This window comes from Stigmatopora argus, chromosome 11, assembly GCF_051989625.1.
Source record: "Stigmatopora argus isolate UIUO_Sarg chromosome 11, RoL_Sarg_1.0, whole genome shotgun sequence".
NCBI classification, from domain to species: domain Eukaryota; kingdom Metazoa; phylum Chordata; class Actinopteri; order Syngnathiformes; family Syngnathidae; genus Stigmatopora; species Stigmatopora argus.
Window position 1 is genome coordinate 15,424,068 of NC_135397.1, and position 67,382 is coordinate 15,491,449.

Here is a 67,382-nt window from a genome sequence, read left to right on the forward strand (position 1 = left end):
AGTGCCACTTTAAATAATTTATCCACAAATACATTTTGATATTACTGTTAGATAGCCAAAATGTTTATTTCTTAGTTATAATTGTAATGATCATTTAAAAAAAAAAGAATAATTTTCGCCAAAATGAAGATGACAGAAAGGCCAGTTTGACAAATCGACGTAAGAAATTCTGCAGAGCGATTGAGACGACAGCATGTTCATATTAAAGCCGATACAAATATCCAAATGCTGCAAAATGCAAGTACCGTATTTATTCGATTATTTTTGTACCAAAAACTGAAGCAAAGTTCTATTGCGTGTTATACACGAATCCCGGTGAAACACAGCCCTCAGTACCCGTTATAATGGGAGATGTACAACCTGTGTTTGTCCGCCAGATGGGGCAAGAGTCCATTCTGTTGACCACAAAAAAAAAATTAAGAATGGAATCAATTGTTTGGTGAGTCTGATGATGATGAATCAGACTTTGAAAATTTTAAAAGATTATGATGATGAATTAGACTCTAAGGATTTAAAATTGTAAATTCCATTTGAGAATTGTGTTCAAACTGGTAGTTTATTTTACCAGGTTTCCGTACCATATGTTGTGAATACATGTTTTGTCATGGTGACGTGTTCAGCATTTGCCAGTTACCAGTACCCGTGCAATCCTTGGTGTAAGCTGAGAAAAAGTGAAAAAAAAATGTATGCCAATTTTTAGTCACAAATTATGGGTGCGCGATATACATGTGTGCGTTATACTCGAATAAATACGGTAATTTTATTTGGTAGGTTGTTTTCTTTGATCCAGTGCTCCACGTTGAGTTGATTCCAACCTTTACCATCTTCAATAGTAATTATTTGTATTGATATTTTTCTAAATAAGAACAATCCAATAGTTAAAAGCCAACAAAGCAAATAAATACGACAGTATTTCCACAACACCGTATGATCAGTGGTGCACAGACAATCAACGGATCACAACCGTTACATATCACCAATACATATCAGACTGAACTATGATTGTGATAATCGATTAATCTTTTGGATGTGAATCATTGTCTCAAAATAATTTGACCTCAATGACGATGTGCGACTTTGAAGATTAATGAGTGAAAAATTATGTATAGTCGATTTATTTATTTTCTAATTTTGCTAAAACCCTGCATCTTAGAAATTCTCATCAGTTGGTGATCAAAATGAATGAAGTGGAATGGAGCACATTTAAACACACTGAGCAAATGATCCTATTGATGTTGAAAAATTGGTAGCTCCCAGGGATATTTGGCTACTAAAACTTAATGTTGAATAGTGACTTTTAAAGTTTAAGGTTGATATTTTTTGAACAATTGTATGAGCATAGTATCACAATATTGCAAAATGTTCATTTTCTCTTGGGTTAGTTTTATGGCTCATATTTTGTTGAAAATCCACATCTAAATTGTCTATTTTAAACTACGGTGTAACTAAATCGTCATCAGCCCTCGTAATTTAGATATACTTAAATAACCATAGCATATAACTATATTTTAGTTGTATTTTCCCCTTTTTTGGTGCTTTCCCCTAAAAAACCTATATGGGACTGATTTCAGAAGCATAAACACTGCTTCAAATGCTACCTATGCCGCAGAATAAATCGAACACTTTATAAGTCATCTCACTTTGGCAGGTAGTTGTGTATATTAGCAGAATGACCTTTATACAGTTTGTCACTGTATATTCAGATTTTGTGCAATATTCTTAGATTGAACTTGAAGCAGATGAAGAATGAATGTCTATTTTATTTCTCTTTCATATTTCAATGTGTATCCTTTGTACCACTCCATTCAATGATATTCGCACTGTAAAACTCTCTTTTAAACCCGCCAAACTATGCTTTTGCCTCTGCTGCTGTTGTTACAATGTGATCGACCACAGTACTGTTTCTCGCTTGCTCGTGTGCTCATCACAGCAACATGTAAAGAGGAGGATGGTCTTCATTTGGTAGGGACGTTGTCCAACGTTTTTGGAAGGCTCATATTATCAAGCTTTATTGTACTTACCCTAAATAAACAAGCTTAAAGTAATACACTGGTTTGTGGTTGATCGCTGTTATAACACTCACACCAATTACACAACACCCTATTTTTTCACTGACCAATGCCTGAAACACGGAGGGACAATGCCAACATTTACATCGTGTACGCAAATCAATCAGGAAAAACGTTAATTTATCTGAAAGTACGCTTGTTTACATGAACTGATTGGACATATAGGTATTTATTTGATCTGATAGAGCGCGGGGTCAGCAACCATACGTTATGGAGTCCCATGCGTCTCTTTAACGCTGCCCTATTGGCTGCCTGGACCTTTTTCAAAAATGTTTAAAAATCGAACAAAATGTATATATATTTTTTAATATGTTTTCTGTAGGAAGACAACCATGACAGAAACACTCATAACGTTTTCCAATGCTATGAGGATGTGTAGATTAAATATTAAATTTCAACATTTATGTCAACGAAAATTTGTCTCATAAGCCTGCGACACTGGTGTCGGAGGAAAACAGAATTCAACGTTTCTTAGACCGAATCATTTGCATTCATGGATTGCCTATACGTTCGTTTTGTAGCAGAAGTTTTTAAATAACAAAAACAGTAATGTGGTAAAAACATCCCCAGACAAGGCATACAAAATTTGCAGCCGAGTACCCAGTTGGGAAAGAGAGAAAAACTGATTACTTCTGCAGAAATTAGAAGAGTGCAAAAACTGATTTTAGAAGTGCATTGCATCTTCAAACTCCACAACTACTGTTCACTGATGGTAAAACGCATGTTATGCAAGTTCCATATTGTTGTTTTGTTGAATCATCAAAAAATGACATCAAAAATCAGATTTTAAAAAAAATTGCATTTCTTCAATTTCATCAAAGCAAAGAAACATAATTCGTTAATACTGTTATGAAGTTAAAGATGAGGTGCCATCGTATCACAGAGCTGTCACATGGTGCGTCGTTATCACAGTCTGATGCCACACTTTGGAGGGAACAGTTTCAGTGTATGCCCATTCTTACAATATGATATGATAATGTATAACAAGAAATATAAATGATAACATCAGAGAAGATCCTCATTTTGGCATGCTGATTACAAGAAGGTCCACTAGAGGTGTTGCATGAGAATTAATGCTCATTTGTCTACCATAAGACATTGCAAAAGGCCTTTTGGACAATCTGGCAGTACACACAACCGCAGAACATGTGTAACCACTCCATTCTCGGACCTCCATAGCTTGCACGTTCATTGACGAGATCATCTGAGACCAGCCACCCAGATAGTTGTGGCAACAATCAGTTATCATAACCAAAGAACTTCTGCACAAACTGCCAGAATCAGTTCCAGGGAAGCTCATATGGATGTTTATCGTCCTCACCGCAAACTTGGCCTGACTGCAGTTCGTTATCATAACCGACTCAAACAGACAAGAATCGAAAATGGATCAAGTGGGCTCCGGTGGGTTTATGTCATGGGCAGCAGACTTGGGTATAGTTTATTGAAGGAATTTTGAATGCAGAGTTACCGTGACAAGATCCTAAGGCCCATTGTTGTGGCATTCCTGTATGCTGTATGAACGTGCACCCCCATGTTGCACAGATCCATGTGCAGTTCTTGAAAGCTGAAATAGTCCAGTTCTTGCAAGGTGAGCATTCTTACAGGACATTTCAATCATTTAGTATGTTTGGGATGCTCAGGAATGACGTCGTACACAACCTATGTACAACCAATGTACAATCAACAACCTGATTCCCTCCATCTGAATATGATGTACTGTACAAGGAAAATAGTTGTCACACACTACCCCCCACTAAAGCAAAATGGCATTTCTGAGTGGCCTTTTATTGTGGCCATCACCTTAAAGCCAGAATTCCCAAATCTCCCCCAAGTTCCGGCCTCTTCCTGATATTGATAATGGCTCCCTGATGCCTGCGAGTCAGAATATGCAGAATGTTTTGCCTTTGCGACAATGTTTTCCATTGGTTGTGTTAGGATTTGGTTTTGTTATGCTTTTTCCCTGTGTGACCTGTCCATGTGATTGCCCATTGTGTTCACCTTTCGTTTCTACGCACCTGGTGTATCACCTGCTTGCTCCCTTTGTGATACCTGGTGTTTCTAATTGTCTCGTAAACCCATGAATGTCTATTTAAACCCTGTGTGTTTATCAGTCCTTGTCGGATCGTCTGTGTTGCTTTGCGTTTTAATGCCGTGTTCCATGATCCTCCTTCCTGTCTTCCCTTCGAGCTTTGTTTTGTTATTTGATTTTAAGACCTTGTTATTTTCTTGATACCCTTGCCACGTTTTATTAAAGGTTTTGTTACCGCACTCCCTGTCTTTAATTGCTTCCCTGCATTTGGGTCCAGCTACGTTCGAGCTAAGTCGTGACAGAACGATCTGCCCAACTATGGACTCAGTGGGAAGCTCCCGGCTCACCTTTAGGAAATTTGTAAGGAGTGGTCTTGGCACCTCTTGGACAATTTTCCCGCAGAACGGGACACTATTTGCATGGACCCCTACTTGAGTTCCTGTCTGGCCATTTACAATGGACCACCGTGTGGTGACCGGTGGGGGAGCTCTTGTAGGGGTTTTGGAGCACCGCGGCGAGGAAAGAAGAGTGGGGCGGTTTTCGACGCCCGAGCTCCCAAGTCGGCACCTCATGCGCCAGCTCCGCTTTCTATCTCTTGCGCACCAGTGCCTGTTCAAGCCACCCGCTCACCAAAGCCAGCTCCTGCGTCCCGTGCTCAAGCGCCCGCGCCGGCGCCGTGTTCTCAGTGCCCATCTTGCCACTAGACGGCGGCGTGTTGTACGACATGGGCCCTGACATTTCCAGGGTGAGGCGGCCTGCGACCCATCATGTTTCCAGGGTGTGGCGGCCTGCCACCCATCATGTTTCCAGGTTGAGGCGGCCTGCGACCCATCATGTTTCCAGGGTGAGGCGGCCTGCGACCCATCGTGCTTTCAGGGCGAGGCGACCAGCGACCCATCGTGCTTTCAGGGCGAGGCGGCCTCTGTCCCAACGTGCTCCCAGGGCGAGGCGGCCTGTGTCACACCATGCTCCCTGGGCGAGGCAGCCTGCGTCCCTTCATGCTCCCTGGGCGAGGCGGCCTGCGTCCCACCATGCTCCCTGGCCGAGACGGCCTGCGTCCCATCATGCTCCCTGGGCGAGGCGGCCTGCGACCCATCCTGTTTCCAGGGTGAGGCGGCCTGCGACCCATCATGTTTCCAGGGTGAGGCGGCCTGCGACCTATCATGTTACCAAGGCGAGGTGACCAGCGACCCATCGTGCTTTCAGGGCGAGGCGGCCTGTGTCTCAACGTGCTCCCAGGGCGAGGCGGCCTGTGTCACACCATGCTCCCTGGGCGAGGCGGCCTGCGTCCCTTCATGCTCCCTGGGCGAGGCGGCCTGCGTCCCACCATGCTCCCTGGGCGAGACGGCCTGCGTCCCATCATGCTCCCTGGGCGAGGCGGCCTGCGACCCATCCTGTTTCCAGGGTGAGGCGGCCTGCGACCCATCGTGTTTCCAGGGTCAGGCGGCCTGCGACCCATCGTGTTTCCAGGGTGAGGCGGCCTGCGACCCATCGTGTTTCCAGGGTGAGGCGGCCTGCGACCCAACATGTTTCCAAGGTGAGGCGGCCTGCGTCCCATCATGCTCCCTGGGCGAGGCGGCCTGCGTCCCATCATGCTCCCTGGGCGAGGCGGCCTGCGTGCCATCATGCTCTCAGGGCGAGGCGGCCTACGACATCACCGTTGTCCGTCCAGAGTCAGTTCAGGGCAAGGTGCCCAACCAGTTCCAGACCGGATGACTGGCAGACCCGCCGCTTCCTTATGGGCCAGACTGGACGACCGCCAGACCGGCCAACACGCTACTTCTTCATGGGCCGGACCCGTGGACCGTCAAACTGACCAACCTACCGCTTCCTCCTAGGCCGGACCAGTCGACCGCCGAAATGGTCAACCCGCCGCTTCCTCCTGGGCCGGACCAGACGACAGCCTGAGCGGCCAATCCACCGTTTCCTCGTGGGCCGGACCGTACGACTGCCTGACTGGCCAGCCCACTGCTTCCTCGTGGGCCGGACCAGATTACCGCCAGACCAGCCAATCCGCCATTTCCTCGTGGGCCGGACGGGACAACTGCCGGACCGACCAACGTCCCGCTTCCTTGTGGTACGGACTGGACGACCGACAGACTGGCCGAACTACTCTTTGAAGACTGACCCCGCCCTCCCAGCCTGGTTTTGGGATGTCTTGTATTGTTTTCAGTGGGATGTCTCAAATCTGTCACTTAAGTGGGGCGTCATATTAGGTACCCGGACGTTTTGTCGACGGACACTTGGTCAACGCACACTTTGTCCCAGGACGTTTCGTCGAACGGACGTTTGGTCGACGGACAATTTGTCGCCCGATTCGCTCGCTCTCAAAATTTTGTGGTCTAAGAATGTACTTTAAAAAGAGGTTTAAGATTAAAGCAGGGGTGGGCAATTAATTAGCGTCGTAACTAAGAAAACACCCTGGCCTAGTCCCTTATTTTGTTTGCGGAAAAATGTCTACATAAATGTTTTGTGTGCAGTGTGCCTGTCCCTTTTAAGTCACATCAACATTGCAAACGTGTCAGGGCGACATTGGCACACAGGGCTCTGTAAATCTAAATATAGCCATCTAATGTTGATACCTAAGCCGCTCGCAAATGCTGCGTTCACTTGCTCCTACAGAGTCAATCACACTAGCTACTTTGATCAGAATTAAGTAAACTTCAAAGCATACCATTGAAGAATCTGCCCGTATTGAATAGACAAAATTCCACAGAAAAGCTTAGACAAGTCAGTGTGTGAGGTTAACTCATATTCTGCCATTGACGGCAATAGGCGTCCAATAAATTTTCATTGGGCGATTGGCAGTTAAAGAGCCCATTCATTCAATTCAATTCAATTCAATTTACAGGCAGGAATTCGCCTGTCAACAGTACATTTCAACCAGAGGTCCCACTTTAAATGGATTGGTCGTCTGGCAACTGCATTTGAACTGCACTTGAGTTTGAGTTAGATTTATTGGATGAAGGGACTATACAAATTAATGAACATATACATGTAAATATGTAAGATTATAGCCACAGGTTAATTCTCTTTGTTAAATTAATTGTCCACCCCTGCTTTAATATTAAACCTCTTTTTAAAGTACATTTTTAGACCACAAAATTTTGAGAGCGAGCGAATCCGGCGACGAATTGTCCGTTCGACGAAATGTCCGGTGGCGAATCCGGCGACGAATTGTCCGTCGACCAAAAGTCCGTTCGCCCAAACGTCCGTTTGCCGAAACGTCCGTTCCCCGAAACGTCCGTTCGACGAACTGTCCGTCGACCAAACGTCCGTTCGACAAAACGTCCGTTCGACGAAACGTCCTGTCCATGTGATTTACAATTGTGTATACCGTCGTTTCTCCGCTCCTGGGGTATCCTCTGCTTGCTCCCTCTTGTGATACCCAGGTGTTTCTAAATGTCTCGTAAACCCATGTCTGTCTATTTAAAACCAGTGTGTTTGTCAGTCCTTGTCGGATCGTCTGCTTCACACTGTGTTGCTCTGCGGTTCTATATGTTCCACGTTCTTCGTTTCCCCTTGTCTTCCCGTCAGGTTTGGTTTTGTTATTTGATTCTAAGTCCTTGTTACTTTCTTGATACCCTTGCAACGTTTTATTAAAAGTTTTGTTAGCACACTCCCTGTCCTTAATTGCTTCCCTGCATTTGCGTCCAACTACGTTCCACGACCGAGCTAAGTCGTGACAGGTTGTTTGCTTTTGACCAAACTAGCCAATACGCGATCAGTGTGGATGAGCTTAGATTTATTTTCTGCAACCATCTCAGAAGTTATCACTAGTTTCACTGTCAGACAGACTGGTCAGCTTGCGTGATGGCAAAGAACGCATCCACCAGTAATAAAAGGAAACAATCAACTCACTTCATAGCAGAATATATACTAAGTATATCACTGTTTAGTTAAAATAAAGAATACTGACACAGTGGTGAGGTGTTTTTTGTGCAACAATGACTTCAGCATTACCCATGGTGAATTTAATTATTATTAAAGGTAGGCCAAATTTTCACACGCCACCATCTGCATTTTAAATTCTTTAGCTTAAAGACTCTCATAAAATTAAGAAAAATGAAATAATAATTTTATTTCTATGTGACGTTCAGGACACTCAAGGACACTTTACATAACAATATACAAAGATATAGAAGAAAATTAAGCAAAAACTCAAAATCAAAATCACGGCGACAGGAGAGAGTTACAACAAAAAAACGAAGAGGATCAAGCTTGGTATGATAATTGAAACTGATATCTTTTAAGTTTAGATATATTTAAAGGTAGGCTAAATTTATAAAAAGTGACAATTTATTAACTAATATATGAATTATTTATAAAATTATTCTCAATGTAGTACGTAATAAAAACCTGTGTGTTTGTGTGTGTGTATGTGAGTATGGTACAGTAATACCTTGACAAACGAGTGTCGAAACAGAAATTTGAGTTACGAGGCAAGTTTTTGCCTTGACACACGAGACAAATTTGAGATACGAGCATAAGAGATGGTTCCTGGTGCAGGCCGTCCGGGTGGCCGAGTATGCGAGAGGCTGCTTATGAGAACAGCATCGCTCTGTCTTTCTCAGTGACCCCCGGGCCGTACAGATTGCATTTTTTTACTGGAGATAGCGTTACCGCGTTGACAATCTGCGACAAAGCCAGGACTTTAAATCTACATGGACTTTAAAGTAAGCAGCTGAAAAAGACACCAGCGAACCCCTTCAAAGCGGCAACTTAAAAAGACACCAGCGAAACCTTTCAAAGCGAGTCGTGGATGGTTAATTAATTTTAAAAAACGAGGTGGGATATATTCGGTTCTGAGGCATGGAGAATCAGAAAGTTGCGACTCGAAAGCCGCGGTGGAATGACTACATTAACATATTTGCCTTGGTTATTGCACAAGAAAGTTTAAATTTAGTGTAACGTAAGAATAAAACTTTTTGTGCATGTATAGTTTTCGAAGTTCATTTAAGTTAAATAGTTTATCTTATGTTATGAGCGCGTTGCCTTCTCTCTCTCTCTCTCTCTCTCCACACATCCCGCAGTACATGCTACCGTGTGTGTACTGAATAATGACAAATTTTAGTATTGAAGATCATAACCACTAGATAGGTATTTGTTATTTTGTGAATAGGTGGTGGATTACAACAAATAAAAGATGTTTTTCAATTGTAATATCTTGTTTGTGGTTTTTTTTCAGGAGGGTGTGTAATTTTGTTCTAAAAGATTTTGTGAGATAAGTGACAAAACATTGTTGGAGGACATTATTGAAGATTGAATGGTCAATTCTCTTTATTCGCAAGGGAAAAGACAACTTTCTCGTGATCTGACTCCATCTTAAAACCTCTCTCTCCCTCAGCCCCGTGGGCGTTACTTTGACTATTAGTTGGTGGGTTTCAGTTACAAAGGGACATCCAATACCCTCTCATCTCATTTTCTGAACCGCTTCATCCTCAGGGTTGCAGGGGGTGCTGGAGCCTATCCCAGCTGACTCTGGGCCAGAGGCGGGGGACACCCTAAATCGGTGGCCAGCCAATCACAGGCCACAATGAGACGGTCAATTATGCACACACACCCATATGTAGGGGCAATTTAGAGTGTCCAATCAGTCTAACATGCATGTTTTTTGGAATGTGGGAGGAAACCCACGCAGGCCCGGGGAGATCATGCAAACTCCACACTGGTGGACGTGACCTGGATTTGAACCCAGGACCCAGAGCTGTGAGGCCGACACACTAACCACTCGCTCCACCGGGCCGCCCCAATGCCTTTAGCTAGTTTGAAAACAAATACTAGTGGGTTTTAACTTAAACATTTGTTGGGGCAGAAATCCCACGATATGACACTTCTCTTTGAACTATAAGAACAGGATATTTGGACACAGGTCAGGAAAAGTTTTACCATGTTTGTTTCTCTTTGAACAGCTTTTACAACTGCCAGAACACAGTTCAATTATTTATAATGCAAACACCAGTGCCACATGCTGTGGTCACACATTACTGTGACTAGGCTACACAACCCAATGGTCAAACAAAGGTTTGATCAGCAAGCATAAAGCCATAGGTTCCATTAACATCTCCCTGAAAAGGGATTTTTGGAACTTGGAATGTCGGCCGAAACTTGCCGATGCAATAAATACGTTGTCTAATTAGTGTTTTTATTTGTCACACCTCTGAGGAAGGATGGATTATCTCAATAAACTAAGGAAAATTACTTACTAGATGCTTGCTTAGACAGAGTTCTAAACAACATTTATATTGAAGATTTTCATCTTTAAACCTAGCTCCTGAAAAATGGGAGTAAGTTGTGTTCAATATTTCCTTCATAGCGTTTCCATTCCATATTTCAATGGATTCATAGTCATATAGCATAATGGAGTTCATTGTGGAGGCATCAATGAATTGATTTGGTGGGCCAGAGTTAAGATGGATATGTAGATTACTAGCTCTGGTCTCATATTTTCCTGTCATGCAAACTCATTTTGCTGCCTTTCATTCTTTGCAAAGCCTGTTAATATTAAAGACACCAAAATGAAAAGGACTGATCGTCGTTCGTTGATAATATTTATGTATAGCCTACCATACACCTTACTTTACATAAAGGGAAATTTTCAATCAATGCTTCCTTTAATTTCATTATTGCATACTGAGGAGTCGAATAGCGAGAATATTACAATTAATGTATACTAGCAGAGGGGCCCGGTTTCGCCGGGCCCTCCTGCTTGTTTAGAACCAAATAACAGATTGAATCACAGGCAATGTGTCTTTAACCATAAAAATTCAGTTGTGATTGATTCAGTGCCCTCGGTCTGATAAAATAGCATCAAATGGATAATATCTGAAAAGAACAACGTCACTCTAAAAAAGACTCAACGCTGACCAATAGTATTCTTGCCTGCATCCTTGGAATGAGAAAATCAACTTTGAGTCACATTGATTCCTAAGAACTTCACTCAATGGTATATAAATCTCCCTCACATGCTGATTAGGTCGAAAGGAGATTAATTTTTTAATGGCTGACTGTAATATTATAGTGCAGGTCACTGACATTCTTGTACTACACTTGTTTTTATGAGAACAAAAATTAGGAATATGAGTAGATAAGTTTTGGTGAAATTTATGATTATCAACTGATGTACATTACGAGTTGGCCAATACATTATAAGGCATGTTACATTAACATAATGCAAATGGTCCACTTATGAATGCTCTTATTTACCATGCAAATAGCAGGTGATAATGAAAGTGTTTGAACAATTAATGTGTAAGGCAGAACTTGCTTTGTAAACATCAATCCTGCTGCCACATCCTGTAATATGACAATGGCAGAATGTATATCGACTGAATTTTTAGTGTAAAATGTTAAGGACCCTCAATTAATGCAAAATAAGAATTGCATTTGCGGCCAGCATTTTAAGTCTCAATGGGTTTTCACGATTTATTGTCTCGTTTGTAATTTTTTTCTATCTGACCTTCTGTCAGTCAATCAAATTGCATGCAATTGAATTCAAAACATGTACTTGATTAACAGACAGTATCTTTGAGAGCTAACACTCACTCGCGATTGATAGGTTGAGCATTTCCGGTCCAAGTTAAATCTGGAAGAAAAATAATAATTTAGGGCACATATACTGTAGTAACCTTTGGGACAAAATGCATCGCCCACTAATGCTTTGATTTACTACTTTTTAACGTTAAGATGTGTCGTTTTTTTTTTTTTGGGTGTTTTGGCCGAAGTTGGGACAAAATGTGGATGGAGTATGTGTCGAGGTATTATATATACTACTTAAAAGGAATACCAAAATATGTATTTAAAAAAAATTGCATAAAAACACCAGTTTCACCTCGCAAATCCTTTATTCTGTTATTACCAACTGTACGGTTGAATCTTTGTTTTTATATTTATAAGCAATAAAAAGTAACCAAACAGCCTGACAATGCAATTCTGCCCCCAACCAACACACACACACACACACACACACACACACACACACACACACACACACACACACACACACACACACACACACACACACACACACACTCACACACCATTACCTTATCTTCAGCCTGTATTTTTCTTTTTTAACATAAATAAGTGGGTGGCGTACATTAGGACACTACAAATGCTTTTTTTTTCTTTTATTTTGAAAATTCTAACCTGCTCACATAATTTTAATCAAAATCCTTAACAAATGCTGAACTTCAGTTTGACGTTCCAGTTAACACTTTTACTGTTCTCCCACTCAATCAGTATGTTATATATTGTAGTACTGTCACTGACACCATCATCCACAATTTTTAGCAATTTAGGCCAAAAGGGAAAGAAATTACATACATGTTGGATATATTGGAAACATGGAACAAAACAGCGATGTATGACACCAAACAGGCATGAATTGAGTGAACATTTGAAATGACTAAACATTTTCTCCTGCAGTTTTCTACTCTGTACAAGTGCTTTTTAAAAAGCTGTCTATAACAAATAAGGCTGTTGGTGCTTACACGCTGCACTTGCAAACATAGATCAAGATCAACTCTGGATTTTCTTGGTACAAGCGCTAATAAGAGAAACATAAAATACTGGTTGCAAGAGATTCACATGGAAACATTTTGACTGTTTTGTTGGTGTTTTTTCCATGTTCCTTGGTTTTAATACAACAAAATAGATCCTCTGAACCCTTGTTCACATTACTCTGCATGCTTGATTTCCTTTTAGTCATAACCATCATAATCTGGATCCATGTTTTCACCTTGGTAGTAATTTCCCTGCGTGGAGTAGGATCTCGTCTTCATCGAACAGTTGGTTTCCATCAGAATTGCCTGTAAGACAGATCACAAATGTGATTCAACTATTATAATATATGTATCATTTTGTTTTGTGGAGTTTGCATGTTCTCCCCGGGCCTGCTCCCCGGGCCTGCGTGGGTTTCCTCCTGATACTCCAGTTTCCTCCCACATTCCATAAACATGCATGGTAGGCTGATTGGTATGGGTGTGTGTGAGCATGGTTGTCCGTCTCCTTGTGCCCTGTGATCGGCTGGCCACCGATTCAGGGTGTCCCCCACCTCTGGCCCGGAGACAGCTGGGATTGGCTCCAGCACCCCCCGCGACCCTAATGAGGATAAAGCGGTTCAGAAAATGAGATGACATCATACTTTTTGTTCATACGTATATCATGTTGGCATCAATATCAAAATTACAATAAGAATTTCTTACAAAAGAAATGTCAAATTCAGTGAAAATATCTATCAGCACACCTGGGGTAATATATATGATCTAATAACATTGGTTTAGTTCTGAATCTGCACATTGATTTTTATATCTGATTTCAAGCACTTTTCAATAAATGACCAAAAGACAAACTCATGGCCAACACCACTCGGAAGTTGAACTACCAGCGTCCTCAACAATTTATGTCATAAAATGTACGACAAATCCTGCTAAAACAAATAAGCTGGTAGCTATCTATCTAAGTATAATTTTCAAATTTCGATTTTAACAAAATATTCCTGGTAAGAGGTATCAAGTCAAGATTCCCGTTAGATCTGGACACCTCAATCTCCATCAATGAACTACCATAAAATGTACCTTAAATGCATATGATAGAGACAATGCTTGCAACAAAATAAAGAGGATTCAGATATATAGATGATGAGTGAAAGCAGTCATTATAGCTGGGTGTTAATAATTGAAGCTATAAAACAAAAACCCAGAGTGGAAATACAGGGGAAATCATAGTTGTGCTTAAGACCACACTACTTGAGTTTTCAGCTTATCCTCTCAAGGGTTTCCACACTGAAATAGTTGGTCCGCATGATAGATTTAGCACAGATCTTACAACTGATGCCCTTCATGACACAACCACCACACAACCCTCGAAAGGGTTGCGGGGGTTGCTGGAGCCTAACCCAGCTGTCTTCGGGCGAACGGCAGACTACACCCTAGACTGGTCGCCAGTCAGTCATAGGGCACACAGAGAAGCAAATGACCATCCGCACTCCCAATCATACCGCCATCAGCAGGAATTGAGCCCGTGACTGCCCACACCAAAGTTCGGTGGGTGAACCTTTATGCCACTTCAGACACGAACCTACACAAGCTGTTAAACATGACCTCCGAGGACCTCCTCGAATGTGCCCAGATATTCTGCATCTAAAAGTTTCCACACAGTTTATGTACAAAACCCTGGCCTTGGAAAAATGCAACTTTCTCTGGAAGCAAATACGACATGCAAAACGCAGCACGGACCAAACTCTGACACCTGTCGTACAGGGATTGGACGGCGCGTATTAAACTGTCTTTGAACTACAACTATCTTTGAACTTGGCTTTTAGAGCTATTTTAATATGTTTGCAGGCTTACAATTTTTTCTTCTTGTCCAGGTGGGTTCCTCAGGAAAATGCAAAGGGGAGCAAATAAAATGTCCACTATTCCAATCATGGTCATCAACCAGGGAAACCCTATATTTTCAGCTATGGATCCTCCGATTGATGGACCTAAAAAAAGTAGAAAATGAATGAGATACCTTTCACATAGTTTAAAGGGAAAGTTATTACCTTTATCATGTGCATCTTAGCAAAAAGAATCTTGCTCAATACATTCAAGAAAAAAGAACACTAATTTTTCTCATGTGTAACAGTGGAGCAAAACTGAAATAAATTCCATTATTTCCAGTAAGTCCTTTTAATGAGAGATGGTTCACTTTCATACACATACTGACTGACATTTACTGATAATTGTGATTGCGAGAGAGAGAGAGAGAGAGAGAGAGAGAGAGAGATAGAGAGAGAGAGAGAGAGAGAGAGTGAGTGAGTGAGTGAGTGAGTGAGTGAGTGAGTGAGTGAGTGAGTGAGTGAGTGAGTGAGTGAGTGAGTGAGTGAGTGAGTGAGTGAGTGAGTGAGTGAGTGAGTGAGTGAGTGAGTGAGTGAGTGAGTGAGTGAGTGAGTGAGTGAGTGAGAGTGAGAGCGAGAGTGCGAGAGCGAGAGAGCGATGGCATATTTTTGTTTGGTTTAGTTTTCTTAACTTTTTGCCATACACTTGCATATTTATTTCATACAAAATGTATATACTTTAATCATTTTTAAAGGGTTTATAGTGGCTAGTATTAAATATTGTGGAACGAATTATGCGAATTCAATGTAAGACGGCGGCCTACTTGTGAAAAATCCAAGTTATGAAACAAGTTCTGGAAACAATTCATTTATTAAGTAGAGAAATCAGTGAATTAGGCCGCGATGGAACAAATCTCTTATATTGATCTTTTTCACAATCTTTCATTTTAATATTATGGGGTTTTCATTATCAGTCAGTAATATTTATCCAGATTACAAGAAAAAAAGGTTTGAAATATTGAGTCTATGTCACAATGATGGTACACAATTTTAATAAAACTTTACCTGTATTGGCTTAAATTGAAAATATTAAAATATTGTACCAATCATCCCAAATATAAATTCTGGTAGAAAGAAGCAGTGGGGGTAAAATCTAAGCATTTCAAACGTGAACATAGACTATCAGAAGCCTTAAATCCCATGTGATTTAGGCATGCAAATATAGGAACAGCTATCATGACTGTTAACGCTATGTTTCCTTCCAGCCAGTTGCTGCTGACTGCAAAATATCAGCAAAAGCCTGTGGTTTGGTGTCATATCATTAGAAATTCCAAGGTTTTGTGTGACATTCTGCTTACCTAGAGCAAATCCCATGCAAAAAGCCACATCAGCAATGGCATACACACTTCCATAAACCGACACGTGCCGCAAGTCCACCAAGTATCCCATTATAGGCATCATAGAAGAGTCCACCATGCCTGTAACAAATGGTGAACAGGTGGTAGGTTCAGTGTGGCACGTGAAGGTAGCAGTTTTATAGTGATTATTTTTATTTTATGTTGCGCACGTACCAATGGCAAAGCCAACACCAAAGTTTGGGAGAATCAGACCATATATATTTCTTGCAAATGGAACCTGTAATAGGCAGACAAGTCACAAAAATACTGCTAAATATAGTAGCACCTGGGAAAGAACCCAATGAAAATTAGGATGATGATGATTATGATATTTGACAGCTAAGCAAACTAGTTTGCCCTGTCACTACTATACTTACCCCTAATATACAGATTCCAACAACCACCATCCCAATGAGGGCACAAAGCCATCTGTTGGAGGTAAATACACAATTGATCAGGAAATTGTTTGATTAGGTTCAATTTATGTCCTCAAGGGATGGAAGGAGACATGAATTTACACTGAGGTGATTGCATTTGAATGAGGGTGGGTTACACTGCGTTTGGCATGAATTAAGATATTATTTTTCATCATTCATAATAGATGGTCTTATTTCTTTTAATTATGATAGATGGAGACCCCTCTATGTAGAAAAGTACTTTGTATTAGCGATTTGTGCATGACTGGAGTATGGATGAGCTGGTGATCATTGAGCTATTGAGGATTTATATGGCTTGGGACCTCATGCAAAGTAACTACCCTCCTTTTCAGGCCATGGAATGATTTAAAAACTACATCAACAAAAAATGACAGCAATGCTTTCCAAAAATGTTTTTTTAGTATAACTCAGCGCATCTGATGCCTGCTGCCGTCATATTTATGAATGAAATGCTTCTGACATCAGAAGCAACACAGCTCAAACTCCGTCTACCCATGATCATCATATGGTTTCATGGTTATTTCATCATTATAATAAAATTCACAAAAATCACATTAGACTAACACACCAAGGGTTGTGGCTGTGAAATGCTTTGGCATTTCCCCAAATAAACGGATGATATGAAAATGAGCATTACAGAGACACCTCGCTACTTCGCACTTATCGCTGCTTCACTACATCACAGATTTTTTTCTGGGGAATTAATTTTTTTTGTTTTTTATTCATTCATTCATTTATCTTCCGTACCGCCCATCCTTGAAAGGGTTGCGGTGGTTGCTGGAGCCTAACCCACCTGTCTTCGGGCGAAAGCCAGACTACACCCTAGACTGGTCGCCAGTCAGTCGTAGGGCGCACAGAGAAACAAACGACCATCCCCACTCGGGAATCGAGCCCACGTTTGCCCGCAACAAAGTCAGGTCGAGTGAAACTCTACACCACAAGGCGGCTTATTTTATGTTTTATTTTTTTATTTTTTTATGTTTTAAGTTCATAAATGTGAATGTGAAAATCCATGCTGAAACTCGCAAGCGGAAGCACTCCCCTGTCTTCTGCTTGCTACTAGGGCTCAGTACTGAATAATTTAATTTTTAAAAAAAATTCAAGTTCATAAAAATGTGAAAATCCACGCTAAAAGTCGTAACCAGGAACCACTGTTGCCACTAGAACTCAGCACTGAATAAAAACGTGACGGGACGATTCGCCGAAAGACGTTTGGCCGACGGACAGTTCGCCAAACGGACGTTTCGCCGAAACGCGCTTGCCCCGCCCCGATCGTGTGTGTACACCTTTTTCAACCTCGGCCCGCGGGCCATATACGGCCCGTTACAGATAACATTCATTTAGGAATAACAAGGGCATTCATTCACGGCCAAACACACGCAGAACAGTATGTGACAGAAGAAATAGAGAAAAGAAAGTAATGAAATTGTAAATCCAGAAATCCTACTCCAGAAAATTTACACCAGCATAGAAAACTTTGAGATTAATCTTTGAATTAAGGTTCTCAGCAAATCGTTTTGAATATATATTTCCTAAAATAATGGGCACACATCACTACTACTTTAAACGCAAGGATAAAATAAAAAATATAAAACATTGGCAGCACATTGTAGTACGTACTTGTATTTAGATTAGGTTTGTTTTTTTCTTTTGTGCCTCAAATTGACAATCCTGTTACTTTACAGTGGAAGCCATCTCAAAATGTACTGCCCCCCGCTGGACATATTTCTAAATACAAGTACGTACTACAATGTGCTGCCAATGTTTTATATTTTTTATTTTATCCTTGCGTTTAAAGTAGTTGTGATGTGTGCCAATAAGAACAATATTTTAATTTTAAATAATTTCCCATTATTTTAGGAAATATATATTCAAAATGATTTCCTGAAAACCTTAATTCAAAGATTAATCTCAAAGTTTTCTATTTCTGGATTTACAATTTCATTACTTTCTTTTCTCTATTTCTTCTGTCACGTACTGTTCTGCGTGTGTTTGGCCGTGAATAAATGCCCTTGTTATTCCTAAATGAAAGTTATCTGGAACGGGCCGTATATGGCCCGCGGGCCGAGGTTGAAAAACATGTACACACACGATCCGGGGGCGGGGCGAGCGCACGAATCCCGTTTCGGCGAAACGTCCGTTAGGCGAACTGTCCGTCGGCGAAACGTCTTTCTGCGAATCGTCCGAGTACCAAGAAAAAAGAAAATTAAGGGTGACACTACTTCACAGATTTTCACATTTCGCGAGGGGGTCTGACCACCCACTAACCGTGATAATCGCAGTATTACTGTATTTATTTATTGATCCAGTCATTCATCTTCCATACCGTGCATCATCATAACGGTTGTGGGGTTGTCAGAGCCTATCCCAGCTGATTATCCCAACCGGGGGGTACACAGAGAGACAAACGGCCATCTGCTTAAACAATTATACCGCCACAAGCGGGAATCGAGCCCGAGCCTGCCCGCACTGAAGTTAGGTGAGTGAACCTCCACACCATCAGGCAGCCTGGCATTATTTTTATCATTTTAGAAATGGGTATTTGGTAGGCTTTGTACATAAACATAAAACATCATAGGCGCCGTTCAAAGCGGCTGCTAGTTGCAGTGGCTCCCTAAACCCTCACTCGTATTCTGTGTTTTTAGGGCTTTTTTAGAGCTTTTTTATCCTTTATTTTTACATTTTATTGTCTCTTAAGATTTTACTTGTTACTTTGCTTTATATACTATATTCCAAACTTTAATGTTTTAAAACTTTACTTTCAAGACTCTACTCCGAGACTCAAGTTGTGCGAGAGGCAGTCTTTGAGCTATTAGTTTAGTTTATCTTTTGGGAATTCTGGACATTATATTTTGACCCACTCAGCCATGCCTCCGCTGTCTTACACAAAGGATCAGCTGTTAGCGCTACGCAACACCTGGATTCCCCTGGACCTGGACCTGGACCTCCCCGCGGAGTTAAAGAGGAAGAGAAGAGGATGCAGAGCTGGACGAAAATGTCAGGAGAGAAAGCGACGCTTCAGACCCAGCATTCCATCTATTATTATGGGGAACGTAAGATCTCTCCCCAATAAGATGGAAGAGCTAACGGCGCCGACCAAACAACAACGACAATATCGGAATATCTGCATTATGTGCTTCACGGAGACCTGGCTGAATGAACTAATTCCGGACTCTCTCGTCTCCTTGGACGGTTTTCAGCTGGTGAGGGCGGACAGAGATGCTGAGGAGAGCGGTAGGAAGAAAGGGGGGGGACTAGCTGTTTTTATTAATAGTAGATGGTGCAGCCCCGGGCACATTACTGTGAAGGAGCGACTCTGAACTCGAGATATCGAGCTAGTAGCTGTTAGCATCAGGCCGTTTTACATCCCCCGGGAGTTCTCGCACGTTATCATAATAACTGCGTATATACGTCCCTCGGCCGATGCGACAGTCGCCCGCGAGCTGCTTCACGCCACTGTGTCCCGGCTGCAAACGTCACACCCCAGTCTCTCCTTCTTATCTCTGGTGACTTTAACCATGCTCCCTTGGCTTCTACTCTCCCCACCTTCACTCAGTTTGTGAAGTGCCACACCAGGGAACAAAAAACTCTGGACCTGCTGTATGCCAACACAAAGGAGGCATACAGCTCAGTCCCCCTCCCCCCACTGGGCCGCTCAGACCACAACCTGGTCCATCTGATCCCCACCTACATCCCTATGGTGAGGAAAATAAAACCTACCACGAGGATCATACAAAGATGGACCGAGGAGACCAGCATGGTACTGAGGGACTGTTTTGAGACCACTGACTGGGAGGTGCTGTGCAATTCACATTGTAATGACATTGACAGCTTGACCCACTGCATCACAGATTATATTAACTTCTGTGTTGAGAACATTGTACCCTCCAAGAAGGTCCGTTGTTTCTCCAACAATAAGCCGTGGGTCACCAGGGATCTAAGGGCCCTCCTGAACAAGAAGAAGAGGGCTTTTAGGTCTGGGGAGAAAGAGAGCCTGAAAATGGTCCAGAAGGAGCTGAAGAGAGAGATAAGGAAGGGTAAGACCATCTACAGGAGGAAGCTGGAGAACCAACTCCAGAGAGGCAACACCAAAGAGGTCTGGAGGAGCTTGAGGACTATTTCGGGCCATGGAGGCAACAGCGAGAGAGACCCGGAGTCTGGCGGCAGGGAGTGGGCCAATGAACTGAATCAGTTCTTTAACAGATTCGGTCCTGCCCCCACTCCCCTGACCCCCCAGACCAGAAGCAACGCTCCCCCCTCGTTCTCCTCCTCCTCCTCTTCCTCCCCCTCTTCCACCGGTCTCTGCATTACTGTCGATCAGGTGATAAAACAGCTCAAGAAGATCGAGGCAAGGAACGCTACCGGTCCAGACGGCCTCAGCTCCAGACTACTGAGAGAGTGTGCGGATCAGCTTGGTATAGTGATTCTGCATATTTTCAACCTCAGCCTCAGTCTGCAGAAGGTCCCCACCTTGTGGAAAACTTCCTGCGTGGTCCCAGTTCCTAAGACTGCGTACCCCAGGGAGCCAAACCACTTCAGGCCGGTAGCATTAACCTCTCACCTGATCAAGACATTGGAGAGAATCATCCTCAATCACCTCAGCCCCCTGATGAATGCAGAGCTGGACCCTCTGCAGTTCGCCTATCGTCCAGGCATTGGTGTGGAAGATGCTACCACCTACCTGATGCACAGGTCTCTTTCACACCTGGAGAACGCGGGAAGCACGCTGAGAATGATGTTTTTTGACCTCTCCAGTGCCTTCAACACCATTCAGCCGGTTCTACTGAGAGGGAAACTGGAAGAGGCTGGAGTAAGGAACCACCTAGCCGCATGGATCATCGACTTCCTCACTGACAGACCACAATATGTGAGACTCGAGGACTGTACGTCTGATGTGGTAGCTTGCAGCATGGGGGCCCCACAAGGCACAGTGCTCTCTCCACTCCTCTTCTCCCTCTACACATCGGACTTTAAACATAATACAGACACCTGCCACCTCCAGAAGTTCTCTGACGACACCGCTATTGTTGGACGAGTGACGGACGGGAACGACCTGGAGTACAGGGGAGTCATCACAGCCTTTGTTGACTGGTGTAGGCAAAACCACCTCTACATCAACACCAGTAAGACAAAGGAAATGGTCATCGATTTTCGGAGGAATCCTCAACAGCCCACTCAGGTGAACATCCAGGGTACAGACATTGAAATCGTGGAGAATTTTAAGTACCTGGGTGTTCACCTCACAACAAACTAGACTGGTCCACAAACACAGATGCCCTGTACAAAAGGGGCCAGAGCCGCCTCTACCTACTGAGGAGTCTACGGTCCTTTGGAGTGTGCAGGACACTGCTGAGGACTTTCTACGACACTGTGGTGGCCTCTGCAGTGTTTTATGCAGTGCTTTGTTGGGGATGCGGGAGCACGGAGAGGGACAGGAACAGGCTGAATAAGCTGGTCAGGAGGGCCAGCTCTGTTCTGGGCTGTCCTTTGGACTCTGTGGAGGAAGTGGGAGAGCGGAGGATGCTGACCAGGATGATGTCCATCATGGACAGCACCTCCCACCCCCTGCATGAGTCTGTGGAGTCCCTCCGAAGCTCCTTTAGCAATAGACTGCGGCACCCTCATTGCAGGAAGGAGCGCTTCCGCAGATCCTTCCTCCCATCAGCTGTCAGGCTCTTTTACAAAAAAATGGCTGTGTGTTAAGACCTACCGTATGCATGCATGTACATTTATGTGTATGTATGTATGTATATATGTCCTAAGCAACACGCTTATTTAATTATATATTTATTCATGTATTTATTTCTTGACCTACTTATTACCTATCTATTTATGTCTAAAATGCCTTTCCTATTCCTGCATCCTCACCCTCTTGCCACTGGAACAACGAAATTTCCCGAATACGGGATGAATAAAGTTATCCAATCCAATCCAATCCAAAATGTAGCGGTGAGTTGTATTGTGTATTAGTAACAAGGGGATTGTAGTCTATTGAGAAACCTAAATTACGACAACCTTCAATCAGGTCACACATTCATTTTTAGGGCTATGTTGTAGTGCCTGTGTGGGGAAAAATGATTTTCCCAAAATTCCCCTTTATTTTGTGTTTATTCATATGTTCGCAAAGACATATTTTATTGTTAAAAAAAATTGAAATACTGTTTTTACTTAACCTTTAATAGTGTTTTTTATGTACAGATAACAAATCCAAAACAGTCATTAACATGAAACATAAATTTAATTTGAATCCAGCGTATTAACTGTTTGTCACTTAGTGCCATAACTATATTGAAGAGATCGTCTATACTAAAAATTTGGCAACATGAAATCATATGTTCATGTTGAAAAACAAAATATTTATCCTGGAACCTTGACTGGTGACTAACAATTCCAATTCGTGTATAACATAGACTGTTTGGATGACCTGTGACTGACATAGCAAAGATACAAAATTAAAGTTGTAGCTTGATAACAAGTAGAACGTCATGTTTAAACAAAGAAATGTAGTGAAGACAAAACCAGAGGTTAACTACCAGCCATTATGACGCACCAGGCTTCAATGAGACCAGGCTCACAAACATTAAAACCACTGAAATCTAATTTTGAAAAGCGGAAACAGATAGCGCACCCACCCGAGGGAGTGAAGCAAAGACTGAGAACAGATAAGGGTTATTTCCCTCCTACCTCCCCATCTTGTGAGCCAGCGTTCCAAAGATGTAGGTTCCAATAAGGTAGGAGATGGATGCTGGTAAGAAAGCAACTCCTAGACAAGACACACAGACACATACACATTCAGAAAAACAAAGCGGTACAAAAGACTGTAGGTGTGGTAAGGCTTTGAAAGATAAGCAGATTCTATCAGTGCTTCATCATCAAGCTGCTGTACATCTTTCATTGTCTGTAATGAAGACCTGTACTTTCCACCTGCCAGCACATGACACCCTAATATCCTGTTTGTCGTTTTATTTTTATCATGCCAAGACTTTATATACAACAAAATGAAGGAACAAACCAAGTAACCAGAGGGATAAAACGTGTTTATAGCGTTGCCAATTGCTCAACAGGTGTGGAGGTCTTTAGAGAGGCTTCCAGTTAGTAACATAATTCACAAGCGTGGAAATTACTAATTGATTCTCTTGTTGTTTAAAGACCAGACACTCATTTTAAATAGCTTTTGTTGCCAATATTTAGCATTTAGGTGAAAGTATTTAAGCAGCACAGCTGCCACAATAGTGCTGTCCATGATCAGTATTTATAGTCCCACCCGTAATATTATTTGTTTAATTTTTGGGTGATTTTTCAAAGATAAATACAGTAACACCTTGAAATACAAGTTTAATGCATTCTGGGACTGAGCTCGTATGTCAATTTACTCGTATCGCAAATAAAATTTTCCCATAGAAAATAACCAAATACAAATTAATCCGATTCCACCCCCTGAAAAAAACACCTAATACAGTGGTACCTCGTCACAAAACCGCTCGTCATACAATATTCTCGTCTTACGACGGAAATTTCGATCGAATAATTCGCCCGTCATGCGATCAAAATTTCGTGATGCAACCAAGCCAGGTGGCCATGGCACTGTCTTTTTTGCATATCTTTCGTGTATAACAATATTTACGAGCACCGAATGAGTTATTCAGACCAGGAAACGCACAACGCGCATGCGCGGGGAAAAGAGGGCTTTCTGGGTAATGAAGTATACTCGTGCACACAACGCCGACAGGCAATGGCACTCTTTCTCAGAATAAAACTTTACCCACAATCAATACGTGGGTAAGCTCAGCTGCTGCATTTACTGTTATTTTTATCTAATACGAGGAGTATTATATTACTTCTCGTTCGCTGCTCATAAGAACATCAGGGGCACTGGCTCGCAACTCCCCGCAATAGCATCCCCGGTAGCAACTCTATCATAGGCGCCGTTTAAAGCGGATGTGACCACAGATGCTACAAGCTAAAAGGGAGCCGCTAGCCAGCGCCCCCGAAGCTCCTATAAGCAGTGGAGCGATCGCTGATAAAAGACTGCTGCTCGTTGGCAAGTGGTCGTGCGTTATCCGATTGTGAGGACATTTGTGTGCATCATTTTCGGAATATTTTGAAGGGAATAGTACAACAGCAAACAGCCCATCGATAGCGAACGTGAGGGTGGAATGTTCGTTCCGTTTACGAGTGCGTTGTGTGGAAAAAAAACGAAGCCCCCGGCCCCTTTTGTGCCCCTCTCCCCTCGGCGAAATCCGCCCAATTTTAGTTAGATTAAACACATTTTATTTCTATTAAACCACTAGTTATGTGTTACTTTGTTAATAGATGGGGAATTAGAAGAAATAAAACATTTTTTCAAATCCAATATCCTGTTTTTGGTGTTTTTTTTGTTTTTTTCCCATTCATTTCAATGGGAAACGTCCGCTCGAGTTACGAGAACCTCGTCATATGATCTCAGTCTCGGAACGGATTACGATCGTATGTCGAGGTACCACTGTAATAGGATATTACAATGGAAAAACATGTTTTTAATTGTTCTAATTAACCACTCAGGCACAAAACGTAACAAATACCTATCTAGTGGTTATAATCTGCAATAAAATATGACATTATTGTGTACCGTATTGTGTGGAGTTCTTCCCTTTAGGACAGACGGTAGCGGCTAACGGTGGAGGAGACTTGACACGTCGGTTCGCTACACTTTTGTGACACTACTTAACATAACATAAACTTTAACTTAAAGGAATTTCGCCTACTATACACACACTTAAAACTGGATGTAACCTTGTTGTGCTATAACTGGGGCGAAGGTGTTATTGTATCCCGCCGCGGCTTTTGAGGCAAAGGTGTTAATGTATTCTGCTGCGGCTTTCGAGTCGGAATTAGCAGCTTTCCCGTTCCTCACTTGCTTTTTACTTTCAAGTCCTCGCAGATTCTTCTAACTGTTTCTCTTTTATCCATATTAAAAGAAGCCCATCCCTCTCGTCATCAATATCACTGCGCAGCTTGAAAAGGACTGCCTATTGGCCGGATCGCATTCTCGTATGTCAAATTTGTCTTGTGTCAGGGCAAAAATTTGCTCAGAATTTTCCTCGTATCTCAAATTTCTCATATGTTGGGACACTCGTATCTCAACGTATTATTGTACTAGAGTGAGGCTGGAAAAACGGCGTGAACTAAGAACCACTTGCCCGTGAAGCATAAATGCTAACTACAACCTCACGATGCTGACCCAAATATTATAAAATGCTACTTTCTGATTATGAATGATCAACTGACTAAGATAGAAGTTCAAGGTGTTTGTTAATTTTGTGTTAAAATGTGAAATAACAGGGCCTGGTGATGAATGGTTAGCGTGTCAGCCTCAGAGTTCTGGGTTGAGAATTAGATCCTTGGTCAGTCATCACTGTGTGGAGTTTGCATGTTCTTGCATGGGTTTTATCCAGGTACTCAGGTTTCCTTCCAGATCACAAAAGCATGCAGGGCAGGCTGGTTGAACACTCTAAATTGCACCTAGGTATGTGTGTGAGCGTGAATGGTCTCCTTGTGCCTTGCGATTGGCTGATCACCGATCGAGGGTTCAAAACTCTGGGTAGGCCTGTTTCATCCCAAAAACCTTGTTGGTAGGCTAGGTGAACATTCTAAAGTGCCTCTAATTATGTATGTGAATGGTTGTCTGTTTCCTTTTCCCCTGCGATTGGCTGGCCACCATTTCAGGGTGTCCCACACCTTGTACCTTCTCTGGGTACTCCTGTTTCATCCCAAAAACCTTCTTGGTAGGCTGGTTGAACACTGTCCCCCACCTCGTACCCATAGTTGGCTGGGATACGAAAAAGCAACACTACCCCCCTCATTCAGAAAATGATTAAATTAATGTGAAACAAAAATGGGTAAATACCTAGCTGCCATTTCCTAGCACACATGGTCTCCATCATCCAGATTGGCAGTGTTGGCTCCAGCATGGCGATGGCCATGTTTCCAAAACAAATGGCACCTGTGAAGAAACTTCAATGATAAATAGATACTTTCTCTGTGATGAGAAATAAACAGAAGACAAAGCGAATTATTCTGATGGAGTTACTGCAACCCTTTGTCTTCAGCAGTGCTCTAAATATATTATTTAATTTGCAGAACATTCAAGATATAAGATACAAATACTAGGTTGTTTGGCTCTTTTGTCTTCTTACCAGCTGCAATTACAATGTAAGGATCTCTCATGAGGGTCAACAGTGGTGTCCCCTTCTGACTCTGAAAGATAAAAGTACAATAGCTTGTAACAAAAATTGAATGTTTGAACCATAACACAATTTTGTTGGGGAGTAGTTCGGAAACCTTTAGATCTGCTTTACAAAACCAAAATGAGAATTTACAAGTAAATCACTGGACACGTATGAATTTAGCAATTTAATTAAGCAACGTGATGAAATTCCTCACCTCTGGCTCGACTTTGGTGGGCTGAAGTATAAAAAGCTGTAACGCTGTTAGGAAACACATGATTAAATTAGAATACTAATTGAATTAAAATTAATATTGAGTATTATATAATGCCTCAGAAGAAACAATTATTGGCCTTGTGATGCACCTCCATCAAAAAGAGCTAGGAAAGCCAGAATGAGGAATGGAGCAGTCTTTCCAACGAACTCATACATAACACTGCCAAATGGGGGTCCAACTGTGGAGAACAAGCACCACTGTTAGTGAAATAGATAGTGAACAAAATATAAAGAGATAAATAATATAAAAAAGTAAAAATAAAAATCTAAAAATATTATCTTATATTCTCAAATGTTTGTTTACCCAAAACTCCCATTGCCAGACCTCCAAGGGCAATTCCTATCGCATGTCCTCTTTCCTCATCATCTGTGTACACACTTGCAAGCATTCCCATCCCTGAAAATACAAAAAAACCAACACATTATTTCAACATTAACCGATCTGATTTCACATTTCTGTTTGCACAAATGCTACAATATGGGGATGTGGTTTGTACCTAAAGATATTTAGCAAACCCCATACTCAAACTATTTGCAATTTTGGTAATGATATAGGTAATAAAATCGTGAAGGATATGAACATGATTTGCTTTAACGACCCACACAAAATAATGTGCTAAGATCGTTCAAACATAACATAACTAATTTGAATCAATTTTCTTTTTCAAAATTAAGATTTTTTTAAAGATATCTATTTACATTTTCTTACTAATGGTGCTAAATCTGATAAGCATTCCAAACCTTAAGTTGCTTTGCTAAATGAATACCACTATTAAGAAATTAAAAAACACAAAAAACTAAGCAAACTGATAATGTCAATGTCACAATATTGCTTGATCTGTTTCGTTTCACAAAAAGTGGATTTACAAAAAGCTATGCTGTCTTCCTTAACCACTTCGCGGGTTCAGCACATCGCGTTTTTATAGTATAAAAGTATTTTAAAAAGTTCTTAAAGATTTGCAAGCGGGCAGCGGGCGGTGGCTGTCAGTTTTATCCAAAAATAAAGCTTTCTGAGCAGACGGGACACCCGGGAGCCTCTGTGAGGGTGGATTTTTTTTCAGAAATGCAAGCCAAGGGCGACCTTATGGCAATGCTGTCATCCTACACCGAAAATAGAGGTCGCTCAGTGGACTGAACGGCCATTGAGCCGTTCATTTTCAGCATTTGTTTACGAACGGATTCCATGTACAGTGGTACCTTTACTCACAAAATTGGTTCCAGAACTTTGGATTTTTCGGAAATAGAGCACAATTTTATGTAAATTCTCTAATTCATGCCACAGTCCTCAAAATAAAACTGCCTTAGTTGTGTGAGGAAGAAGCTAACATTAGGCAACAGACAGCGTTACATGAACACATGCACATAAACAGACATCTAAAAAACTTAAAATTATGAATTAATAGCAACTTGGCATTAAATAGCTGTTTTTTCAGAAATAATCGACTCTGTCACTGTATGTCCTGCAATTTCATGGAGTTGTCGCTTTTATTGCTTCCTTCCGCTTCAATATCGTAGCGATGGTAGGTGGGTTACGGCCATAGTGCCTTGCAATATCAGTCCAGGATGGATAGCAAGGCCCACTTGTCCATTTCATTTGGACCAGTAATTTTAAATAAAGAAGAGAAGTTTCTTTAACCACACCCAAAAAACTGGCCAAAAACAAACAGACATGGAAAACTGTTGGGAGACAGCCAATGGGAGGCCAGCGGATATGTAATGACGTTTTGGGGGATTTCGCAACTTGGATGTTATTTTCGTATGTTGGAATAGTAATTTGATTATCAAAAGGTTTTGTAACCTGAAAGTTTTATAGGTAGATGCATTCGCGAGTAGTAGAGGTACCACTGTATTTAAAAGAAAATCATTAAAATGACTTTAACTTTTAACCATTGTTCAGCTTCTCTAGGAAAAAATAAAGTCTTCCATTGTGACCAAACTTACTACAATATATAAAGGTACAATATATCAGGCATATTATTGTAAATGGATGAAAAGATGACTAAATATGTGAAAGATACGAAGTTATTGAGTTCTTACCAGCAACAGATGAGCAGGAGGAGCCCACACCTTGAAGTGATCTGGCCAGAAACAGCAGAGCGTAGCTCGATGAGAAGGCGAACACTTCACGACAATAAGAATAAAATAAATATCGGAAAAGACGCGTCAGGCATAAAGACAGCACATTATTTGCCTTGAATAATCAACATGTATTGGCACTTACTAATTGTGGAGATGAACATGATACAGAAGCCAATGAATATGGGGAGCTGGTATCCAATCCTGTGGACATAAAAAATAATTTGCAAATCTGTTATTATTTACAAAAACATGTTGCTATCAAATCATAATCATAAGCTGTTTTAGGTGTTTTCCCTATTATTAATATGAAAAATTATGATTTTTCTAAAGGCAAACTCCTATGACAATATTTGCGGTCCGTAGTCAGTTTGCCTGACTTGTCATGTTTTGTCCTTTGTCAGGAGAGAAGGTGACCATGCACAAGTAATTGTCCTGTTCGTGGCCTCAATTACAGCCTATTTGAGTGTGCAGCTGAGACACTAAATACCATCTTGGAGATGCATGCCAATAATGTTAGCCCACTAAGAAAGTCAAAATAAGATGTGAATCTTTCCATGAATTATGACTGAGTTGTGAGAACCACCGATGCTTGTCATCTCTCGAAATGTACTGACATCAGTGTGCTGTCATTTTATGTGATTTAGTGGATTTATTTCTTTAGCGCAATTCATGCAATTGTGCTATCCCTGTGTGAAAATAATCAAATCCTTTGCCCACACACGTGAATGCAAATAATGAGGCTCTGTTTGGCAAAAGAGGACAGAAAAGGAAGGAAAATTAAGTATGAAACATTTGTATGTCTCCTCTTTGATTTTATTGGTCACTGCTGTTCATAATGTGTGCGGGATATAGAAAAAATCTGAAATGTCATTCGATTCAATTATTGAATAACATTTCAAACCAGGAGCTCCCGAGAAAATCCTTCTCACTGCCCTTTGTCAATCTGCATCAAATATTATGTTTTCTTTTTTCCCCATTCACAATTTCTACCATTGGGTTCCAAACAATGTCAACATCAACATATTGATAACAGTAATACTCAACCAAAATTCATTCATTCATTGCCCAAACCATACATCCTCATAAGGGTTGCCAGCCCCGATCCCAGCTGACTTTGGGCAAAAGGCAGAGTACACCTTAGACTGGTCACCAGTCAGTCATAGGGCACACAGACAGACAAACGACCATTCAAACCCACAATCATACCAACATCAGTGGGTATCGAGCCCACACCTGGCTGCACCGAAGTCAGCTGAGTGAACCTCTACACCAGGGGTGTCAAACCGGTCTTTATAAGGCCGCAGTGGGTGCAGGTTTTCATTCCAAGTCAACAATAGGATACCTTTTGCAAGTGTAATCAGTTAATTAAAGTCAGGTGCTACTTATTTTAGAAGATACCTGATTGGTTAAAATGTCGACAAAGACCAGGACCCACTGCTCTACACCATCAGGTGGCTCATAACAAAAATCATTTATAAAGTGCATTCAGTTCTTTTCCTATTTTTTTAAACTTAGTGAGTTTTTTTTAAATAAACAATTTGGCAAAATTACCATTGAAATTGTACCTTGGTAAACGCAATGCATAGACAATTGATTGCTGTTCTGATATTTCGGCGCATGTTTTCTTTTAAGTGCTTAGCTAAAGGTCATCAATTCAAAGACAACAACATGCCTTGTTGTATTGCTCTATACAAAAGATCCCAAACATGATTAAATAATCTGTTCAGGTAAGAAATATATTATGTTTTAAAGCATTGTGGTCAAAACTGTGATGTGATCTTCAACTTGTGTGAAGGCAATTCAATTGAATGGTACATACAGAACAGTCACAATATAATGTGTTTGGGTGATATAGTCTCAAAAGACATTTATCCCATCTAGTAAAATATCAACCACTCTGTTATATTTCGAGGTGGTTATTTTGTCCTGCTGTACACTCTGTATGTGTCAGCTCTCACTGAACATAAAATACTATGTAGATCTTCAATCGAAACCTCCCACATTTCAAGCCAGCCAAGGAGTATCTAGCTCTTAAGAGTTATGGTGTTCAATTTGTTACTCGGCGGCCCGGTGTCGCGAGTGGTTAGCGCGTCGGCCTCACAGTTCTGGGGTCCTGGGTTCAAATCCAGGGTCGGTCAACCTGTGTGGAGTTTGCATGTCCTCCCTGGGCCTGCGTGGTTTTCTTCCGGGTACTCCGGTTTCCTCCCACATTCCAAAAACATGCATGGTAGGATGATTGGACACTCTAAATTGCCCCTAGGTATGGGTGTGAGTGTTCATGATTGTCCGTCTCCTTGTGCCCTGCGATCGGCTGGCCACCGATACAGGGTGTCCCCCGCCTCCGGAGACAGCTGGGATTGGCTCCAGCACCCCCTGCAACCTTAATGAGGATAAGGCGGTTCAGAAAATGAGATGAGAATAGAAAAAGCCATACATACTTAGAACTTGGTAAAAATCAATAAAGAAACAAACCTAACGGGGATAGCATATACGCACACTGACAGGGAGACGACATGACCACAAGCAAGCAATAATCCAACAACAGAGGCGAGGGACACCCTGAATTGGTGGCCAGCCAATCGCAGGGCACAAGGAGACAAACAACCATTCACACTCACACCTAGGGGCAATTTAGAGTGTCCAATCAGCCTACCATGCATGTCTATGGATTGTAGGAGGAAACCGGAGTACCAGAAGAAAATCCACGCAGGCCCGGGGAGAACATGCTATCTCCACACAGGCAGACCGACCTGGATTTGAACCCAGGTCCCCCACTGCGAGGCCGACATGCTAACCACTCAGACGCCGGGCCGCCGTCAGTTTAAAGCTTTATTTAGAAATTGGATTCTGTACATTTTATCAAAGCAGTGCCCATTTTATATTTTCATTGGCCATGATATACTGTGAAGTTCTATGTAAATGTGTATATGTCCCTTGGAAGCCTGATTTATATATATTTTTTCTACGCAGTTTTCAGTCAATTTATTGTTGGAAATGTGTTTTTATATTGTAGCCTTACCAGGATTAAGATAAAATAAATACAAATATGACTAACATGCAATCTTATCTTTTTAAAATTGTAACTTTTAGCCACGATTTCTTGATATTAAGGGACATCAGTCATGCTATTTTTTCAATTTGAATGAAATTTTGAAATTGAGTTTATTATCGTGGTTGACACAATTCAAACCATAATTAATGATGATGATTTGTTAACTATTTATTGATTCAATTACGACTAATAAAATACACATGGGGTAGTACCAGCTCAGTTTGCACATTAAAACATAAAAGCTCAACAGGATGAAACTGTTTAGTAATAATATCCAGGTTCTGGGATTTTCTCTCCATCCAATCAAAGATGGCCGCCTCGTGGTGTGGCGGTTCACTCTCCTGACTTTGGTGCGGGCAGGCATGGGCTCAAATCCCGCTGGTCAATCAAATCAAATCAAAAGCCTTTATTGTCATCATACATAGCTGCGTATAACGAAATTGGTGGTGCTACTCCACAAAGGGCGTTTTCCCAGTAAAAAACATTAATAGGTAATATAAAAGTATAAAAAGTCACATCCTGGCAAGGTAAATTCTAAAATATTGGATTGGATTGGATTGGATAACTTTATTCATCCCGTATTCGGGAAATTTTGTTGTCACAGTGGCAAGAGGGTGAGGATGCAGGAATAGGAAAGGCATTTTAGACATAAATAGATAGGTAAAAGTAAGTTAATAAATAAATACATGAATAAATATATAAATAAATAAGCGTGTTGCTTAGCACATATATACATACATACACATAAATATACATGCATGCATACGGTAGGTCTCAACACTCAGCCATTTTTTTGTTAAAGAGCCTGACAGCTGATGGGAGGAAGGATCTGCGGAAGCGCTCCTTCCTGCAATGAAGGTGCCGCAGTCTATTGCTAAAGGAGCTTCGGAGGGACTCCACAGACTCATGCAGGGGGTGGGAGGTGCTGTCCATGATGGACATCATCCTGGTCAGCATTCTCCGCTCTCCCACTTCCTCCACAGAGTCCAGAGGACAGCCCAGAACAGAGCTGGCCCTCCTGACCAGCTTATTCAGCCTGTTCCTGTCCCTCTCCGTGCTCCCGCATCCCCAACAGAGCACTGCATAAAACACTGTAGGTGCCACCACAATGTCGTAGAAAGTCCTCAGCAGTGTCCTGCACACTCCAAAGGAACGTAGACTCCTCAGTAGGTAGAGGCGGCTCTGGCTCCTTTTGTACAGGGCATCTATGTTTGTGGACCAATCTAGTTTGTTGTTGAGGTGAACACCCAGGTACTTAAAATTCTCCACGATTTCAATGTCTGTACCCTGGATGTTCACCTGAGTGGTCTGTTGAGGATTCCTCCGAAAATCGATGACCATTTCCTTTGTCTTACTGGTGTTGATGTAGAGGTGGTTTTGCCTACACCAGTCAACAAAGGCTGTGATGACTCCCCTGTACTCCAGGTTGTTCCCGTCCGTCACTTGTCCAACAATAGCGGTGTCGGCAGAGAACTTCTGGAGGTGGCAGGTGTCTGTATTATATTTGAAGTCCGATGTGTAGAGGGAGAAGAGGAGTGGAGAGAGCACTGTGCCTTGTGGGGCCCCCGTGCTGCAAGCTACCACATCAGACATACAGTCCTGGAGTCTCACATATTGTGGTCGGTCAGTGAGGAAGTCGATGATCCACGCGGCTAGGTGGTTCCTTACTCCAGCCTCTTCCAGTTTCCCTCTCAGTAGGACCGGCTGAATGGTGTTGAACGCACTGGAGAGGTCAAAAAACATCATTCTCAGCGTGCTTCCCGTGTTCTCCAGGTTTGAAAGAGACCTGTGCATCAGGTAGGTGGTAGCATCTTCCACACCAATACCTGGACGATAGGCGAACTGCAGAGGGTCCAGCTCTACATTCATCAGGGGGCTGAGGTGATTGAGGATGATTCTCTCCAATGTCTTGATCAGGTGAGAGGTTAATGCTACCGGCCTGAAGTGGTTTGGCTCCCTGGGGTACGCAGTCTTAGGAACTGGGACCACACAGGAAGTTTTCCATAAGGTGGGGACCTTCTGCAGACTCAGGCTGAGGTTGAAAATATGCAGAATCACAATACCAAGCTGATCCGCACACTCTCTCAGTAGTCTGGAGCTGAGGCCGTCTGGACCGGTAGCCTTCCTTGCCTCGATCTTCTTTAGCTGTTTTATCACCTGATCGACAGTAATGCAGAGACCGGTGGAAGAGGGGGAGGAAGAGGAGGAGGAGGAGAACGAGGGGGGAGCATTGCTCCTGGTCTGGGGGGTCAGGGGAGTGGGGGCAGGACTGAATCTGAATCTCTAAAATATTGCACAATCTAAGCTATTGCACACCCCGAAGTTATTGCGCAGAAGGGATTGTGTGTCGTGCTAACGCAAGTTCAGAGTCCTGATGGCTGTGGGGAAAAAAACTGTCCTGAAGTCTATTTGTCCGTGCTTTGTGAGACCTATAGCATCTGCCAGAGGGCAGCAGCTGGAACAGGTTGTGACCAGGGTGGTATTGGTCCCTGACAATGTTCCTGGCTCTGCTGAGGTAGCGAGGGCTGGCAATGCAATCCAGTGAGGGCAAAGAGCAGCCGATGATCTTCTGGGCAGTGTTGATCACTCTCTGCATGGCCTTTCTGTCTGCTGCTGTGCTTCCAGCGTACCACACTGTAATGGAGTATGCCAGGATGCTCTCCACAGTGGCTCTACAGAAGGTTACCAGAAGCATAGTGTCCAAGTTGTTCCTCCTGAGTACCCTCAGGAAATGGAGTTGTTTCTGGGCCACTGCCGTGGTGTTGGTAGACCAGGAGAGTTGTCCGTGACGTGGACCCCCAGGAATTTGAAGGACTGGACCCTGTCTACACATACTCCATTTATGAGGAGTGCCGTGTTTGGAAAAGTCCGGGATTATTTATTTAGTTTTCGTGGTGTTCAGTGTGAGATTGTTCACCGAGCACCACGAAGACAGTTTGTTGACCTCATCTCTGTAGGCAGACTCATTCCCCCTGAGATGAGTCCGACCACAGTGGTGTCATCGGCAAATTTGATGATGGAGTTGGACTGGTGGGTCGGTGTACAGGCGTATGTGTACAGGGAGTACAGAAGAGGACTCAGTACACAGCCTTGAGGGGAGCCAGTGCTCAGTGTAATGGAGGAAGAGGGATGGGGACCAAGTCTAACAGTTTGTGGACGGTTAGTTAAGAAGTTCTTAATCCAGCAGGAGAAGGAAGAGGATAGTCCAAGGTGGAAGAGTTTGTCAGCCAGAATGTCCGGTATTATAGTGTTGAAGGCTGAGCTATAGTCACGTAGTTCCCATGGTGCTCCAGGTGGCTCAGTGCTGTGTGTAGAGCTACGGCGATGGAGTCTTCAGTGGACCTATTTGCTCTACAAGCAAACTGGTGAGGGTCAACTGAGGGAGGGATTGTATACTTGATGTGGCGGGCGACCAACTTTTCAAAGCACTTCATGATCACAGGCGTAAGTGCAACAGGCCTATAATCATTCAGGGTGTCAATGGTTGGCTTTTTAGGGACAGGGATAATGGTGGCAGATTTCAAGCAGGATGGGATAATGAATTGTTGCAGGGAACCATTGAAAATCTTTGTGAAAACCTCACTCAGCTGGTCAGCACAGGCTTTGAGCACCTTCCCAGGTACTCTGTCAGGGCCAGCAGCCTTCCTGGTGTTCACAGTCCGCAGCACCTGTCTCACTTCATGTTCCTGAAGCTTCAGTGTACTGCTGCAGGGTGGTGGTGGATGTGTTGAGACTGAGTCTGATTTGTCAGTCTCAAAGCGGGCAAAGAAATGGTTCAGTTCCTCTGCTAGTGAGGCATCCGCGTTAACAGACATTATTGTCATTGTAATTGGTAAGGTGTCGTTTTCCCTGCCACATCTTCTTTGGGTTATTTTCTGTGAAGTGCTCCTCCATTTTCCTTGTATATGCTGCGTTGGCCTTTTTAATGCCTCTTTTCAGGTCTGCTCTGGCAGCGCTGTATTGTAACTTGTCCCCTAACCTGAAAGCGGTGTTACGGAATTTGATGAGTGCCTGTGTCTCACTGGTCATCCAGGGTTTTTGGTTAGGAAAAACCCGGATATGTTTATTAACAGTGACAGTGTCCGTGCAGTTTTTTATGTAGGAAAGTACAGTGTCCGTGTAGTCCTGGAGGTTGTGGTGTTCAAAAAATTCCCAAATGGTGCGGGAAAAACAGTCCTGCAGCTGAGAAAGGGCGTCCTCAGGCCATGTTTTTATTATCTTTATTTGTGGCCTTGTTAGCCTCCGGAGTGGGGTGTATGAGGGGGCGAGGGACAGGCAGAGCTGGTCGGATCCAGCAAGGTGAGGGAGGGGTGTGGCTCTATAAGCATATTTGATGTTAGAATAAACATGGTCGAGAGTTTTATCTCCTCTGGTGTGACACTTCACGTACTGGATAAACTTAGGCAGAAGTCTTTAAACATGCTTTGTTGAAGTCACCGGCGACAATAAAGACTCCATCGGGGTGGTCAAGCTGCTGTTTGTTTACAGTCGCTAGCAGGAGGCTAAAGTGCTGTGCTAACATTAGCATCTGGTGGGATGTAAACAGCCATTACAATGACAATTGTTAGCTCTCTAGGTAGATAGAAGGGCCTGCACCGAACTGCCAAGAGCTCTAAATCAGGAGAACAGTGAGTGCTAATGATCCTACTGTTGCAGCACCAGTCGTTGTGTATGTAGACGCAAAGACACCCCCCCCCCCCCTGCTTTTCCCGGATTGGGTCGATCGATTGTGCCGGTGTAGCGTGCGGCTAGCTAGCGATACCGTGGCATCGGGGATTTGCAGGTGTAGCCACGTTTCCGTGATGAGAATAATGTTGCAGTTCCTGACAAAGCTATTGGTAGCAAGCTGAATTTCCAAGCTGAAGTGCGGTATGATTGGGAGTGTGGATTGTCATTTGTCTCTCTGTGTGCCCTACGACTGACTGATGACCAGTCTAGAGTGTAGTCTGCCTTTCGCCCGAAGACTGCTGGGTTATGCTCCAGCAACCCCCACAGCCCTTTCGAGAATAGACGTATGGAAGATGAATGAATGAATTCAAAGATGTGACGTCAAATATAGTATAAAATTAGCAGGTGGTTGTTTGAGATTTGATTCATTTATATTTTTAGTGAGTCTCCCAATATTTGCTTCTACAGTAATCCTCGAATATCGCGGCTTCAACTATCGCAGCTTCACTACATCGCTGATTTTTTTCAGGGGGATTTTTTAAGTAAATATTTTTGTGTAAATTCATAAAAATGTGAAAATCCACCCTGAAACTCGCAAGTGGAAGCCACTCCTCTGCCTCCACCTGCTACTAGGACTCAGCACTGAAGTTATATATATATATGTATATATATGTATATATATGTATATATATGTATATATATATATATATATATATATATATATATATATATATATATATATATATATATATATATATATATATATAAATAGGGGTGACCCTTCTTCACGTTTTTTTGTTTATCGCGACCATGTCTGGTCTACATTAACCGCGATAATCGAGGGATTACTGTAATGTATAATCTACAAGACTTCACTGATAAAAGTACAGTACTGAACAAACAGAAAATGAGCAAAAACCTCACCTGTTGGTAAGTGGCCCGATTAAAGGATTGGTCAGCAGCTGCACAGTCGCCTTAGACGCAAACAACAACCCTACTTTGACATTCTCGTTGATCAGCTTGCTGCTGGATCGGGGGCAGTTAGAGGAGTTCTGTGGCAGCAGGGCGGTGGTTGTAGGCACAACTGTGTCGGTCGGCCCTACTGTGGCGTTGAACCCTGACAACTTCACTGTGCTGTCGTATAAGGACACAATTCTATTGAAGTTCCCTGGAAGAATTTGTGGTTGTGATGAGGTGTTGTTCAATGCCCCATCTGATGATTCATCCAGGTTGTACAGGTAACTGGGGATGATGGGCACTGTTGGGCACACAGATGCATCAAATGACTGATGAGATGAAATCCGACGTGACCTCTGCCTTACTATGTATAGGCAGGATGCTATTCTGAATGACATTAAAACGTCTATGAACGAAAACGTTTGCATTTAGTTTTGACTTGTGGGGAATTTGAGTCAGAACCTTAGGAGATAATTCTTTACGTGAATATTCAAATCGAAGCGACGTTCGACCTTGTGGCCGGGTTAAATGCAGGGCTGATTATTCGTAGGCGTAGGTACACAATGTGTCAAGTGATCAAATTCAAAGGATTTGAAAAGGATTTGTTTTGAAGACTGTTTTTCTTGGAGTCATTTGTATGGAAAGAACAGGTTTCATAACTAACTAATTTCTAACGTTGCTAAAGTTAAATATGATGCTATTGCTGATAAATGTCCTGAGAACTGAAAGGCCTCCGGTTCTTGTCATCAGTCTTTTTTTTCACGTTTTATTGTTTTCTGGGCGGTGGTTAGCGCGTCGGCCTCAAAGCTCTGGGTTCAAATCCAGGTCATGTCCTCCTGTGTGGAGTTTGCATGTTCTCCCTGGGCCTGCGTGGGTTTCCTCCAGGTACTCCGGTTTCCTCCCACATTCCAAAAACATGCATGGGAGGCTGATTGGACACATGGTTGTCCGTCTCCTTGTGCCCTGCGATCGGCTGGCCACCGATTCAGGATGTCCCCCGCTCCTGGCCCGGAGTCAGCTGGGATAGGCTCCAGCACCCCCCGCGACCCTAATGAGGATATAAAAGCGGTTCAGAAAATGAGAATATTCAAATCTTAGCCTGCCACTGATTTTTTTTTAAATTATGAAGCAGGTAGAAAGAAAACCCTTTTTTTTTTTAAACAGAAAATCTGAAATTGACGGTGAAAAGAAATGCAGACATACATACATGAAACAAACATAAATAGATTGTGATTGAGAGTGCTTTATCAATATAAAATAATACTTGATGACTAAATGACTAAATTGGATTAAACAAAGATATTTTGCTTGCTCTGCTTGCAGATTTTGCAATTCTGATGATTTGTACAATTTGAGAAATAATGGGTTATTGTGATAAATTAACTGATTACTAAGACTGTTGATGAATTTGACAATTAATTAGTCAACTGATTGATTGTTTCACGTTTACTCTAATTAATTTAATATGAATTCTGCTATTAAAGGCTGTGGAAAGCAGTGTTAATGCCCCTACTCTAACAAGAATAATGATCTTAAAAGACTGGATCTTACTTGTGCCAACCCCGTGGTTGAATGAATGAAAAACGATCTCCCTTGTCTGCTACGACAAGAATATGGTATGCCAATTACCATTTTTCGAAAAGCATTACAACTTTATTGGATTGGATTGGATAACTTTATTCATCCCATATTCGGGAAATTTCATTGTCACAGTAGCAAGAGGGCGAGAATGCAGATACAGAAAAGGAATTTTAGACATAAATTGATAGGTAATAAGTAAGTTAATAAATAAATACATATATAACTAAGCGTGTTGCTGAAATATATATATATATATATATATATATATATATATATATATATATATATATATATATATATATATATATATACATATATACATACACATGTATACATACGGTAGGTCTAACACTCAGCCATTTGTTTTGTTAAAGAGCCTGACAGCTCATGGGAGGAAGGATCTGGGGAAGCGCTCCTTCCTGCAATGAGGGTGCAGCAGTCTATTGCTGAAAGAGCTTCAGAGGGACTCCACAGACTCATGCAGGGGGTGGAAGGTGCTGTCCATGATGGACATCATCCTGGTCATGCATATATTTATATATATGTATGTATGCGTATGTATATATATATATATATATATATATATATATATATATATATATATATATATATATATATATATATATATATATATATATATATATTTCAGCAACACGCTTATTTATATATGTATTTATTTATTAACTTACTGGCCCTCCCACTTCCCCCACAGAGTCCAAAGGACAGCCCAGAACAGAGCTGGCCCTCCTGACCAGCTTATTCAGCCTGTTCCTGTCCCTCTCCGTGCTCCCGCATCCCCAACAGACCACTGCATAAAACACTGTAGATGCCACCACAGTGTCGTAAAAGGTCCTCAGCAGTGTCCTGCACACTCCAAAGGACCGTAGTGTCCTCAGTAGTTAGAGGCAGCTCTGGCCCCTTTCATACAGGCCATCTATGTTTGTGGACCAGTCTAGTTTGTTGTTGAGGTGATCACCCAGGTACTTCAAATTCTCCACAATTTCAATGTCTATACCCTGAAAGTTCACCTGAGGATTCCTCCGAAAATCGATTACCATTTCCTTTGTCTTACTGGTGTTGATGTAGAGGTGGTTTTGCCTACACCAGTCAACAAAGGCTGTGATGACTCCCCTGTACTCTAGGCCGTTCCCGTCCATCACTCGTCCAACAATAGCAGTGTCGTCAGAGAACTTCTGGAGGTGGCAGGTGTCTGTATTACGTTTGAAGTCTGATGTGTAGAGGGAGAAGAGGAGCGGGGAGAGCACCGTGCCTTGTGGGGCCCCCGTGCTGCAAGCTACCACATCAGACGTACAGCCCTGAAGTCTCACATATTGTGGTCTGTCAGTGATCAGGGGGGTGAGGTGATTGGGGATGATTCTCTCCATTGTCTTGATCAGGTGAGAGGTTAATGCTACCGGCCTGAAGTGTTTTGGCTCCCTGGGGTTCGCAGTCTTTGGAACTGGGACCACACAGGAAGTTTTCCACAAGGTGGGGACCTTCTGCAGACTGAGGCTGAGGTTGAAAATATGCAGAATCACTTTGCCAAGCTGATCCGCACAGTCTCTCAGTAGTCTGGAGCTGAGGCCGTCTGGACCAGTAGCCTTCCTTGCCTCGATCTTCTTAAGCTATCTTATCACCTGATCGACAGTAATGCAGAGGCCGGTGGAAGAGGGGGAGGAAGAGGAGGAGAAAGAGGGGGGAGAGTTGCTTCTGGTCTGGGGGTTCAGGGGAGTGGGGGCAGAACTGAATCTGTTAAAGAACTGATTCAGTTCATTGGCCCACTCCCTGTCTCGGGACTCCGGATCTCTCTATATTTGCCTCCATGGCCCAAAATGGTCCTCAAGCCCCTCCAGACCTCTTTGGCGTTGCCTGTCTGGAGTTGGTTTTCTAGCTTTTTTTTGGCCTAGGAAAGGTCCATCCAATGCTTCATCCCATTTCAAAATAACAGATTAAGATCCCTGGCTGTTTCGAGTTTGTCTTGAGTTAATGAGGACTCATTGCCATAGTGTGCTTCAGATATAATTGCCGAACATCCCATGAAAAACGGAATCGTTCCTTGTTCTGAAATAAAAGGATGTGTCCCTTATTCCCAAACAAAAAGATGCAACCCTTATTGAGCTTACAAACAATGCACTTTGTCTTGTATTATCATGAAATTTGAAAATTGTTTCACTTTTCGGTTTTGTCATTCAAGTTTCGTAAGAGCATTCTAACTCCCTGTGTCCACCTGCTTCCTGCATGTGGGTCCAGCCACGCGCTCCGTACATTGGACCGTAACACAGACAAAGACACACACAAAGGGTGGGAATTGTAAGAGTCAAAGTACGAATTTTTAAACTAAGCAGATATTGTATATAGATATTGTTTTATTCTACTATATGTATTTTTTAAACGCCGCCTTATGGTGTAGAGCAGGGGTGCTCAATACGTAGATCGCGATCTACCAGTAGATCACTAAGGTACTACTGGTAGATAACATGACAGTAAGATTTGATCCAAGGATTGGATTTGTACACATTTTTTTATGGGACTTGAGCTGGGAAACAGCGTCATCGCACGTCCAAGCATGATTTCTGCCTGCCTACACTATTTTGGGTTCTCCTGGAATCAGGTATATTATCAGCATACATAACTGCTCATATATATATATATATATATATATATATATATATATATATATATATATATATATATATATATATATATATATATATATATATATATATTAATGTATATGTAAATACTCTAAGTACACCCTGAATTGGTGGCCAGGCAAGCAAGGCATGAATAATAAGATTACGATAAATTCCAAATTCCACGGAGGTGCGGAACTGGACCTGCTCTTCGAACATAGAATTTAGCACACAATACTAAGGACCAGTGCTTATATATATATATATATATATATATATATATATATATATATATATATATATATATATATATATATATATATCTATATATATATATATATATACAATGAATAATATTAGTCATAGTATATAATAACAATAAAATCTACATGGCACTATGAAAAGATTAAAAATTATGTACAATGAGTAAACAAGTTCATCGGGTAGCTATAGTTCTAAAATCAACATCAGTTAAGTAAATCACAGTAATTTCTTTACATAACTGACATTTCCAGCATATTGAAGAAGCACTTGGACTTTGACTGTGCGTTGTACATGCAGTCTCCTGTTTTTTTTGACAGGAAACAAGGGGCGAGATGGGAATGAGAAATGACATGCAATAAACAATGGCAGCCAGACTCAAACCAGGGATGTTCAGTTCAGCACCCACAGCCGCCCGAAGGCATGACAGTGCCAGGAAAATGAACTTTATTTAGAGTAGGAGGGGAGGCTACGTACTGGAGAAATGCACAAGACAAGAACAGACGAGACACAGGCAGCAGCTGCCAATATACGAAAAATATAATTATACTGTGTATGTGTGTATTTGGAGCAAGATGTCTTCCAGATATCTTTTTCTCTGACAGCTAGTTTTTTATTTTGTATTTCTTTCTTTCTGTTGTAACAATTGTGATGAAATAAATAGTCACACCGCTGAGTCTGACAGATAAAGTAAAACAATATTGTCACACACACACTAATATATTCAATTTTCATTTGAGGGCCATCCTAACCAATATTGCAATTAACATGTGCTTGAAGTAAAATTTCTTCTGTCATTTCAGGTGCATTTGACCAGAAATTAATGTATACATAACAAATTGGAACAGAGGTTGGTTTGACAAAGATTTATGGTTTTTGGCTTTTGGGAGGAAAGTGCAGCACCCTGCGAAAACACAAACCAGATAAGGATAACATTCAAATTCCATATAACAGGGCTTGGCTGAAATTCAAACTAGGGACCTCTCAACTGGGAGTTAGACATAATAATACCCCACTAAGCTCTTAAATACAAAAGACTTGGTGCTTTTTTTAAAGAAATGTTGCTATCTATGTGTGGTTTTAAACAGATCCTCAGAAGCTTATTAATATTAAAATAATGTATTTCTTTTTATTTATCATGGTTAAAAAACACCACAAACGACATGGGCCTGTAGATAATAAATTTCTATTAATATACGCATATATTACACGCATGCAGATTCACGATCATAGAAAAAGAATATACGGGCACAGCAAACAATATGTAGACTATGCAAACGCATGCAATATAGTACAACAAATCTGGCTTTTTTATCCTCATAAAGGAAGACAAAATATTCATCTGAAAGTTTATGAATAAAATATAGGTGGGGAATCATTTGAAAATCAATCATCTTCCAAATGTTTTCAGATTTTCTAAATGTATTTTTGGTGACACTTTATTATGATGATGTAGATAATCACTTATTAATCATTCAAAATAAAAAAAAAATATTGCACCTACCGACCACGGTGAGCAGCATGTTATCCAACAAGAGAGCCACAAAAACAATGAAAAGAATAAGTTTCCTCGACTGTCTCTCCTCTCGGAGCCAGTTGAGTAAATGAAACTGGCGGAAGGCGTCTAGTCTCCCCATGGTGTTAATTCCCTCAAAAAAAGCTGGCTGAGGGTCGGATGTGTGGTCCTGTGAAGAAACAAAGTGATTAGACGCTGAAAAGCCCTCTAGCAGAGTACACTGGCTGTGGGTGGTTCCATCTTACCCGGGATAAACAGAGGTCAGTGGCAGCCTGGCAGAGCGTGCAGCAACTGATGCGCTGACTCTTTCTACCACCTGCTGACGTCATACACGCAAGAGAGGCACTTGTTTCGCTATCAACTGACACCGTACACTGACGACTTGACATGTTTTTAGGGATGTTGGCAAAAAAAAAATTCAGTGTAAGATTCAAAGTGAAAATGTGAATTTTATGGTTGCCCCATTACTGATAGTGATACATTTTAATTGAACTTGAGACTTACAAAGTTTGATTGGAAAACAATTATTACTGTGCAGTGGTACCTCTACTTCCGAAATGAATTCGTTACAGAAGTGATTTTGTAACTTGGGTTTGGATTGGATAACTTTATTCATCCCGTATTTGGCAAATTTCATTGTGACAGTAGCACGAAAATCATTAAGACAGAAAAGCAGCCAAAACACAAAAACGAGCTACGGGTTTCGGTAGCAAAAACGGATAGACTCAAAAAGACGTAAAGTTGGACAAAAACTGGAACCACACACATGAAGTCTTCCACGAGATGGGGAACTTCTGCAGACTGTGACCGAGGTAGAGAATATGCAGAGTCACTCTTCCAAGCTTATCCGCGCAGTTCCTCAGTAGTCTGGAGCTGAAGAAAACAGCAGTGCAGAACTCCTCGACTCCATTGCTGGTAAGCGCCGACATCTTATCCCACGATGGAATGGTTGGTTCATAAGGAGATGTAAAGGGTTGGATTCATTCCAACTGTTCTAATGTCCCCAGTACTACTGTAAAAACTCTTTAACCCTTAAAAATTGCAATATTTGCAAAACACAAAAAAAGAGAACAAAAGATCACAAAATTATTTATTAAGCCATTATAATTAAAAAGACATGCAAGGAAATTTTCCATTGGGTTAGAATTGCGAGTGCGTGGGAGAGGGAGAAGGGAGCAAACATTTGGCAACTGAGTAAACATACAGATGCATGCATGTAAACACACAACTTAACGACTTAAAATTATGTTATGTTTGGTGAGGACATGAAAAATGAGGAGGTAACAATGCAGATATCATTGTTGCATGACTGTAGATACATTTTCATAAATGGGGGTTTTGTTGAACCAAAATATCAGCAAACCTCAAACAGCTCGCCACTTAAAATGGACCAATTGTAACTTTTAAAAAATTATAGCCAGATTATTGGGGGTTTTACTTCACTGCATGGACAATCAATCACTTTTTGGTTTGTAATCATTTAGTAATTTATTTGGTATTTGGTTTATTGTTTTATTCATGAGTTTGATGTGTGTGTCTTGAACACTTGCTCCAACAAAAGAGGTTTGCGTTCATTAGGCAGCACCAGAATCTATACATAAGGTGAACTGTCAATCTTGGAAAAAAATTGGGATATTAATTGTGTTTTACACTCTGGAAAATAGAGTCCAATTGCAAGAGACTATATATTGGTGAACCGGTCCTCTTGATTAGTTAGAATGAAAACCTACAGCTACAGTGCCCCTTTGTGGAACAGTTTGGACACCCCTGAGTAAAGGGATGACATGAAGACATTAAAAAAATCTTATCTTTGCTGACATTGATCAGAAGGATGCTGGAATCAGAATTCATTTAATATAATTTGGCAATAAATACAAGAAGTTGAAAGCAAAATAGAATCTCACAGACTTTACAGGCCATTTAATGAATACATATGTAAAATTGTAATCACGAGTAATTAAATGTATGCAACAGATTGTAAGAGTGGCATACGTGTAATTTGTTTCATGTAGTAATACCATTAAAATGTTTTTGTGCATTCAAGATGGTACAAACAGCTGTGATTTCCCCAGATACATGGCTGTCTTCTATTGTCCGGCCCTTTTGTTGTCCACCTCGTCATGTACAAGACGGAAAATGTAATTGCAGTTTTCAAAAGGAACATTCATCTTTCATTCGGGCAAGTCGTATTACAATGAAATCACAACAGTGACTGTATGGAAATAATCTGTCACCATTTAATTAAAAAAGTTGTGTTAAGTAATTGATTATGTTAATTTGATCGATAATAATGAAGGGTTTGAATATATCTTTAAGACTTGTAAACATTCACATTTATATCTGAAAGTTTGGTTTGCATGAAAGAAATTAATTTAATATGCATGCGCTGTGCGGTTCACAGTTCTGGGGTTGAGGGTTTGATTCCAGGTGGGTCCTCACTGTGTGGAGTTTGGATGTTGTCCCTGGGCTTGTGTTGGTTTTCTCCGGGTATTTCGGTTTCCTTCCACATCCCAAAAACATGCATGGTATTCTGGTTAAATTGGCCCTAGGTATGAGTGTGAGTGTGAAAGTTTGTCTGTCTCTATGCGCCCTGCGTTTGGCTGGCCACCGATTCAGTGTGTCTCCTGCCTGGTGCCCATAGTTAGCTGCGATAGGCTCCAGCACCCCCCTAGTGAGGATAAAAGCGGCTCAGAAAATGAATGAATAATTGTAATATATATGTAATATGTATCACTATTACCACAGATATAAAAACAAACAAGAATGTTTTTATTAAATCACAACCAGATTATTTGATTTTTCCACCTTCAACTTCGGCACCAGATAATATTTGCTTCTTCGTGCAAAGCAGGACATTCTTAAACTTACCTTTGGAATCAGCTAAGTGCTCATTTGAATTTTCCTGTTACTGCAGCACCACCATGCGTTTGTTAACTGTTACTACAAGCTGATTCTAAAACGTTAACAAGGACATTGATTGCTGTTTTCATTTCATGAAAGCAGGTTGGGACGGCCAGGCGACTGAGTGATTAGCGCGTCGGCCTCACAGTGGGGGGACCTGGGTTCAAATCCAGGTTCGGGCCTTTCTGTGTGGAGTATGCATGTTCTCCTCGGGCCTGTGTGGGTTTTCTCGGGGTACTCTGGTTTTCTCCCACATTCCAAAGACATGCATGGTAGGCTGATTGGACACTCTAAATTTCCCCTAGGTATGGGTGTGAGCGTGATTGGTTGTCTGTCTCTTTGTGCCCTGCGTTAGACTGGCCACCCAATCAAGGTGTCCCCCGCCTCTGGCCCGAAGTCAGCTGGGATAGGCTCCAGCACCCCCCACGACCCTGGTGAGGATAAAGCCTTTCAGAAAATGAGATGAGAAATCATGTTGAATGCAAATAGGAAGAAACAAAAAAGCAGATAGATATCTATTTTGAGCAGTGGCGGTCCGTGAATTTTCTAGTGACGCCTTCAGCTGTCGGAATCAATCCAACCCTCAAAAACTATTTTTTCTGGCTATAAAACCTCTACTGCAGCTACAGCTAAGACACAAAAATAATCAATAATAACCTCATACAATTGAAATATTATTTAGGAATATAGCCATATTTTACTCACCAAAAATCCTTTTTAACTGTACACAATATCCATCCTCCTTTCTTTCCTCCTTTTCTATCGCCATCGAAACTAATGCTCAAAGTCAAGCCTGTCCTGTCGTATTTCTGGCATACGTTTTTATCCGATTTAGTGCTGAAAATGTTCGTTCCCGGTTGTGACAGGCTTGCTTGCTTCGGAGTTGTCCGAAATTTCTTATTGATATCCAGCTTTTTTTTCTTGAAAAGTCCATCTTGAAAATGGCTTTGACAGTAAATCTGCAAACAAATCCATTTCTTCTCCTCCTTCAGCCATTGCGGGTTGACAAAACCGCTATTAAATCAACACAACAATATATTTGCTTGTGCAGCTCGCTCCAGATACAGTTCGGTAGCTCTGGCTAGTCCACTCTATCACTAGCCAATCACAGTTGGTGAAAGCGATGACGTATCCCTACGCCTGCGAGAAGGCAATGACGTATCCCTACGCCTGCGAGAAGGCCCTGGTGTCACCAAATCGAATTCTGATCGGTTAAAGCAACAGTCTTACTGACGCTTTTTTAATTCAGCAGAGCCTGCAGAACTGATTGTGAAGGCCTTGTGGCAGATTTCTGACCCTGGCAACAAATAATGGCTGAAATGTGATTGGTTAAATGCTTCAATATGAAAACACACATCTGGAAGCAGTGCAACCAGATGTGTGTTTTCATATTGAAGCATTTAACCAATCACATTTCAGCCATTATTTGTTGCCGGATCAGATCTGCCTCAAAGCCTTCACAATCAGTTCTGCGGGCTCTGTTGCATTAAACTAGACTGTTGCTTTTAACCAATCAGATTTCGAGTTGGCAACCCCACAATGCTTTTTCATTCGCATTGGCATTTTGCTGGCTGGGATACGTGATTGCTTTCACCAACTATGATTGGCTAGTAGGCGGGCCAAAGCCATAGTGAGGCAGACAGAGATCGCAAACTCCACCCACAATGGCAGACAGAGGCAAAAACAAATGGATTCTGTTGCAGATTTGCTCACAAAGCTATTTTCCAGACGGACTTTTCCAGAAAAAAATGGAAATCATTAAGAAAGGGCGGTCAACTCCGAAGAGCAAGCCTGTTACAGCCGGGAAAATGGTGTATGCGCCACTTTCAGTGCACTAACTTAGCTGCACAAGCAAATATATTGTTGTGTTGATTTAAAGCCATTTTCAAAACGGACTATGCCAGAAATATGACAGGACAGGCTCGACTTTCATCATTAGCTTCGATGGCGATAGGAAAGAAGGAAGAAAAGAAAGGAGGATGGATATTGTGTACAGTTAAAAAGAATTTTTGGTGAGTATAATATGGCTATATTCCTAAATAATATTTCAATTGTGGGCCCGGTTCTGATATCTGAAAAGCTCCAGTGTTTGTATTTAAGCTCCAGTGTTTGTATTTAATCACAAAATGCTGCTAGGATGTGGATTTTACCCCAGTTTAATTTTTGCCGTTTCGCCATTGACGTCCGTCGCTGTCTTTTCCCGAGGAAATCACCCCCTGGCCTGGTTGTAATGTCTCAAAAGCTCCAGTATTTGTATTCAATCAATAAATGCTGCTAGGAAGTGGATTTGACCTAATTTTAGTGCATTTTTTGTCATTTCACGTATGGACGTATCGACGTTCATCGCTGTCTTTTTACCGGGGAAATGATACTCCGGCCCGGTTCTGATGTCTAAAAAGCTCCAGTATTTGTATTTAATCAATAAATGCTGTTTTCGGCTGGATTTTACCCCATTTTTGGGCAATGTTTGCCCGTACGCCATTGACGTTCATCGCTGTCTTTTCCCGGGAAAATCGCCCCCTGGCCTGGTTTTAATGTCTGAAAAGCTCCAGTATTTGTATTTAATCATGAAATGCTGCTAGGAAGCGGATTTTACCCCATTTATGTGCATTGATTTATTGATTATTTTTTGTGTCGCAGCTCTAGCTGCAGTAGAGGTTTTATAGCCATAAAATTGTTTTTGAGGGTTGGATTGATATTTTGAAGGCGCTACGAGAAAATGCACTGACCGCCACTGACTTCTTCCTCCTCCATATTGGGGATACCAGGTCAAAATAGATTCAGATTTACGGAGGGGAAGATTATTAAGAGGGTGGCATTCACGTGACGTGCGCATAGCATGCTCTGGCTCTGCGGCTCCAATTGCAATTACATTACAGCGCTTTCTTTGTTTTATCCAAATTATTTATTTTTTCAGCGAGAGAGAAGCCCGGCCTGACCCAACCTGAACCTGATTGACATTTTAGTCCGGTCGGGCTCATGCTCATGCTCGGGCTGAGGATCTCACCTTTACTCGAGACTAACAGGCATCACATGCTCAACAGCTCTACTACACATTGATGAATATTGAAGTCTAGATGATATAAAATAAAATCATTAAAAAATTGTAATAACTGCAAAACTACGGCGCCCCACAGGTGACATGAATGAAAACAATTTTAGCTGATGCAAATTAGCTACTACTGAGTGAAAATGAGTTGAGAGTTCAGAACTATCTGAGTGTATGCACGAGTACAAACAAACGCCACCAATGATTTTCTGTTTTGCCGTATGTGGGGCGTGATGTAATCACTACAAATTGAGGGCAGAATATGTACAATCCTGTTGCTTCACAAACAAAATATTTGAACAAGAGCCTGGATGAATGCTGATTGACCTCGGAACAAAACAATCTGTAGTAACTGCTAAACCGAGGTAGAACAAAACATTATACAGCATAAAATAGCACAAAATTGGCATAAACGAACGACACACTTTTTGGTTTTGACCGTTTTTAATGGGAATGGGTGGGCTCGGATTGACTTCTAAAAGAATGGTAAATTTCTTAAAAGCGATAGAAGCACAAACAATTAACATAATATTTTATATAAATTTGCGTCTGTTAGAGGGCCAAATTCACAGAGGTCAACAAACAGACATTCTCTTTCAATGTGCTGTACCCTAAGGCTGTGTCTCCGTGTTTTTGCAGTATGAGTGAAATTACTTTCTTTTCCCAAAAATGTAACCACATGACAAACTGCAATGGTTTTTCAGATAACAGGGATGACACTACAGTAATCCCTCGATTATCGCGTTTAATGTAGACCAGACATGGCCGTGCTAAATGAAAAAACGCGAAATAGGGTCACCCCTATTAAAATAATAATAATTTTTACTTCAGTGCTGAGTATAAGTAGCGAGCGGAAAACAGAGGAGTGGCTTCCGCTTGCGAGTTTCCGAGTGGATTTTCTAATATTTATGAACTTACAAATTAAAAAAAAAAAAAAAATTCCCCCAGAAAAAAAATCTGTGATGTAGTGAAGCCGCGATAGTTCAAGCCACAATATTCGAGGGATTACTGTACTCCCCCTTGGCACAAAATACCCTTGTTTTGTACTGCAAGTAAAGCTATCAGCTCTAAATAAAAAAAATGAAACAAAAAGTCCCTGGCTGCATAAAATCGTCACAGCTGCAACAAAACTGTGACAGTGAGACATGCAACATGATCAGCTATACAAAAATGTCCGAATTAATAAAAAATACAACATTACAACATTACATAATGCAGTGTGAACATATGGTTAGTTTTTGGCTTTATTAGGGTTATTCCCTGCTTATGATACTAATACACTGGCGATAACAGGCTACAAGTCGTGTCTGGCTAAGCTTAAATGCCATGGACATGATAGCCATGCCTGAAATGATGAAGAGTGAGGTGACCATAAAAAAATTGGGATGTTGAGGCACAATGTCTCCAAACCCAATAGTTGTAAGTGTTATAAAACAGAAATAGTAAGGGTCAAATCCCTCCATTTCTGTCTCCCACACTGGTAGAATAACCCCTCCAAGGAAAACATAAGCAAAGACGATGAAAAGAATAAGCACAAATGGTACATCCAGCGCGTCCATAGTCTCTCCCATTCCGGTGAAGTCCCATATGGCAAATCCTTTGGGCAATGGTGCCATTTGATTCAGTTCTGGGCAAGACATGCTCCTGAGCAACGGTCCCGTTCGCAGGAGATTTTCTTTGGCAAGAATCTTCTCAAAAATCTCTTTATTTTTTTGGAGCTGAATGGAATTGGCCCTCACTTTCACTTGACTTTGCAAGATTTCCTGGATATTGAGTAGTTCATGAACCACAACATCAGTGCTGAAAACAATGGTACCGTCTTCTAAAGTCTGATGGTTGGACTCTCTTGCTTTCCTGCGAAGCGTCAGTTGGGACAGACTGTGTGAGTCCAAAACTTTTAAGAAGGCATGAATATGAACATAAGCTTTGGTAAGCAACGTAGCCAGGAAGTCTCCAATATCTAGCATGACTAAAAGCATGAGCGGAATGCCCATCATAGAATACAAGACGCATGCCACTTTACCAAGTAGCGTGACTGGATAGATGGCTCCATAGCCTGCAAATGACACGGAACAAAATTAACAGTTGTAAGTGGACAGGGTGAAAATAATTTTAAAAGAAAATACAAGAATATTGTGCAAATGTTCTAATACAAGACCAGTCTTTATCTTGACTCCTAAAAGTTTTGTTTTTATCTCAGAATAGGTAGCAGGCTGAATTTTCTGTCAAAATCAGTCAGGATCAGCATTGATCTATTGTTGTTCAACTTTATTTATGTCACAAAAATAAGTAGAAGTGGTAAGTAAAACAAAAAATAGCATAATTTTTGTGTTTCTGACCTGGTCCCAACTGTTTAAATAACTGTGACAAAAAAAAGTAAACAATAATTTAATTTTTGGGGGGTTTTCTTGGTGTTAGGCAAGTCTTGGGTACAACACTACTGAGCAATTAAATTTTATTTATTTAAATCTTAGTATAAGACTCAATCCCATTCCAAGATGTGGCAAGGAATACGACATATTACCAACTACAATAACAATAATATGTCTGTTAAGGCAGATGCCTCACTAGCGGAGGAATTGAACCGTTTCTTTGCCCGCTTTGAGACTGACAAATCAGACCCAGTCTCAACACCCCCACCACCACCCTGCAGCAATACACTGAAGTTCCGGGAACACCAAGTGAGACTGGTAATGCGGTCTGTGAACACCAGGAAGGCTGCTGGCCCAGACGGAGTACCTGGGAAGGTGCTCAAAGCCTGTGCTGACCAGCTGGCTGGAGTCTTCACAAAAATTTTCAATTGTTCCCTGCAACAATCCATCATTCCATCCTGTCTGAAATCTGCCACCATTATCCCTGTCCCCAAAAAGCCAACCATTGACAGCATGAATGATTATAGGCCTGTTGCACTCACGCTGGTGATCATGAAGTGCTTTGAAAGGTTGGTTGCCCGCCATATCAGGAATAAAATTCCTCCCTCAGTTGACCCTCACCAGTTTGCTTATAGAGCAAACAGGTCCACTGAGGATGCTATTGCCATTGCTCTACATACAGCACTGAGCCACCTGGAACACCATGGGAACTACGTGAGGATGCTCTTCATTGACTATAGGTCAGCCTTCAACACCATAAAACCGGACATTCTGACTGACAAACTCTCCCACCTTGGCCAATCCTCTTCAATCTGCTGCTGGATAAACAACTTCTTGACCAACCGACCACAAACTGTTAGACTTGGTCCCCACCAATTTTTTTTTTTATAAAATAATTCTATTTATTGCCTTTTATTTTAAAAACAATCATTCGCAAGTCCAGCGACGAGCGATCAACGTAGGAACCGTTTCGTGCGTAGTGTGTTTAGAGACGCACACATTTAGTACTTGCACACGTCCAAATGTTAATGTGTTTGTGTTGTCGAGCGAGTTTTTGCTGTTTTATTTTCTTTAATAAAGAATATGTGAATTTCCTTTGTCTTCTTTAATAGTGGTTAAGGTTAGGCGAACTGTCTGGCGACGAAGTGTCCGTCGACAAATTGTCCGTCGACGAAGTGTCCGGTCGATGAACCGTCCGGGGACGAAGCGTCCGGCGACGAAGTGTCCGTCGACGAAATATCCGGTCACGAAAAAAAGGATGAAAGCAGGTACCAAAAGTGTCAGGGGGAAGTTGGGAAAATAAAAGTAGTGGACCAAATGGGAAGGAGGTCTGGCCTCATGGAGCCAAGCCATATGATATGTGGGACCCTCACCCCAAGAGATTATTATGGTTATCAGAGCCTTCTTATCACCATCTGTGATATGAAAAGGATGGCATGAGAATGCTGTGTAGAATGCTTGCAAATGATATGTAGTCTTTTCTTGAGCAATTTCATGAAGTGAATTTTGATTTGAGAAATGATGAGACTTCAGAGATCCCAATAAACTGACTTCAAACAACCGTTTTAGTATGGGAGTCAATTATATCTATACTTTAAAACAGAGTATATTTGCTCCAGTGTGGACCACAATGTTGCTTGTTGAAAGGTGAATTTAGCCCTCAAGAACAACACATAGAGAAAAAACAATTGGCTTTTAACCACTAAAAAGCACTCATCAGCTATTCGTGGTGATGTAAATTCAACCTCTTTTCCTCTGAGTCGCAGGCATCTACCATTAGCCATTAGTTAACATAATCACTCGATCGATGACTGACTACCAAAAGATTTGTCAGCATTTTTCAAGCATTACTGCATCGATGTAAGATTTCATTCATTGAATTCTAAAAGTGAAATAAGAGAAGGGAATATTTCTTTACAAAAAATAAAATGAAATAAGTGATTCCAAAACAAAAATGGTTTTGTTCTGGCTGTCAATGTTTATTTATTTTATTTTCTATTATTCTCATATACAATAGAATAGAATTTTAGATGGCTCTTTTAGTACTCAAATAAGACATAAGATAAAACAAGCTCAAAATAAACTACAACCACCCAGCTCTCGCTATAATGGCTAACGTAGGTCGAGAATTTGGAACGTTCAATCAGCCTATCATGCATGCATGCTTTTGGGATGTGGCAGGAAACAGGAGTAGCCGGAAAAAAACCTATGCAGGCACAGGGGGGGAACATGCAAATTCCACACAGGAGCCCAAGACTTAACCCAATCAATCAATCACCAAACACAATGCCTCAAATATTATCAAATGTACCTTTCAAACTATGTCGACCAGAAAGTATAAATGTATAAAATGTCTAAAACTGCACTTTTAACTTCTTGTATATGGATTTTTAAAGAATGCTGTTTACCTTAATTTTAAGTAGGCCTACATACAGGCCATATTGATTCACCATTTAGTAATATGCATAAAAAAATGTAAATATTTTCGTGGTAGCTCTTCTACGCTACATCAAAAGATTTAAAGGCTGTAACGTACTGACGTACTATTTTTTATAGTTGTTATTAACATAGTAGTCACTTAAAAGCAAATGATGAATTCTATTTAACAAGCCATTCCTCCTGTTGCTCCAGTGAGGTTTATCGTACAGTGGATACCATTTGTCTCTTCTAAAATATTCCAACCATCCTAAAGCAGCTGCCTTCCACTTAAGAGAGGCACGGGTTGCAAGTATTTGAGGGGCTCGTAGCTTGTTGGCAAGCCATTTTCTTTACTTTATACTACACCAAATCGTGTGCCCGAATATTATTTATCAATGCCTTGAGTAGTATATGTCAATTTTATGTTTTTATTAATGCATGTGTAAAGCAATACAGACAAATGTGCGGTCATTCTTTTTTCACATTTTTTTCATCCGACATCACTCTCAAAGTTGGCAATGTTTAAAGGGTGTTATAATAAAATTTACTTTTTACTTTACTTTTTAATCTAAACTATGTATTACTTATTTCAAACTGAAATGAAAAAGCTTACTTCAAATGGTACCCTGGACAGTATGTTAAAGGATTATAAGATACATAATGTTCTGATTTACATTTAGCGTGTTTAAACATGAATTTTTCTACTGGGAACATAACCACATAACCAGTGCTAAATGCAATTGGACACCATTACTACAAATTAACTATTACTACTATTGTTTTAATATGTTGCTACTGTGCCTAGCAAGGGTAGCCCCATGGTGCGAGTGGTTAGTGTGTAGGCCTCAAAGCTCTGGGGTCCTGGGTTCAAATCCAGGTTATGTCCACCTGTGTGGAGTTTACTTTTGTCTTCCCTTCAAAATATTCAGAAAATGATGCACACAAATGTCCCCACAATAGGATAACGCATGACCACTTGGCAACGGAGAGTAGTATAATTCTCTCGTATTGGCGAGCAAGCTCCGCCACGCGAACACCATTCTGCAATTACTAACGGGGAAAAAAAAACGGAAAAAATGCAACTCTCTGCCCAGTGCTCGTAGAGACATTTACACAAGGGAGTTGCGGGGAGAAAGACATCCGCCTCTTGCGTCGGCTGTATGCTCGTTTATCAAAATGTATTTGCTCGAAATTTTACCCGTATCTCAAATTGCTTGTATGTCGGTGCACTCGTTACATGAAGGTATTACTGTATATGCAAACACGAGAAAAATCATAAGAAAAGTATTTATTAAGCCATTAAAATGAACAAGTAATTTTCCAATGGATTTTGAATTGCGAGTGGCAGATGAGTAAACATACGTTCACATGGACCAAAACACACCACTCAACATTTAACATTATGTTATGAAAACACAGAAAAAGGCAAGAAACAACTTAGTGACGAATGAGGGTCGAATGCAAATGAATCAGGAACTGACCACTGGGCAGAGCTTCTCCATCATGGTCCTGGAAAAAGTGTCCGGAAATGGGGCTTTTCGTCTGATAATCGTGCTCATACTACACCGTTGGCTGCTGCCCTGACCAGGACGGGTTTTGCGTCCGCCTAGAGCGCCAGGTTTTCTAGTCTGGCTAGCGCCGTGCTCCCTGTCGCACACGGTGGCTACTACGCCAGCTCTATAACGTCCGCCTACAGAGCGCTAACCTTAGTTCTGGCATCATATATTACCAATACGCAGCTGTGTATGATGACAATTAGCTTTTGTTGAGTCAATGATGATGACCAAGTCTATGTCCAATTATTGTTATTATTATGAGACAAAGCTTCCTTGTAGCCAATCATGAGGCCAGCAGGGTGTTGGGAGACATAGTAACTTTATTATCATATCTTGTATGTAGTAGTTACAGTGGCGGGCCGTCAGGGCCTTCAAGGCCTTCTCTGCTGGCCTAAGAAATATCTGAATCATATTATATTTTGTCCATCAATACTTATTATTCCAAATGGTCTGTTAGCTTCCTTTCATTGCTTCCTCCCTGGTTGCACTGCTTCCAGATGTGTGTTTTCATATTGAAGCATTTAACCAATCAAATTTCAGCCATTATTTGTTGCCAGATCAGATCTGCTTCAAAGCCTTCACAATCAGTTCTGCGGGCTCTGCTGCATTAAACTAGACTGTTGCTTTTAACCAATCAGATTTCGAGTTGGCAACCCCACAATGCTTTTTCATACGCATTAGCATTTTTCTGGCTGGGACATGTCATTGCTTTCAGCAACTATGATTGGCTAGTAGGCGGGCCGCAGCCAGAGATCGCAAACTCCACCCACAATGGCCGACAGTGGCAAAAACAAATGGATTCTGTTGCTGATTTCTTTCACAAAGCTATTTTCCAGACGGACTTTTCCAGAAAAAAATGGACATCATTAAGAAAGGGCGGTCAACTCCGAAGCTAGCAAGACTGTTACAGCCGGGAAAATGGTGTGTGCGCGCCACTTTCAGTGTGCTAACTTAGCTGCACCATCAAATATATTGTTGTGTTGATTTAAAGCCATTTTCAAAACGGACTATGCCGGAAATATGATAGGACAGGCCGACTTTCATCAGTAGCTTCGATGGCGATAGGAAAGAAGGAAGAAAGAAAGGAGGATGGATATTGTGTACAGTTAAAAATAATTTTTGGTGAGTATAATATGGCTATATTCCTAAATAATATTTCAATTGTGGGCGCGGGTCTGATATCTGAAAAGCTCCCGTGTTTGTATTTAAGCTCCAGTGTTTGTATTTAATCACAAAATGCTGCTAGGAAGTGGATTTTACCCCATTTTACCCCAGTTTAATTTTTGGCGTTTCGCCATTGACGTCCATCTCTGTCTTTTCCCGTGAAAAATAACCTCCCTGGCCTGGTTGTAATGTCTCAAAAGCTCCAGTATTTGTATTCAATCAATAAATGATGCTAGGAAGTGGATTTTACCTAATTTTAGTGCATTTTTTGTCATTTCACGTATGGACGTATCGACGTTCATCGCTGTCTTTTTACCGGGGAAATGATAGTCCGGGCCCGGTTCTGATGTCAAAAAGCTCCAGTATTTGTATTTAATCAATAAATGCTGTTTCCGGCTGGATTTTACCCCATTTTCGGGCAATGTTTGCCCGTACGCCATTGATGTTCATCGCTGTCTTTTCCCGGAAAAATCACGCCCCTGGTCTGGTTTTAATGTCTGAAAAGCCCCAGTATTTGTATTTAATCATGAAATGCTGCTAAGAAGTGGATTTTACCCCATTTTTTGCATTAATTTATTGATTATTTTTTATGTGTCGCAGCTGTAGCTGCAGTAGCGGTTTTATAGCCATAAAATAGTTTTTGAGGGTTGGATTGATACGTTGAAGGCGCTACCAGAAAATGCACCGACCGCCACTGAGTAGTTATATATATTCATTCATTCATTCATTATCTGTATCGCTTATCCTCTTAAGGGTCACGGAGGGTACTGGAGCCTATCCCAGGTTACTTCGGGCACCTGGGGGGGAACACCCTGAATTGATTGGCAGCCAATTACAGAGCACAAGGAGACAGACAACCATTCACGCTCACACTCATACCTAAGGGCAATTTAGAGGGTTCAACCGGCCAACCCTGCATGCTTTTGGGATGTGGGAAGAGGACAGAGTACCCGAGGAAAAACCACGCAAGCCCTGGGAGTTCCAGTTTGAGTCGACTGTTGTAAATTTCTCTACCACATATTTCTAATTAATTGCATATTTCTTTACCAAAATTGACTACATTATAGGTTTTTTTACATCTACTATTAAATATGATTTTTACATACTCAGGGATATTTTTGAGATAGACTGAAACTCAATGTTTGAATTAATAATTGTGTTATTTTTCATCCAGATTAGTGTTCATCATGAAGTTAGTTTGCATGTCCATTAGTAATTATCTTTTTCTTTTTAAATCATAGTCTGATTATTTTGTTTATAGTACATATATACAAAGGCGGCCCAGCCTCCCAGTTTTGGGGTCTGGGGTTTGATCCCAGGTCGGTCCTCACTGTGTGGACTTTGCATGTTCTCCCCAGGCTTGCATGGGTTTTCTCCCGGTAATCCGGTTTTCTCCCACATCCCCAAAACATGCAGAGTAGGCTGGTTGAGCACTGAAATTGCCCATAGGTAAGGGAATGAATGCATACATATATACATAACTGCATCGTAAAAATATTGGAACCGGAAATTGAGAATCATGCACTGTGATTGACCATATCGGGTTTAAAGTTCTTCACTTGTATTGGAATCCTAATGTACTCACCAACCGTCGTGAAGACTGTGCACACAAAGAACATGGCCCCAAAGAATGTCCACATGTCAGGTGTTTGGAGCCATTTGCTCTGAAATTTCTTCATTTTATGCTCCACTTCGTTCACTATGTTTTGTTGAGTAGATGATGCATTTTCTAAAGTCAAAAAGCAGAGTTACGATCATTTGGGTGTGGTAGGTAACCTTCTGAGCCTATTCTGGGTATATACATAGGAAGTGATTTGATGTTAACCTGCAGAGGAATTCATACAAAATAATACAGTAAGGTTAAGTCAGTATACTCAGTATGTAATTTTGAATAAATTGCATAATTACTTGTCTAACATACTGGTGAAATTCTGGACATGCATGATAATGTCACCCAAGAAGTCATGGTATTCCTTTTTGATGGGAGGTGCCCTTCCTTCGATGTACTGGAACAAACATGCACCCAGTGCAGCGTAAATGACCAAAGATAGGCACAGCATTAAGTGGGGAAGCATCTTCCACATCCGCGCTTTGCATATATTGGGCTCGCTGTATGGTTTTTTTGTTTGCTTGTCTTGCGTAGCTCTCATTTTCACCCTACTCTTCTCTCGTCTTCTTCCTCTACTACTGCACAGCTCTGCCAGTTGGAAGCGTCTCTGTCCGTCTTGCTTTGGTGGTCCACAGATGTACTCTGGGTCTGTTCAGAAAGTGAGCGCGTGGGCACACACACACACTACATTAATACACACTCCCAGATTACTAACACAGCACTGACACTCCCAAGAGAAATACGACCTAAGTGTATTGCTTCCTGTGGTTGCAGTTAGTGCATGGAAAGAATAATGCTTGGACTAGTTTGGAAATCAAGCTCACTTAAAGGCCTATTTGGGGAAATACTAAAGGAAATGTAACAGATGTCAAGATTCATGGATGTTCACTCCTTCAATCAGTTTTAAAATTTTGAATATAACTGGAAAATATCATTGTTAATTAAAATCAGTTCTTAAAAACAAATTAAAATATATTGCACCTTTTTTTCCTGGATAAAATCCACTAGCTAATGTATCATTTTGAATGCCCCTCCGAGTGCCACAAAATATTGAACAAGGTGAAGTATTTTGCGCAATCCTTTTAACGAATAAAAAATGTTAAAAAAGGAAGAAATTGCTTTTTTTCCAGAAATATGGGAGTGCATCAAATTTATAATGCATGACAGTATCTCATAGACAGTGCACTAAAGAAGGGGTGACATCAGTGATAAAGGCTTAGTAAACACAATCTTCAAAGCTATTGTATGAGACAAAAAAATGTGCATCATTGTCTTTGAGTGTAACTGACGCCCCCCCACCTCCTTTTTTTACCCTGGTACATTGGCATATTTCTACAAACGATGGAACTAAAAACATTCATTCATATTCATTCATACACTGCTTATCCTCACCCGTATAAAGATAAATATATATTCATACAACATAATATTATATATAGCGCTTCGGCCTCACAGCTCTGGGATCCTGGGTTCAAATCCAGGGTCGGTCTGTGTGGAGTTTGGATGTTCTCCCCGGGCCTGCGTGGGTTTCCTCCGGGTACTCCGGTTTCCTCCCAAACAAAAACATGCATGGTAGGCTGATTGGACACTCTAAATTGCCCCTAGGTAAGAGTGCGAGTGTAAATACGTAGTTGTCCGTCTCTTTACGCCCTGCTGGCCACCGATACAGGGTGTCCCCCGACTCTGGCCCGGAGAGAGCTGGGATTGGCTCCAGCACCCCCCGCGACCCTAATGAGGATAAAGCGGTTGAGAAAATGATATGAGAGATATTTAGCGCGTTTCAGAACACCAAAAGACACTTGCATTATTCTTTGACACCACACTAGATAGTTGTAATATGCTGTTGTAAGGCACACAGAGTTTATGAAACCACTTCTGAAAACAATTTTGAAAGTAGTGTCACGTCTTCTTAGGGTTTTAGATGAAGGTGTGTGTGTGTGTGTATGTGCTTTTCACCTCGTGTCCCTACGGGCCTCCCTTCCTCTTGTAACCAGCTGCACGTAATAATAATAATAATAATTATTATATAATAATGATAATAATAATAATAATGATAATAATAATAATGATAATAATAATAATAATAATAATAATAATAATAATAATAATAATAATAATAATAATCAGACATAGGCTTTGTCATCAACGTTGACTCGACAAAAACCTAATTGTCATCATACCCAGCTGCGTATGACGAAATTGGTGATTGATTGGTGATCAGCTCTTATGTGCCTATTTAAACCCCGTATGTTTGTGAGTCATTGTCGGATCGTCTGTTTTGTTTACTCCATCCCAAGTTACCACGCTATGTTCCATGTCCCTCGTTGACCCAGGTCTTCTGTCAGGTCTGGTTTTGTGGTTTGATTTCTAAGTCCTTGTTATTTTCTAAATATTCCTGCCTGAAGTATTAAGGTTTTGTTAGAGCACTCCACATTCTTGTCCCCGTAATTGCTTCCCTGCATTTGGGTCCAACTACGACGCCACACTTACGTGACAAGTAGAGGCGCCACTGTATTTTGAAATCCTGATTCTTTTTAGGTTCAATGAGCTCAAAGACCAATATATGTGAAAATAAAATAAACAAATACGTGAAATCAAGCGGCCTGGTGGTCGGGTGGTTAGGATCCCAGGTCTTCAATGTGTGGAGTTTGCATGTTCTCCCTGGGCATGCATGTGTTTTCTCTGGGTACTCTGGTTTCCTCCCACATCCCAAAAACATGCTGGGCAGGCTGATTGAACACTCTTGCATTCATATTGAACTCAACGCATGTTGTCAAGTTAAAGTACTACACGTCTATTCTATCATGGGTGGCTCAGGTAGACCGTAGAGCCTACCCTAATTTAAGTGCATTTACAGTAATTATATCTTCTATGATAGCATATCAAGTTTTTATTAATACATAAATTTTGTGGTTCTCAAAATGAAATCAATTGAACACAATTATTGGCTTCGATAAATAAATGTGAATTACAGATTAAATTATTGTGCATTGAAACTACACTAACTCTTTTGACCACATGAGGGCACTAAAGACTTTTGTGTTCCTTCAGCTTCCTGATTTCCAGCAGGATTAGCTATCGTGAATAATCATTTATCATTCATAACTTATGAATGAATGAAATGAAGGAATGTTATTATATTGTGATTTTATAATAATTTGTAAGTCATAAGTCATTATAAAATCACAGTATAATAAGTAAATTAAAAAAGACATCTGGGATAGGCGGCTCAAAGTGTAGTTAGTCTTTTTTGTTTGTGCTGCAATAACATTTTGCATTTATATTACACTTGAAGTTGACTAAATGTAATGAAATAGCAGGGTAAAATGTGAAAAATCCAATCCAATTAAATCCAGAGTGAACAAATTTTATAATTTTTCATCACATTATTTTATTGAATGTAACACAGCATTTTGGCAGTGTTCTTATATACTGTTATTAGTGCAGTCTTCACAATGCCAAACAAGTAACTTGGTTAAAATAAGCTCTTGTCAGCTCATTTAAAAAAAAATTGGGCTGTTTTTCTCTTATGGAGAACTATTCAGCAGACATGTTTAGACATTAAATAAGTGGCTGAAAACGAAGCAGTAATATTGTGCCCACATGGTAAAAAGCTACAACTCTATTTGAGTAAAAATAGTAGATTGTACCCTGTCCTTGAGACAGGGAAATTGTCCTTTGGTAAAATTTCTTAAATCTAATGATATTTAGATCATAAAAACATCATCATGATGAATGATGCACTACAGTATCCTGAAAATCCTTTTTGTTAACTGTTGGCATTACACATCATTGCATACTGGCAATAAAAAATTGTCAGGAGTTCAGCAATTAGAGAGACTTAAGCCTTTTATGCAGTTTGGTTCATTAAACTCACATTCACATTTTATATTTGGACAGGAAAAAATAAATATTGGTCCAAGGACTCCTTTTTTACAGTATTTTGATTGGTATTTCAATAAGAAAGCTGATCACAGTGAAATTCAAATGTTTTTATATATATATATATATCATCCACTGGGTCGCCCCCGCCGATATATATATATATATATATATATATATATATATATATATATATATATATATATATATATATATATATATATATATATATATATATATATATATATATATATATATATATATATATATATATATATATATATATATATATATATATATATCAAAAACTTTTGAATTTCACTGTGATCATCAAGTCCACATGTGTGGAGTTTGCATGTTCGCCCCGGGCATGTGTGGGTTTCCTCCCGCATTCCAAAGACATGCATGGTAGGTTGGTTGGACACTCTAAATTGCCCCTAGGTATGAGCGTGAGCGTGAATTGTTGTCTGTCTCCTCATGCCCTGGGCGATCGGTTGGCCACCAATTCAGCATGTCCCCCTCCTTGTACCCGAAAGTCAGCTGGGATAGGCTCCAGCACCCTCAGCGACCCTAGTGAGGATAATGCGGTTCAGAATGAATGAATGAACGATCAAACGAATGGACTAATGGACGAACGGACGAACGGACGGACGGACGGACGGACGGACGAACGAACGAACGGACGAACGGACAAATGAACAAATGAACAAATGAACAAATGAAGGGAATGAATCAATTTTTGTCATATCGCCCAGGATTAGCCAGAAGCTGGTACCATGGGTTGTCTTTATTGTATGACCTTTTTTATTACCAGTGTGAAGACATAAAGCTGGAGATGACACATGCACAGAGACCTCCACGTACATACGCACACGCACGCGCACGGACACGCACACACGCACACACGCACACGCGCACACGCACACGCGCACACGCGCACACGCGCACACGCACACGCACACGCACACGCACACGCACACACACACACGCACACACACACATAAAAACTTTTAACACGTCACAGAAAAGGTGAAATATTTGCTACCAGTATAACTTTTATTAGCACCAACTTGAATGGAATACTGTAAGTTGGCTCTCTGTGGTTGCATTATTAAGGCTCAGTGCTACTTAATACTTTGTTGGAAAATCCTTTTAGGTTCTGTAATACAAGGTAGATTTCTGTAGAGAGTGCAGGCCTTGGAGAGCTGTGAATTCTGTGACAACATAGTAACTCAAGATGAATGATTACATTCACAGGCTTTCTTTATGTTTAGAAATGTTCTGATTATTTTCCACAGTAAGAGAGCAAGCTGTTCTTGAACCCTCTAAATGGCATGTTTTCAGCTGTGGTGGAGCTTGAATTCCGGTCTCTGATTCTAATGTTGTTTTTTTGTAATTATTTTTATTTCTTTTTTTTAGCAGTGCAAGAATCCATAATGCTGTTAGTTCCGTGTTTAAAAATTGTGGCATTCATAACTAGCTTTTTTGCACCTCAAATTAGCGGTGTCTGCAATTCTAAGCGGTTTTGACAGATGAGCTAATAATCATGCTAAGTTGCAATGTGTGTTTATTTAGGCTGCATATTTACAGTATGAAGCCGCCTGGTGGTGTAGAGGTTCACTCGCCTGACTTCGGTGCGGTGGCGTTTTTCTCTCTGTGTCCCCTACAGCTGACTGGCGACCAGTCTAGGGTGTAGTCCGCCTTTCGCCCGAAGACAGCTGGGTTAGGCCCCAGCAATCCTGGCAACGGTTTCAAGGATGGATGGTATTGAAGATGAATGAATGAATTTACAGTATGTTGCCACTGACAACTCCCATTAAAGTCACTGGTTTCATTTCTGGCGAGCCAATGTCCTGCAAATACACCAATAAAGGCGGCATCCATGTGCTAGCAAAACGATTGTGGAATGAAATCTATCTATGATCTAACTCAAATATAATTTTTGGACTAAATGTTCTATTTTGTTTGGTACTGAATTATAGTGAACAGTTAAATTGAGTGTTCTTATTCAATGTCCTCGTTTCCAATTCTTTACTTCTACATAACCCTCACTCTCTGTTAAAATATCCCTTTTTTATAATACTTTGTTTCAAGTGGAATGGTGGGCAAAGTTTTATTGATCCAAAGCAAAAACAACAAAGATCGCTTTCTAAAGTGGCTTGCAATCGGCTTATATGTATTTCTCTGACCAATGTTTACTGCATCTAGTTAGGCCATTGAACGGATCTCAATCGTTGTTGTACTAATCAGCTTTTGTCAAGAATGTACAGCGTAAAATCGAATACAAAGCCCGAACAGTAACCAATCCCCCCCCCCCCCCCCCCCTTGTATGCTTTCTCTGAATAGTTTTAGGTGACACTCTTTTGTCCCACAGATGGCACCTTGCAGTAGTTATTGTCACAGGTGTAATTTGAGCACTTCTTTAAATGCTGCAACAGTTACATCGTGATTGTCTGTTGTCTTGTTCACTAAAGTGCGGCCGCAACAAAAGCAAGAATTCTAAAAGCTTTGTGAATACAGCACCATTTGTTTCACGAGTTTACTTCTTAGTTCACCATTTGAGAGCACTCCATTTCCTTTTAAACCCATTGGCGATGCATTCTTTTTGTTCATTTATAAGATTACTCCTACTGAAGACTTTAATACTACCAGCTTTTTCTTGGCCGTTTAATTTTTATGCCTGATTTCAAGTAGTACATGTTCACAGAATAACACTTCTAAAGTTGCAGTGCAGTATAAATAGTACCCATATACTCCAGGTTAAAATCCTGATTCAGAAATGAAGTAAGCACGTCAAAGAATGGATGCTTGGTGTACACATTTTTAATGGGTTATACGTATCTATTTCAAGCATCATTATATTTTACTTGAATTATTTGAAAAATGCAAAACTAAGCAATAATTCTCTAAATAATCTAATAATGTGAACGCCTAGCACGAAATGTTCCAAGCAAACTCTCAGATATCGACTTTCTTTGCCAAAAGATTGCAGTACCATTTCTTCACCCATGTATATGGTGTGTCGAGAAACGTGTAATTAAACGTTATTTAAAAAAGACACTTTAATGTATTGGGATGCCATAAAACTTCTCACACTTGCACTAATTGCAGTATAATATTAGGCTTTTGGAACACACTTTAAATCCACTCTATATTGAATACATAATAATGTTCAATGGTATTGAGCTATTGTGCACATAGGTCACGGGGATGCTGGAGCCTATCCCAACAAACTATGGACACCAAAGGGGGACATCCTGCGTTGATGGCCAGCCAATCTCAGGGCACAAAGAGACGAATAACCATATACGCTTACACTCATACATAAGGGCAATTTAGACTGTTCAACCAACCTACACTGCATGTTTTTGTGATGTGGGAGGAAACCAAAGTACCTGGATAAAACCCACGCAAGCCTGGGGAGAACATGCGAACTTCATAGAGGAAGGGCCGAACCTGGGATCATACCCTCCATCTCAGAACGGTAAGGTCGACCAACCATATACAGTGCCATGTAAAAGTATTTGCCCCCTTCCTGATTTCTGTGTTTTTTGCATATTCATCACACACCAAGGTTTCAGATCATCAAACCAATTTTGGGGTGACACGGTGACAACCCAAGGAAATAGAAAATGCAGTTTGTAAATGATGTTTTTACCAAGGCAGAATTTTTTTTACAAACTTGTCTGGCCCTCTGTGAAAAAGTGATTGCCCCCTGAACCTAATAACGGGTTGTGCCACCTTTGGCAACAATAACTGAAATCAAGCGTTTACGATAATTTGTGATGAGTCTTTCACAACGCTTTGGGGGAATTTTGGCCCACTGTTCTGTGCAGACCTGTTACAATTCTGCAATATTAGAGCAGTGTTTCCCAACCACTGTGCCACGGCACACTAGTGTGCCGTTAGAGATGGTCAGGTGTGCCGCGGGAAATTAGAAGTCATACATTGTAATTTTCAGAGAGAAAAATCTTAATATTATGAGAATAAAATTAAACTATTACGAGATTAAAATAAAATATAAGGAACATTAAATGATAGATTGTACTATTACAAGATTCAACTCATAATACAATGAGATTTAACTCATTTTGTTGCTTATGTTATGTAATGTGAACCAGAAGTTTTTTGGCTTCATGGGCTTCAACTTTTGTCAGCGTTAAGTCTGTGTGAGCTCAAAACGGCTCTATGTGTAATGTTAGGAGATGTAAGTAATATTGAGAGTAAAAGAAATCATAATTTTTCGAGATGTAAGTCATTTTCTTGTTTTCTTTATAGGTGAACCAGGCATTTTTTGGTTTCTGGGGCATCAACTTTTGGTGTGAGCACAACATTGCTTTTCACGTAATATTAGGAGATTTCAGTAAAATTGGGACTAAAAGTCATACAATTATGAGATTAAAAGCGTTACATTAGCTATTTTTACATCTCTTGAACCAGAAGTTGTTCAGGATCGGGAACATCAACGTTGGTGATATAAAATTGGTTTGATAAATTCCATTTTGGATTAATTTGGGCGATTTATTTGATTCCTGTAGATAAAACTTTGATGAGAACGGCTTTACATTGTTAATTTAGGGGACAGATTTAAATTGGAAGAATTTTAGCTCGTGCTGTACCTTGACATTTTTTTCAATGCAAAAGGTGTGCCGCAGCTCCAAAAAATGTTGGGAAACACTGCCTTAATTGCTATGAAATGAAGTCCCTTCAAAATCCATATGCATCCCATTATTAAAAAAAAATACTTGTTACACCCGAAATTGTTTCAAGAACGATGTTACTCATTTTCTCAAACTGTGCCAGAGTATGTAAATCAATGAGTGGAACTGTAAATACACATATTTGTGTTGGAATTGGAGTCATGTCTGGATAAATGCTGTAGGATGCGACAAAAATGTTACTTTGACTTAATCCAGAATGCACATATATTTTGGTAAGTATGATAAAAAC

General features: G+C 41.0%; 4 protein-coding genes across 4 annotated transcripts in view; 2 read left to right on the forward strand and 2 right to left on the reverse strand.

The window, feature by feature from the left end:
* The window catches only part of pdzd8 (PDZ domain containing 8), a 40,396-nt gene extending 38,351 nt beyond the window's left edge, over positions 1–2,045 (forward strand). The window contains exon 5 of the mRNA XM_077613139.1: positions 1–2,045. This exon is cut by the window's left edge and continues 3,741 nt beyond it. The gene's annotated coding sequence lies outside the window, so the exon portion shown is untranslated.
* A 10,003-nt stretch (positions 2,046–12,048) lies between these two features.
* slc18a2 (solute carrier family 18 member 2) lies at positions 12,049–43,785 on the reverse strand. Its single transcript, XM_077613230.1, has 16 exons — positions 43,727–43,785; positions 43,470–43,650; positions 37,458–37,791; positions 28,956–29,014; positions 28,772–28,855; positions 27,039–27,131; positions 26,824–26,913; positions 26,676–26,719; positions 26,429–26,489; positions 26,140–26,235; positions 22,938–23,016; positions 16,194–16,245; positions 15,991–16,054; positions 15,778–15,897; positions 14,451–14,584; positions 12,049–12,908 (listed from the first exon to the last, which is right to left on the reverse strand). Exons 2-16 carry the CDS (start codon positions 43,600–43,602, stop codon positions 12,801–12,803), a joined length of 1,551 nt encoding a protein of 516 aa, XP_077469356.1. The 5' UTR covers positions 43,603–43,650; positions 43,727–43,785; the 3' UTR covers positions 12,049–12,800.
* A 6,687-nt stretch (positions 43,786–50,472) lies between these two features.
* Positions 50,473–59,128, reverse strand: kcnk18 (potassium channel, subfamily K, member 18). The gene is made up of 3 exons (XM_077613713.1): positions 58,863–59,128; positions 58,527–58,670; positions 50,473–51,487 (listed from the first exon to the last, which is right to left on the reverse strand). Exons 1-3 carry the CDS (start codon positions 59,089–59,091, stop codon positions 50,685–50,687), a joined length of 1,176 nt encoding a protein of 391 aa, XP_077469839.1. The 5' UTR covers positions 59,092–59,128; the 3' UTR covers positions 50,473–50,684.
* A 4,372-nt stretch (positions 59,129–63,500) lies between these two features.
* Positions 63,501–67,382, forward strand: part of vax1 (ventral anterior homeobox 1) — an 18,816-nt gene continuing 14,934 nt past the window's right edge. Inside the window, exon 1 of the mRNA XM_077613463.1 lies at positions 63,501–63,516. The gene's annotated coding sequence lies outside the window, so the exon portion shown is untranslated. The remainder of the gene's footprint in view (positions 63,517–67,382) is intronic.

Excerpts from the sequence above, each read along its gene's own strand:
- slc18a2 (XM_077613230.1), bottom strand. The coding sequence starts at position 43,602 with ATGGGGAGACTAGACGCCTTCCGCCAGTTTCATTTACTCAACTGGCTC. Across the intron at positions 29,015-37,457 it reads ATCGGGCCACTTACCAACAG|GATTGGATACCAGCTCCCCA; the intron begins GTGAGGTTTTTG and ends TTATGTCCACAG. Across the intron at positions 26,914-27,038 it reads TCTGGCAATGGGAGTTTTGG|TTGGACCCCCATTTGGCAGT; the intron begins GTAAACAAACAT and ends TGTTCTCCACAG.
- kcnk18 (XM_077613713.1), bottom strand. The coding sequence starts at position 59,091 with ATGAGAGCTACGCAAGACAAGCAAACAAAAAAACCATACAGCGAGCCC. Across the intron at positions 58,671-58,862 it reads GCATGTCCAGAATTTCACCA|AAAATGCATCATCTACTCAA; the intron begins GTATGTTAGACA and ends TTTTGACTTTAG. Across the intron at positions 51,488-58,526 it reads CACAGTCTTCACGACGGTTG|GCTATGGAGCCATCTATCCA; the intron begins GTGAGTACATTA and ends TGTCATTTGCAG.